At 33.6% G+C, this 60,948-nt stretch overlaps 2 protein-coding genes across 2 annotated transcripts; one reads left to right on the top strand and one right to left on the bottom strand.

The window, feature by feature from the left end:
* Positions 1-2,116: 2,116 nt before the first annotated feature.
* Positions 2,117-8,195, top strand: LOC148305192 (uncharacterized). The gene is made up of 2 exons (XM_088267075.1): positions 2,117-7,315; positions 8,007-8,195. Exons 1-2 carry the CDS (start codon positions 2,117-2,119, stop codon positions 8,193-8,195), a joined length of 5,388 nt encoding a protein of 1,795 aa, XP_088123201.1.
* A 14,211-nt stretch (positions 8,196-22,406) lies between these two features.
* Positions 22,407-53,687, bottom strand: LOC148305191 (zwei Ig domain protein zig-8-like). The gene is made up of 6 exons (XM_088267079.1): positions 53,415-53,687; positions 52,374-52,450; positions 34,322-34,458; positions 26,465-26,642; positions 25,300-25,436; positions 22,407-22,773 (listed from the first exon to the last, which is right to left on the bottom strand). The coding sequence occupies exons 1-6, from the start codon at positions 53,685-53,687 to the stop codon at positions 22,655-22,657; spliced, it is 921 nt and encodes a 306-aa protein (XP_088123205.1). The 3' UTR covers positions 22,407-22,654.
* Between the last annotated feature and the right edge of the window lie 7,261 nt (positions 53,688-60,948).

Raw genomic sequence — 60,948 nt, 5'->3', positions numbered from 1 at the left:
ATATATATATATATATATATATATATATATATATATATATATATATATATATATATATATATATATACATATAATATTTAATCAATGCATAAAATGTATTCAGGTGGATTAAACGTTTCTAAAGAGACTGACTCCATTTGCAACAAGATCTGTATAAAATACAAATTTATAATTTTTTTCACACTGAACGTTATTGGTCCCAAAGCAAATAGTATCGATCGCTTCCCTATAGAACATTATGTGGGAATGTGCCCATTTACCGGTTAATTGCTTAACGAGATGCCTACAAAATAGTAATTTAAAAAAAGCTAAAACTATATTAAAATATGAAATTTCTATGTATTCAATGTTCTCTTTGTGGGTAGCATTCACGTCCCTGTTATGTTTATACTCATTTTGAGACAAGTGAGTATAAACATGAGCTATCGAGGTGACTAAAGCTGAGAAATTACAATTAAACTTAACACATTGTTTGCGGGAAACGCTTAAAACGGCCTTTTACATACTGTTGGTAGAAGGCGGGTTTGCTAAGTATACCTTGTGATTAGTATACTGAGTATCTGGCGGCATGACTGTCTGAGTATAGTTAGGGTCAGGGTTGATGAAAAAACCATCCGCAAACCATGTGTTAATTACGCTTAGAATGTTTAGTATATTACCGGGATTTGCTAAGTAGTTTCATCTTTTGTATTAGTGGATAGATAATAGCCTATGTTTGATAAAAAGGAATAAAAAAAGATTACTAAATAGTGTAGTGTTACAATATATTTTTGGGACAGTTGCGTTGTTTTTGTATGCATTCAATATTTTTATTATTATTCCTTGTTGCAAATGTTGTCTTCTTCAATAGTTGAACGTGTGAAGCGCCTGAATATATATACCATATATATATATATATATATATATATATATATATATATATATATATATATATATATATATATATATATATATATAATATATATATATATATATATATATATATATATACACATATATATATGAAATAAAATGTATGTATCATTGTCCGAAGTGGTGACACAATCATCCTATAGGAATCTCACGGTAACATAAATATTATGACTGATCTTGTTTTATATTATTTATCTAATTGAGAAGGTAGGCCTAGTATAAGACATGAATATTTAATGTTTTCGGTGCTTGATTCTCGGAACGGAGGTTATTATAGAACTTACCAAATTATTATTATTGTAGCCGACGTAAAGAAAACGTAGATTTAGAAATAGAATTAATTAGCTTAGGGACCTCGGTATGTGTTAGCAATGTACTACCCCCTCAATAAAGACTGAAATGTGTCGCTTTCGGGGGTGGTCTTTGCCCATACCGAGGAGAGAAATAGCTCTAGGTTAGATTAAGCTATTTTTAAGATATCTATAAGACTGAATATATTGTAATGTGTATACTGCTCTGCGGTGCGCGCTCGACTGCGCCGAAGTAGCGGAGTGGGGATGTCCTTATACGTGCTAGAGGGAGACGGTACGCGAATGCCCTCGCTCCCTCTACGCCGTGATTGGCGGACATACCCCCCTCCGCGATTGGTCAGGCACGGCCGGGCGGCGCTACGGCGAGGCACCCAGAGCGGGTATATATAGGGGTGTATTCAAGTTAATAAATCAGATTTCGACCGACTACCGCTGCGTTTTCTTCTCTCCGCCCCGCTTCTTCCCGACTTCGCTGCCCGCCCGGACTCATCGCCCCTCAGGAACATTCGACCGCCGCTACCCCCTGGACTTGGACTCGGATTTACTTTGGAGCTGACTGCACCCGGACTGGACGACGACGGAGCCGCCGCGACGACCCGACGGAGCGATACCGGACTTACGACCCGGTTGCCTGCTGCGTGCAGGTTGCGACTGCCGGTGCTACGTACCGCCTTCGCCGGCGATCGCAAGGGATCTCTGGGCTTTCGGTGGATCTCTACGCGGGTAGATTCACCGTCGAGCGCGGCCGCGGACTGAGACTTGCCCGGCCGCTCTGCGCTGACGCCAGCACCTGCGGCATCTACAGTACTTTGTGCTGCGGCGCGATTGCCTAGTCGCCGCGTCGCGTACAAGTTGGTCCTTCGAGCCGGATCTTCACCGCAGAGCGCCTAGAGATGACTTCGAGAACCCCATCGCTTCGCTCAGGGAGAGGAGGCACACCACCCAGAGAAGAACCGCCAATGGAAGGAGACTCTGTCGAATCGGATTCGTCAGAGGACACCGTCCAAAGGCTAAGAACGCAAGTTCGAAATCTCCGCGCTACACTACGAGACGTCGAGAGCAGCCGCGGACGCGCGGACGCGAATCCCGAGCCCGCGGCGCGTACAACAGACATGGACAACATCATGACAGTATTATCGAGGATGGCGGTACTATTAGAGGCTTCGCAAGGAAGGAGCCCGGCTTCAGTCCCAGAAGACGTCAGCAGGGTCGGCGCTTTGATCGCGCGCCAGTCCACTGCCAAGGATTTACCCGTCTTCGCCGGAGAGCCGCAGGAATGGGCCACGTTCAAATCGCAGTACACTCAGTCGACGGAGATGTGCTGCCTTTCGGATCCGGAGAACCTCCTGCGTCTACAACGCGCATTGAAGGGACGAGCTAGAGAATCGGTATCATCATTACTCGTGGACCCGAGCCAAGTAGGCGTCATAATGAAGACGTTAGAACTTCACTACGGTCAGCCGGACATCGTTGTGTCATCTCTACTGGAAAAGGTGAGAAGACTCCGCTGCATACAGAACGACGGATCGACGCAGGCATTAGTGGACCTATCGAGTGCAGTTCGGAACGCGATAGCGACCTTGGAAAGCTTCGGCGGGGACTACATGTCGACGCCTCAGCTGCTAAGCGAGCTAGTGAGCAAGTTGCCGCTGTGTATGAAGTTTCTATGGTGGTATAGCAGAAGGGGAGACCCCACAAGGCCCACCGCGAAGGATTTCGCGCTGTTTTTGGAAGACATGACGGAATCGGCAATGATAGGCGGCGGTATAGAGCCGCACGTATATAGCGGAAAAGACAGACAGCGCGAGAGGCCTCACAAGCGGGAGCAGGTGAATACAGTGATTTCTGTGGAGAAAAATGTGAATAGTGTCGTGTCATGTGTTTTGTGCGGACAGAGCCACTGGTTGCAATCTTGCCAGGAGTATCTAGAGTGTAGTGTCACAGAGAGATGGAACATAGTGCGACGGAAAAATCTGTGCTACGCGTGTCTAGCGAATACTCACCGGTATGTGAGTTGCAAAAATACGAGGAAGTGCGGCGTCGATGGGTGCCGCCGAACGCACCACAAAACACTTCATACGAGGGATCGAGCCGAAGTGCGCGAAGCTCGATCCGACTCAGACATAAGAGCGCCAGATAGCAGCGCCCGCCGGGATTCGCCCGCTGCCGCCGGCACCGGGGGCGCTAGACCACTCGCGGACGAGAGACAAGCCGCGAGTACGAGCGAAAGGAACATCGACTCCGGACACAGTTCCCGAGTCTACAACTTGGTTACGAGCACGCACGCTCGTGAGGAGCCAGTGCTCCTGAAGGTGATCCCCGTCACCCTAAGCGGTCCGCGCGGAGAAGCGGACGTCTATGCATTGCTCGACGAGGGATCAACCATAACACTGCTGGACTCGAAGATTGCCAACGACATTGCGGAACCAGGGGGTGCCCGAGGATTGAGGATTCACGGTGCTGGCGGGATGTGCGTTACCGATGCAACTTCGAGGAAGGTGACACTGGAGGTGCGCGGGACTGCGAAGGGACAATTCTCGCTCCGTGCAAACACGATTCGGAAGCTGCATCTACCGCCACAACCGGTGGCTAGTATAGATGGTAGGGTGCAGCATGTGCGCCCGCAATTACTGATCGGCCAGGACAACGCCTCACTTATTGTGTCAAGAGAGGCGCGTAATTGCGGGAACTACATCGCCTCCGAGACGGCCCTGGGAACGGTCGTTCATGGGGGGCGATTCCGCCAGACTTGCGTCAATACACTGATGGCGTTAAGTGCGGACCAGAGGCTGGAAGAGCTAGTCCAGCGGAACTATGCTGTGGATGCGCTGGGAATATGCGCTGCAGCGAAAATACCGCGCCAGGAGGCGCAAGCCATAGAGGTCATGAAGGCTACGACCCGTTTTCTACCTGAAGGGCGGTACGAAACGGGGCTTCTATGGAAGGAAGGCGGGCCTTGTTTGGAAAACAATCGCCGTATCGCGCTGAACCGCTTCTCAAGCTTGGAGAAAAAGTTCAGAAAGGATAGTCAATTCGCCGGGGCCTACCGAAGGAAGATTGAAGAATATCTCGCCAAGGGGTACGCGCGGGAATTGGCAACGGCCGAAATAGAGGACACTTCGAGTGGGCGATGGTACCTCCCCCACTTCGCAGTAACAAACGTAAACAAGCCCGACAAATTACGTATTGTGTTCGACGCCGCCAGCTTTTGTAACGGGGCCTCATTGAACGGCATGTTGGCCAATGGACCGGATCTCCTCTCATCGCTTGTGGGGAATATCATGCGATTTCGCGAGGGGAAGGTCGCGCTGGCGGCGGACATAAGGGAGATGTTTCTCCAAATAAAGATAAGGAAGGAGGACCAGCGGGCGCAGCTGTTCCTCTGGCGAAATAATCCCGACGAGGAAATTCGGGAGATGGTTATGACGTCTATGACGTTTGGCGCTGCATGTTCCCCGAGCAGCGCCCAATATGTGCGGAACCGGGTCGCGGAAGACCACGGGCAGGACATGCCCGCCGCCAGAGATGCCGTGCTTCGAAAGTTCTACATGGACGACTACATGGATGCTGTGGATCGCACGACAGATGCGATTCGATTGCGCAGAGAGGTCTGCGAACTTCTACAGCGGGGCGGGTTTACCCTCGCGAACTGGGCGAGTAACGATCCCGCAGTCCTAGAAACAATCCCCGAGGAATTGAGGGGCAAGTGCGCGCGAGACATTATCAGCGGAACCTCGACGACTGAGAGAGTTCTGGGGATAAAATGGGACCCGGTGACTGACGAGTTCCGCTTCAAGTTTGCGGCGTCACGGGAGGTCCCGGCCGGGAGGCCAACGAAAAGGAAAATCCTGAGCGAGGTCATGAGCATATTCGACCCGCTCGGGTTCGTCGGGTGTTTGACGATACGCCCACGGATTCTACTGCAAGATATCTGGCGATCCCACATAGGGTGGGACGAGGAGATAAGCATAGAACAGGCAGATAAGTGGCGCACTTGGATAAACATACTGCGCGAGACCGAGTGCGCCATCCCGCGGCGCGTGGCGAGCAAGGGCCAGCAGGTAGAGCTGCACGTGTTTTCCGACGCATCGGAACAAGCTAGCTGCGCCGTTGCGTATATCGTAGAGGACACCGCCGCCGGGAAAAGGGCGACATTTGTGGCCAGCAAGTGTCGGGTGAGCCCGTTACGGGCGCTGTCAATTCCACGCCTGGAATTGCAGGCCGCGCTTATAGCTGCGCGGCTAGCAGCAACCATCAAGAAGGAATGCGGCGTACAACTGCGGGAAACATTCTATTGGACGGACTCCATGACGGTGCTGTGCTGGGTCCGGAGCGATTCCCGCATCTACACGCCGTTTGTGGCCCACCGCCTGGGGGAGATAGATGAGCTCACGAAGGCTCGTGAGTGGCGGTGGGTTCCAGGGAAACAGAACCCGGCTGATCTCGGGACACGAGACGGCGAGATACCGGACATATCGCCGACCGGTGTATGGTTCAGCGGGCCAGAATTTATTAGAAGAGGAAGGGATGAATGGCCGCCGCTCAAGGTGACGACGGCAGCATCTCAATCAGAAGTGGAGCTTAAGTGCGCGGACAGCGCTATCGTTATGACAATGCTCCCCGACGAATTACGGTTTTCGTCGTGGAGACGTCTAATCCGGACTACGGCGTGGGTACTGCGGTTTGTAAATCGGTGCCGAAAAAGGAGTCCGGGGAGCGCTACGCTCACGGTCCAGGAGCTCGAGGAATCAGAAAGGGCATGGATAAGGATATGCCAAGAAGACAGCTACCAAGCCGAGATAGCTGCAATCAGACGGGGGGAGTGCCTCCCGCGGGGGAGCCGCTTGATAGGGCTGACCCCGTTCCTAGATAACGAAAGCGTCCTGCGAATGGGGACGCGCATAACCAAAGCGCCCGCTGTGAGCGAGCCCATGAAGGCGCCAGTAATATTAGACGGCGCACACGCATACACCCGATTGATGATCCGGCACTACCATGAGTCGCGACTGCACGCAAGCACGGAGCGAACACTCGGCGAGATTAGACAACAGTTTTTCATCACCCGACTGCGGACAAATGTGAGGAAAGTAATCTACGAGTGTCGCTTCTGTAGGATGCAGAAAGCGCGACCGCAGCCGCCGCTCATGGGACAATTGCCAGTCGGCCGCCTGGATCATCACGTCAGGCCGTTCACCCATTGCGGGGTGGACATGTTCGGGCCCGTACACGTCACGATCGGAAGGCGACGTGAGAAACGGTACGGGGCCCTGTTTACGTGTATGGTGACGCGGGCGGTGCACATAGAAGTCACACCGTCACTGAGCACCGACTCGACGATACAGGCGCTGAGAAGGATGGCCGCTCGCAGGGGGCACCCTAGTACCATATACTCGGACAACGGCACTAACTTCAGGGGAGCTGACAAGGAGCTCGCGGACGCCATGAGAGGACTGGCTGATGATCCCGAGCTCCAAAACGAGGCCACGAAGAGGGGAATCGAGTGGGTGTTCAATCCGCCATCGGCACCTCATATGGGGGGAGCCTGGGAACGGCTCGTCCGGTCAGTAAAAAGGGCGCTGATGGCAATACTTAAAGAACAGTACCCTCGGGAGGAGACGCTAATGACGGCGATAGCGGAGGCCGAGTATACAGTTAATACTCGCCCCCTGACACATGTTTCGCTGGATAGCCGAGACGCCGCCCCTCTGACACCGATGCACTTCCTCATCGGGTCGAGCGGGGCCCAACCACATTTGGCGGACTACAGAGGCGTACCGCCGGGAATATGCCTGAAGAAGCAATGGCGCGTGGCACAGAAGCTAGCGGATGCTTTCTGGAAGAGATGGATGCGGGAGTATCTTCCGACGCTACAACAGAGGCGAAAGTGGCAACAGGCTGCCGCACCTATTAGGGTCGGCGACATCGTGGTGATCACGGACGCAGCCCTGCCGCGGAACGAATGGCCGCGGGGGCGCGTCATAGCAGTCACCCCGGGGAAGGACGGACAAGTGAGGAGCGCCAGGGTCCAGACAGCCGCCGGAACATACACGAGACCCGCCATCAAGCTCGCCGTATTGCTGCTGGGAGACGACGTCGGCGCAAGGATGCCTCCTCGGCAGGGGGGAGTGTAGCCGACGTAAAGAAAACGTAGATTTAGAAATAGAATTAATTAGCTTAGGGACCTCGGTATGTGTTAGCAATGTACTACCCCCTCAATAAAGACTGAAATGTGTCGCTTTCGGGGGTGGTCTTTGCCCATACCGAGGAGAGAAATAGCTCTAGGTTAGATTAAGCTATTTTTAAGATATCTATAAGACTGAATATATTGTAATGTGTATACTGCTCTGCGGTGCGCGCTCGACTGCGCCGAAGTAGCGGAGTGGGGATGTCCTTATACGTGCTAGAGGGAGACGGTACGCGAATGCCCTCGCTCCCTCTACGCCGTGATTGGCGGACATACCCCCCTCCGCGATTGGTCAGGCACGGCCGGGCGGCGCTACGGCGAGGCACCCAGAGCGGGTATATATAGGGGTGTATTCAAGTTAATAAATCAGATTTCGACCGACTACCGCTGCGTTTTCTTCTCTCCGCCCCGCTTCTTCCCGACTTCGCTGCCCGCCCGGACTCATCGCCCCTCAGGAACATTCGACCGCCGCTACCCCCTGGACTTGGACTCGGATTTACCTTGGAGCTGACTGCACCCGGACTGGACGACGACGGAGCCGCCGCGACGACCCGACGGAGCGATACCGGACTTACGACCCGGTTGCCTGCTGCGTGCAGGTTGCGACTGCCGGTGCTACGTACCGCCTTCGCCGGCTATCGCAAGGGATCTCTGGGCTTTCGGTGGATCTCTACGCGGGTAGATTCACCGTCGAGCGCGGCCGCGGGCTGAGACTTGCCCGGCCGCTCTGCGCTGACGCCAGCACCTGCGGCATCTACAGTACTTTGTGCTGCGGCGCGATTGCCTAGTCGCCGCGTCGCGTACAATTATTATCATTATTATTATCATATAGACTCCTTAAGTATTGGGTACATACACACCGACAGTCGTGCTATATCTGGGATTATGTACATTATAGTTATGCTAAAACTTGGTGAATGTACGTGTTACACTCAAGCTATAGGTGGGTGTATGCACATAGAAATATGTAATGTTGTGCTGGGGCTGGGTGTGCGTAAAAAGAAAGAAATACAATTATGCTGGGGCTGGGTGTGTGCACATAAAAAGATAGAGCTGGGTGTATGCACATTGAAAGATGTTAATTGTACTCGGGCTGGGTGTGCGGTAATAGAAAGATACAATTGTTCTAGAACTGGGTGTGTGCACATAGAAAGATATGAAATTATGCTGGGGTCGGGTGTGTGCAGAAACAACGAGATACAATTGTGCTAGAGCTGGGTGTGTGCACATTGAAAGAGATGCAATTATGCTAGGGCTGGGTGTGACACATAGAAAGAGATACGATTGCGCTGGGGCTGGGTGTGTGCACAAACAAAGAGATTCAACTGTGGTGGAGCTGGGTGTAACATGTACATAGAAAGAGATACAGTATACATGCACGCCATAGTCGGGTGTATGTACACAAAGAGACAGTCATGCTAGAAATGGGAGTATTATTTTATCGCTGTATTAATCTATAGATTGTATTTTAGTTATCGCCAGTTCGAAGTTCGCCGTGTTCATTTGTTATTTTATTTTTTCAAAGTACATTTTGTAATTAATAAAAACAGTTTTAATATGAAATTATGTGTGTTTTATTTTATAATTTACAAGATGATCCAGCAAACCCCATATGGGACAAAATAATTATTATTCTAGGTTAGTTTAACATAGCCATTCAGTTCCAACATAATAATAACAATTTTCATATTTACTGGGCTTACGACCATCATAGTGATCACTTTACACTCGTGTAACATTCACCAATTCTACCCATGATTGACAACCACACTACCCAAATTCTTGAAAGTTCTATAAATATGATCCAGTTTCGAAACATTGTTCTTGAATAACTAGAACTTCACTAGAGACATCTATTAGTGAGATGAAAAAAAGCTTTTTTATTGAGTAGAAACTCTTTTATTTGTGTGTGAGGTCCGAATCCCAGATTTTAATCACTTACATGAGAAACGCCAGAAAATATCCTTTTCATTTTATTATTTTAGCATATAATTTTATCAGTTAATTAATTTATTTATTAAAATAATAACAATAATAATAAAACACTTATCTGCACCCCAATGGTGCATAGGGCACTGCGTCATATAAACCCAGTGTTGTTTGATTGTTTACACATGAAGGAAAGGTGATCAATCAGCCCTCCGATTCAGGTACCAGTCCAGGGTAATATTGAATAAATATTACAGTGAAAAAATCACTTATATTTATTTGACCCCCCTAGGAATCGAACCCGGGACCTCCAGAACGGTAGCCGAGCGTGCTGACCATCACACTACAGAGGCGGACAAGATATTTATTATAATTGGAGATAATCCGGATTTGTGAACAAGTATTTGGACATTTTTTGTACAAAATTTTGTAACAATTTTGAGGCGGTATGAGATATGACTAAGAAAGTATATTGGCAAATGTGAACGGGAGAACAGAACAGGACGCACCAAAAAGACTTGGCACAACCAGATCAATCAGATATTTTGTACTATATTAAAAGCGTTGTCAACTTTGTGGTATAGTAATATAACACTCTCCTTATGAACGATGAATGATAAGGAGAGAGTGATCAATCAGAATCTAACATCTGGTAGTGTCAAAAGCCAACGTATTCATAGGGCATTGTGACTAGATGTGGATACATATCGCTCACTCCTTTCAACAATGTCATGTATCAAAAAGCTTGATATTTCAGGAGAAAGTTTTTAAAGTTTAAAAATATAACACAATGTATTAAAAATAAATATCAAGCCACTTATTGAATTTTTACTGTGCAACAGATCTTTTTAGGTAAAACCTGAATGTTTTTTCTGCATTTGAAAATATTAAGTATATTTAAAAAAATAATTAAACAACTTTTCTTCAAAATACAAAAACAACACTTTCTGCGCTGTGGCGGGTAAATATTAAGTTAAAAATATGCCGCTTTTGCTGGGATATAGAACATTTTCTGGGCATTCCAAAAACATACACAACTGAAAATTGGCGATTTATTGAATTATGACGTTCTTGAAAGGAGTGAGCGATGTGTGACTAGATGTGGATACATACATACAAAGGCATGTCAGGACAAAAGCATGTGGCGTTCCATCCTCTCTGCTTATCGGTGCGGGGAAACGTGAGTATATTTTTTATGCTAAAGAATTTTTTTTTAGTGAAGTCTTATATTCTATAATTTTCGAACAACAATTCCAATTTCATTAATTGATTCAGCAGTCACTTTGTGGTAAAATCTATCCATTTTTAATGAATGTTTTACTTAGTAAATATCACTATTTCTTAAAATCTACTGTGACTGTGACATTCCGCATCATTTTTGAACAACGGTGTTTGAAAATGATGCGGAATGTATCGAGACACGTGTCACACAAGATTTTAAGAAATAGTGGTATTTACTAAGTAAAACATTAATTATAAACAATTCCAATAATAACACTGGCCAACAATGATTTTGTAACTGAAATTTTGATGACTGATTTGGACTCAGTTAATTGTTCTTATTCAAAGTCTATATTGGGACAAGCTTGTATCACGTCAAGTTTTGATGTTAGTCATAATATTTTTTGTATGGACCCCATACGTTGAAACCGTAATAGTGGTTGGTATCTAGACATGTTTTAGGCTGGGGTCTAAGGGATTAAAAAAAAGTAGTGATAATTATGGAGTAACAGTGGAAATATATTAACTTATTGATATTGAATATGATAGTGTTATATGTTAATATATATATTTATATAAAAATAATAAGATAAACTTAAGTCAATATCCATAACTAAAAAATCTGACGTGCTACATTTTTTTGCTTTAGTTTTTGAATTCAGCTGTGCATAAAGTGCATAAAGATGTACAAATATACATATAAATACATATATATATATATATATATATATATATATATATATATATATATAATATATATATATATATATATATATATATATATATATATATATATATATATATATATATATATATATATATATATATATATAAACATATAATGCTTTCGTATTCAGTATTAATAAGTTAATATATTTCCACTTAAACCAGCCTATGACAGTCGTCAGCCCCGTAAATGCCCAGACTTCCGTATTCTTCTTCATCTTTGATGAGATGTCAAAAAAAATATATATTTCCACTGTTACTCCATAATTATCAATACTTTTTTGAACCCCTTAGACCTTAGACTAAAACATGTCTAGATACCAACCACTATTACGGTTTCAAGGTATGGGGTCCATACAAACAATTATATGACTGTAATATCAAAACTTTACGTGATACAAGCTTGTCACCAAAGTCCAAATTAGTTATCCGTATTTCAATTACAAAATAATAATAAATAATAAATAAATTACTGACCAGTGTTATTTCGCAAAAATATGTATAATTCTTCATATTCAGCATTATATCAATATATTCTATATTCAGGATAAAACCAATTGTCACGAAACAATAAAAAAATACTAATCAAATTTTTCTAGATTTCCACAATATACATTTAATAAATATATCGTAGCCGTACAGGAAAAAGTGACTAACTAACAAAATGTAAAATGTTCAGGAGGGCCATTTAAGTCACTTTTGCTTAGGAAGAAAATGAACATCAATGCAGTTAATAATTTTAACAAGTTAATATATTACACTTCTAAGTTTAGAGACATCTATTGGTGACATCATCTCACCAATAGATGTCTCTAAGAAACAAAATTACCCGATATTTTTCATTATTTTTTGTGAAAAAAAACGAACATTAAGTGGTCATTATCCCAAGTTTTTTTTGATATTATTTTACTATTTTTCAATTGATGATACCACGATAAGATTCTATGCAATGTCACTTTCTGCTAAGGAGACACTCATCACCATATTCGTTCTAAAATAGTTGTTGTTAAAGCGTTAATGTATAGCTGTCGTGGGCGCCTTGAACTTAGATAGTGTTCTATATGAAGCGTGTAGGGGAGGTTGTAGTATTATTGTAACACTTAGTGTGGCAAAATAGCGTACATTACACCGTAATGAGTGTTCACGGTAACGTAGAAAGACATTTTTGAGATAACGAACACAATCCTATGTTCAGATACGCATGTATAACTGCTATAGACCTACAATCTTTTCATTCCGATTTCTTTTTATTATTTCGTTAAATGTGTCTTAAGGACTGATGAAAAGGTTTCTACAGCAAAGAAAATGTACAAAAAACATTTTCTTATAAAAACTTTTTATGTAGGGTAATTTCTATAACTATTAAGGTTGAGTAAGCTGTAACACGCAACATTCGTTTCAAACAAATCTTGCTATGATGCCTTTATCGATTTTAAAAAAGAGACATATTTGTATTTAATTTATATTTGAAGCAAAAACATTATGATTTTCCATTTTATAATTAAAATGTAACTTTGTTTAAAAATCACTATAAATATTTTATTATAAATTAATTATAATGTCTACTGGTTTCGAAGCTAGCCGCTTCTTTATAAGGACTGATTAATACTTATTATTGATTAAAATGAATACTGATTAATAGTATTAATCAGTCTTTATAAAGAAGCGGTTAGCTTCAAAACCGGTAGATATTATAATTCAGTTATAATAAAATATTTATAGTGATTTTAAAACAAAGTTACAATTCAATTATAAGACATATTTGTGTTTTTATTATTAACAAAAATACTTCATTTTCATACTATTTATGTAAACCTAAGCGGCTCATTATTAGAAATAGGTATCACATTGTGGTAGAGTGGGTTCGAACCGAGAAACTCTGACTTAAGAGTCCGACACTAACCACGCGATCACAACCCGACAAATATTCAAGACCATAGTTATAATACAATATTATAACAAAATATAAATACAGGTTTTTTAAAATCAAAATGGACGTTTTACTAACCAAACTGGACGCCTAACAAATCAAACTCAGCGTTTAACAAATCAAATTGGACGTTTGTCAAAACAAAATTGACGTTAAACTGTTTTTGTTTTTAAAATTAAAGAATTTTAAAAAAAAGTTTCTTTTTAGAGAGGTACAGTCTGTTCACAGTTATTTTACTTCTAGTTTTTTTTATTGATTTATTTTGCAGTTTAAATAATATAAAAAAAAAATTAGAGGTAAAATAACTGTGAACAGACTACGCTACAGCGCGCTGTACAACATTTACAGTATAAATAACTGTGAATAGTCTGTACGCTGTACAACATTTATTGTAATAATTAAGTTGGCAGTATAAATAACTGTGAATAGACTGTACGTTGTGCAAAATTTTTTGAAATGATTTATTTGGCAGTATAAATAATTAAAAAAAAAACTAGAGGTAAAATAACTGTGAACAGACCGTTAAATTAAAATGTTAAATAATATTATTTTGTGTCAATATTAAACCAATATTTAGTTTATTTTTAAAGATATGGTCTAAATCAGTACCTATGTAGATCTCCGATAGTATAATCAGGCCTGGCCAATCCAAATTGCACCCCGGGCCGCATCGATGACCCAATTTTTTCCAAGGGGGCGCATACAGACAGTAATAATAATAAAAAATTGAAAAACAATTAGTAGTAGTAAAGTAAAGTTTAAGTATAATAAATAACTTGAATGCAGAGGTAATCAGAAAGTACAATCAGGGTACTTGTATACATACCAACGAAAAAAATTATCTTTACAGTAATATACTTTTTTATTAATTATAATAATCAAAATTATTAATTGTGACACATAAACCAAACAATATTAACAATTTTATTTTGAATAAAACCAATTTATTAATGGCTCAGTGTGAGATTTGAGTTTCTTTTCACGAGAATATGTGCATTTCATGTAATTACTGAACCTTGATTGGTTTTAATAACTTTAAAATGATTTAAAATATATTCAGAGGGATCCGATATTTAAATCAATCGTCATGCATGACCGCGGGCCGCGACTTGGCCACCCTTGGTCTAAAATATTTATTTTTTATAATTTTTCAAAGTAAAAATAAAAACAAATATTTTTAAAAAAATTTGAAAACGTTTTGAGAATTTGATGCATTCGTGTCTGGAAACTTGATTTTATGGTTTTTATTAGGTTTATTTCGGATAAATCTTCATATAAATAACTCTTAAGTAGAGCAAATCCAGCTTAGTAATAAAAAAAAAACAAAAATTGGGACATGTTCAAAATATTGTGGATAAAAATAGTTTATTTATTTAGGCATATTTATAATTTAAAAGGAATAGTGTGCTTGATTTAACGATTAGTAGTTAATATACCACGCGAATTGAAAACATAACCGTTTATTTCACCCTTACATCTGCTAGTACGTACTTAATTGAAAATAATTTACATTCTAAATATTACATAGGTGTGTTGGTTGTAGGGTGTTTCAAGAAGTATTTTTAAATTTAAAATTTAATAAAATGTTTCTAGTTTAAATAGAGAATTTTGGCATGTAAAACTAGCAACTTGTAATATAAATATTATTTGCTAGTATGTACTGAATTAAAAGTAATTAACATTCTGTATACAACATTTTGAGTGTGTCCAAATACTTGTTCACAAATCTCGACTGTCTCCAATTATAGGAGTTAATTGGAGATAATCTAAGTTTGTGAACAAGTATTTGGACACACTCAAAACGTTGTAAAATCATAAGATTGTATAAGAAGAAATGTAACGATATTAAATTATATATATATATATATATATATATATATATATATATATATATATATATATATATATATATATATATATATATATATATATATATATATATATATATATATATATATATATATATATATATATATATATATATATATATATATATATATATATATATATATATATATATATATATATATATATATATATATATATATATATATATATATATATATATATATATATATATATATATATATATATATATATATATATATATATATATATATATATATATATATATATATAAATGTTTATATTGTTGACGGCTACAGCTATCTTATCCATAAACGTGTCTTTTGAATTACTTAACGTCCAAGTGACTCTGAAATCAAGCTGCAGCTTATGCAACACTGCTTATCATTTACATATTTGGCGTTTAATTTGTAGAACTCTTTTTTAATTTATGTGTTATATTAAATGTTATTTCAAACACTGATTTTTTGAGTCTCCAAGTTCTATTATACTGTTAAAAAACACCGCCTAGTTTCGCTCATTTTTAGAAGAATGATTTATCATTTATTAAATCATTCAATATTTAATGAAACACCCTGTGTTACCACCCTTAAAGCAAAATATACACAGTCAGAGGGATGTTGAACAACAATCGCGGATTCCCGACGCAAATTAAAAAAAATAAATCCCGCCTCGCTGCCTTTTATTGGGTTGGAGGGCGTTATAATCATCCGTAACCAGATTAGCTCCGGGCCTGGACCTAATGGAATATGATTAGTCCAGGGCCGGAGGATTACACTGAGTGGAATATAACAACCAGGATTTCGTCGGCTATATTAAAACCATCACACGTGTGACGAATGAAAAAAAATATCCAATATACAAATATGTTACGGTATATATCGTAGTCGTACAGGAGAAAGTGACCAACTAACAAAACGTAAAATGTTCAAGAAGGACATTTAAGTCACTTTTGCTTGGCATGAAAATAAACATCAATGCAGTTAGTATTATTTTTTTTTTTAAAGAGAAATATTTGTATTTTTATTATTTACACAAATATTTCAATTTCATACTATAACTGTGAGCCTAAGTGGCCCATTATTAGAAATAGGTTGTGGTAGAGTGGATTCGAACCGAGAAACTCTGACTTAAGAGTCCGAGACACTCACCACGGGACCACAACCCGACACAAGTCAATATATTATACTTTCATGTTTAAAATCCTTTGGGATTTTTTCAGGGCAATATTAAGCTAGTAAGATATCAAATAGTCAATGATCGCGTTTTTGTAAAAAAATACACTTGGTCACTTTCTCCTGTATGACTTCGATATGTATAATATGTATATGAGTATAACAACGAAATGCAGGCTCTACATGATATCATAAATGTAGTCTAAATATTAAAGTACCTAATTAGACTAAATAATAAACTGCACTGGTCCCTGAAAGTGCAGGAGTGATCACCTTGCCTTATGTAAGTAACGACCAGGATAACAATGCGTCAATAAGATACAGTGCCTTATGCACCATTGGGTGCGGATAAGGGTTAGAAGAAGATATGTTTACACATATATATATATATGCATATAAAAAAATCTTTAATAGTTTTTCAAATGACGGCACAACGAGCAGCATACTTCAAAATCTATTGAAATTAATCCACATGTGATCTAAGATCAAAAAACGGATTCAATATTAATGTTTAAAAATGGGCAGAATGGTGAAGGTTACACAAGTGTATAGAGTGATCACTTCAGCCAGCCAAATCGTTAACCCTGGGATAACCCACACAGCCTCTACTTTGTTAGAAGTTTGTCTACATATTAAGAATAGGGAAAGTAAATGTCATCAATACATTACAAACACCCAGACCAATTTAAAATAAACATTTAAAAATATATATTTTGCACTTGGCGTGAATAGATCCTGCGACGCCTGTTTCCAAGTCGAACGTCTACCCTACTACGCTACGGCACTACACTATTTTCATAATTTGATAATAAAAGTCCATAGATTATATTTTTCAGTTATGTTTATTAAATATTTTTCCATATAAATTTGAGTACATTATAATTAGTTATTACATTAAAATAAGTTAGGTACATAAATAGATATTTACACTAAAACTTAAAAATGACTTATTTAAAATTAATAATAGTTTTACAATATTTAAAAAGTATCGTGAGAAAATTTAGGGCGGAAACAGACGAGCAGTATAAATCAGTCGGGGTAAACTGATTTAAACTGCTGCGTTCGTACATTCTGCAGTTTTTATACAAAATGCTGATTCTGTGAGTACTGGCGTTTCAAGCAGTCGTTATCGAACAGCTAAAGTTGAAGACACACTTAAGACGAGATTATGAATACAGTAAAAGTGTTTAATATATACATTTTTTGAATAAGTTATTTACAAAATAATAATAAATAAACCCTTACCGCACCCCAATGGTGCATAGGGCACTGCTTCATATAAACGTAGTGTTATCTCGATCGTTTACACATGAAGGAAAGGTGATCAGCCCTCCACTTCAGGTACCAGTCCAGTATAATATTGAATAAACTTATATTTATTATATAAGTTACACTCAATATTACATTCAATATTACACTTATATATATTATATCACTTATATTTATTAAACCCCCCTGGGAATCGAACCCGGGACCTCCAGAGCGGTAGCCGAGCATGCTGACCATTACACTACGGAGGCGGACATATTTTACTTATACGATGAAAAATGTGTGAAATAAAGTCAATAAAGAATTCTGTATGTTTTAAAAATAATATGTATTTTTTATATTTTTGAAAATAATGATATGTTTTGTTATTTAAAAAAAAGGAATAACCCGCAAAGCGTTTATTATATTTGCTTGTCTGCAGGTAGGATAGTAAGGATAGGGAAGGTAAATGTGAAAAATACATCACAAACACCTAGACCAATAGAAAATATTATATTATAAATCTTTCTTGAATTTATTTTGCAATTGGCGGGAATCGAACCCGTGACGCCAGCTTCGCAGTCGAGCGTCTACCCAACTACGTCACGGCGCATTTTTTCGGCATTTACTTTGTGGTAAGACACGATTGAATTATAAATACTGTGAACCCCCCTTTAACGTTGGGATAGGTACCGCGTTATCGGAGAAAACGTTATGGGGAGTTAATGTTTTTTGAATTGTATTTTAATTTTAAGTGACTCTTTTCAGTTATTTCCGATCATTAAAATATATTTAAAAAAAAAAACAATTTAAAACATTAACCCCATAAAATGTACCTCGCGATAACGCGGTACTTATTTCAACGTTGTAGGGGGGTTTAGTATGAAACGCTTATTTTTTTACCACTTGAGTATTATATTTTTTAACGACTAGTTTCGGAAGCTACAGATGCTTCCATTCAGATGGTTTGAATATAAACTAAAGCATTAACACCTCTATCAGTACATTTTACCCCTACCTACACTCCATACAAAGGAATATATATATATATATATATATATATATATATATATATATATATATATATATATATATATATATATATATATATATATATATACATACATTTGTATATAATATTTAGACTCATATCTACGAAGCATGTGTACCCAGGAGAGGGGGGGGGGTAAAAATAAGTATGTGCGATTATTTCCATCCTCATATTTATTTAATATCATCCTGGATAAGAAGCGCAGGATTGATCACCTTACTTTCACTCATTTAACAATCAAGATAGCACTGCAGCGATACAATGGAGTGCCTTTTGTACCACTGGGTGCGAAAAAGGGTTAGAAGAAGAAGAATAATGATTTTTAATATGAGTGAAGCATTAAGAAAATATCGTCTTTTAAAAAATTGTAGATAGAATTTTAAATTTATAGAATATTTTTAAAAATGTGACGTTTTTAATCGTTTGGTTAAAAATACTGCTGTCCAAACTCAAAAAACAGTAAGGGACAATTTTTTTGTAGAAGGTTTTTTTTTGCATTTTTGGAATAAGTAGATTCCACTCAATCCAAAAATGCAAAAAAAACGTTCTACAAAAAAATGTCCCTTACTGTGTTTTAAGTTTGGACAGCCGAATAAATATCACGTTTTTTTGTATTTTTTTATGTTAACAAAAATTTAATAAAATAGTTTTTAAAGTAAATGAAACAGGAAAAAGTTTCGATAAAAATGATTAATATTTCTTTTCTGAATAAAACTTTCGGGGCCCTATTCATGCCTAAGCTTCGGTATTTTAAATAATCTTTCAACATTTTCTCTTGAGAAATTGCACCATTCGTAAATCTTAACAGTAAAAAATATTATGTCTTCCTGGGGCCATTGTATGGTTTCCCGAACTCCTATTTCATCTTTCTCCTTTCAGTTCTCCGACCATCATTTCTTTCGACTTTTACTTTCAGCATATACCATATAAACAAACCCAGAAGCTGAATATACAATAATTTCATAAAATTACACAACTTTATTTTAACCACTTTTTTATTACAAGTACACTTTAACCTACCGGTTTCGACAAAAACCTTATCATCATCAGGGTTTATTAAATTCTAAAACATAAGAAACATTTAAATACTCATAATTTATTACGTTCCCTTACCAAAAACTAAATCTTAAGATTGTAATCCCAAGTTTTTGGTAAGGGAATGTAATTAATTATGAGTATTTTAATGTTTTTATTGTTTTAGAATTTAATAAACCCTAATGATGACAAGGTTCCTATCGAAACCGGTAGGTTAAAGTATACTTATAATAAAAAAGTGGTTAAAACAAAGTTATTTAATTTTATAAAGTTCATAAAATGTGCCACAAAGTATCTGCGAATAACATTCAAGAAAATATAATAATTTGTTTAAAAAATATTTGTATGATTTTTTATACACGTTGAATCAAACTTTATCTGCCTCCGTAGTATAATGGCACACTCGACTACCGTTCTGGAGGTCCCGGGTTCGATTTATATGGGGGTCAAATAAAGTTAAGTGATTTTTTCACTCTCATATATTTATATAATATAACTCTGGATTGTACCAATCCTGCAGTTACCTCCATTGCAGGTGCAACGGAGGGCTGATCACATTTCCTTCATGTGTTAACTTTCAAGATAACTGCGTTTATATGATGCAGTGCCCTATGCACCATTGGGGTGCGGATAAGGGTTTGATAATTATATGCATTGGATTATTCACCCTACGGATGAGATGTATTTTTTTTAAAGTGTCTCAACTTGATATGAAACATATACATATATATGGAAGTCTGAGCATCCCAGAGCATACGACCTAATGTACAGAATGGTAAACGTTACACAAATGTATAAAGTGATCGCTTAAGCCAGCCAAATACGACGTCGTAAGGCCTGGGATGTTGAGAATTCCATATTAATCTACAATACATGTTTCATATTATGTTGAGATATTTAAAAAAATATATATTATGCTATTTTATTTTTTTCTTTGTTAAATCCTTTGTAAAGAATTCATGTAAAGTAAAAAAATCAAAGCAACCTCCCTTTAATATGATAGACACAAACACTGTAAAAAAGAAATTTACCAAAGACTACGAACATATACAGACTATACAAACAATAGAAATCTAAATAAGGTAACTTCCTCGTACTGCATAAAAATAAATGTTCCCCAGTAATATAAAAAAAAACAGGATACTATCAATAAAGAAAGAAGAAAAAAGTCCCTCTCCAAGCACAAGAGCTCAGTCTCTTTTTTCGAGAGGTTCCGCCTAATTAAAATTATGTGATTGTATTGAGTGGGAATACATAGAAATTGTATAAAATTTTATAAGAAAATGTAACTATATTAAACCTTACACCTGTTTAAAATTTGTGGGCAGATAGTGCTTGTGCATGAATAATAACGAAAAAAAATAAAAAAATGTTTGCGTTATGAATTACAATATTGTATATTTAATAAACTAAATTGATGAAAAAAGTTAAAAATAGTAGAATCGCCGTGCTATATTAAAATGATTTGAATTTTCCTTTTCTTTTTGATATGAATATTTTATGACGCAGTTAAATAACTTTTTTAGGATACGAAAAAAATATGGTGTCAATTAAAATATTGTACATATATGCATTATTCGTAGGAGTAAATTTATATTTGAAAGATTAGAAGACCCCAAGAGAATTTTAATATTAACGATACAAGTATTTTACATTTTATTAATTACATCAACTTAACCATAAGTTATGTTTTAAATATATATATATATATATATATATATATATATATATATATATATATATATATATATATATATATATATATATATATATATATATATATATATATATATATATATATATATATATATATATATATATATATATATATATATATATATATATATATATATATATATATATATATATATATATATATATATATATATATATATATATATATATATATATATATATATATATATATTGTATATATATATATTTATATAAATATATATATATATATATATATATATATATATATATATATATATATATATATATATATATATATATATATATATATATATATATATATATATATATATATATATATATATATATATATATATATATATATATATATATATATATATATATATATATATATATATATATATAAATATATATATATATATTCATATATATATATATATATATATATATATATATATATATATATATATATATATATATATATATATATAATATATATATATATATATATATACATATGTAAACTATATAACTTTTCCACTTATATGACCAGAGACCAGTTTTCAACATTACCGATTCATCACAAAAGAAATAGAAGTGGAAAAAGCCATTTAGTTATTTTTTATACCACCACGAAATATCAGTACGAGTACAAAACTTTAAATAATGATAGGTTACTTGATTTATTATTTTTTTTACATATTTTTCAATTTTAAATAAAAATATTATTTATATTATTTATTGATTCGGCGTAAACTTTGTGGAAAATGACATGTCGCTTTAAAAAAAAATACTTGTTTAAAACCAATGAGTTTTATTACACACGACTAGTTTCGAAAACTACAGATGTTCCCATTCAGTAGTATTATACAAGTGTTTATTTTTTTTCGATTTAATTTGTTTATAAAATTTAAATACACATTTACTGTAATTAATAAAATTTTAAAATTAACTTGGTATCATTATTTTTGTGTTTAAAGTGACATTTTGATTTCATTACAAAATGCTATTATAAATCTAATTTTTTTAAATATCATCTCACACTAAATTTATGCATTATTTTCATTTCGTCCTTTAATCGTAGTAACTTATAAAGTTTATATCCACAGAACCTTTTATTCAATTAACGTTTTGAACATTATAAACATTCAGTTAACGATTGGCATAATTTTTATCCTATTAATATCCCAGTTTTTAAATTTTAATCAATTATTACAATAATTAAATTACAAACTCACTTTACTTGGAATTATTGTTGCAAATTTCACATTTTTTGGAGAGAGTTATGACGTTCCGACAGGGGAGCAGCATATGAGAAGAGAGTAGTGAGGTAACGAAGAGATACGCGGGTCACCTCCCTCCGTCTTTCAAGAGTCGCAGTAACTGCAGCAAGACTATCGGCAATAGTAACTTGCGACACGGAGAAATGAGCCCTCCTGTTCCATATTGCATGGCATCGGCATGTTCTCCTGGGAAAAAATATTCAATTAATCATCAAATATGTATATTTTAATATATTTTTTAATACATCTACCCACGTTATTCCTAATATGAGTACATCGCTTTATTCTTTTATTAATAATTGATTTGGTATTAGTTTTTTGGAATAACACGTTAATCAAAATTTTAAAATAAAACGCTTGTTTAAAATAAAACACTATTTTTTGAGATTGTTAATGTAAAAAGTTTTGAGAATTACAGATTTTCTCGACAGCAAGTGAAGTTTTGTATTTCATCTGTTTGTTAGACCATCAATATTCCTAAATCACATTTTTGAGTTTGAAACCAATACAAACAGTTGTATTTTCACCTGTTGATATGGAAATCTGTATTTCTATTAAGAAGCTTTGAAAAATATATGTGACGACCCATCATATACAGGTTTAAGTGATCGATTTATACACGTAACATGCACCATTCCACCCTCATTTTTTTGGAACTCATATATAAAATAAAATTCACATGTCGTTTCATATTTGGGTTCGCGGCAGTATCTATGGTTGATTTGAGTAATCTTTTTATTTAGAAGAGACCCTCATTTTTTCATGTATGCAAGATACTAACCGAATAATTTATCATCAAGTCGCTTGATTTAAATTTTATTTGTCCGCCTACATAGTGTTATGGTCAGCGCGCTCGGCTACCTGTCTGGGGGTCGCCGGTTCGGTTCACAGAGGGGGGTCTAATAAATTGTAAAGTGATTTTTTCACTCTCATATTTATTTAATATTACCCTGGACTGGTACCTGAAGCGGAGGGTTGATCACCTTTCCATCATGTGTTAACTAACGATCAAGATAACACTGCGTTTATATGATGCAGTGCCCTATGCACCATTGGGGTGCGGATAAGGGTTTGAATGAATGAAATTTTATTCACAACATTTTGGATGAGTCCAATTACTTAAATGTTTCACGTGTATAAAGTGATTGATCACTTAAACCAGCCTATCACGGCTCAAAAGCCCTGTAAATACTTAGACCTCTATATTCTTCTTCATCTATGTTAAAATCTCAAATGTAATTTTGTGTATTTGCGCAGACCATTGTGTTTAATAAGTTTCTAATGTATTCTCTAACCAGTTTCAACGTGGCTGTGTTACCAGGGAGTTATAATTAAAACTTAAAGTTATGACAGTGAATAATTATTAAATTCATGTATGTGGATTAATTGATATAACTATTAATGGTGTACCAACACTTTGGTTAGAAATTTCCCTAATCAAACACTTAATATTTTTTAAATTTTTCATTTACGAGGCACTTTTTAACAGAAAATTAATTAGTTGTTTTTTAATGAAGTGTCAATCAGATTTGTCTGACCCTACTCAAAAGCTTTGGAGCTAGAGATATATAATTATATAAAAAGTTTTATATAACTAACTAACTAATCATCATGCTGCTTCCCCGAAAGGGTGGGCAGAGAGAATACAACGCCACACCAATCTGTCTTTGCAAACAATATTCGCCTGTTCCACATTCATGCATCTCTTCATATACTCGCCGATTATTCCGACTCCTGACCTGACCGCTTTGAAGTATTGTACTTAAAATACCATGAAATCATCGATAAAATTAAGAAAGATGTGTTGAGATGGTTTGGGTATGTGAAAAGTAAAAGAAATTTATAAGGCAAATGTAGTTGGTAAGCACAGATAAATCCAGGAAAACTTTTCATGAGACAGTATTTCAAGTATATTTCATCTCCTTTAATCTTTCTTTAACCAATACCATGCTTTACTTTCAAATATTTCATTGCGCCTTTCACTCTGATCCCAGCATTGACTATCCTTTTATAATCCTTCACAAAAATCACAGAAATGATCTACCTGTTCCAAAATTTCCCCATTTACCAGTATTTTACATTCAGATCTACATTCATCTCTTTTAAATACTTCGACTTGATCTTGATTTATTAACATTCCATCACTTAATCACTATCCTCACTCCTTTCAACAACGTCATATATAAAAAAAAAAAACAGATTTTCAGGAGATCGTTTTTAAAGTTTAAAAATAATATAAAATTTATTAAAAATAAATATCAAGCCACTTATTGAACTTTTTACCGTGCAACAGATCTTTTTATATACAACCTGAATGTTTTTTCTCCATTTGAAAAATAATTAGGATATTAAAAAAAAATTAAACAATACCTCTTCTTCAAATTGCAAAACAACACATTCTGCCCTGTAGCGGGTAAATATTAAGTTTAAAATATGCCGCTTTTGCTGGGATAAAGTGCATTTTCGGGACATTCCGAAAACATACGTTTTCGGAATGTCCCGAAAAGTCTTAGATTATTATGTTTTCGTGTATACGAAAATTGAAAAATTTTGATATATGACGTTGTTGAAAGGAGTGAGCGACATATTATACTTTTTTTGTCAACAACACCTGTTGTGGATAGTTTTCATGTACTTTTTCAATGTTTCCATCCCTATAATGTTGAATTAAAATAAAAATTGAAATGCAAGTAATAATGAATGATTAAATACCATTAAGTACGTGGACGGAGACTGTTGTGACGGCCGCTTCATCCAGACTACAGGAGTAATTTCCGGAGTCCATCTTGTTGGCATTGGCGATGTAAAGTTTACTAGTTGCTCCTGTAGGCATCATGTCAGTCTTCACACTGAAACCAGAAGACATTATTCTTATCACCGATAATAATCACCCTTTGCACTCGAGACTTTTTTTGTATGACATACCAGTAACTAGAGTGGACTTTTTTGAAAAATTGCACAAAAATAGTTGACTTTAGAAAAAAATACAAAAAAACAAAAATGGGTATCATGCAAATTGACAATAAAACTAATGGATGTTTATTAAGAATTAGTGCTTAAAATGGTTTATTTAAGAAAAATAAAGACAATTGGTTACTATTTTAATTTTTTGTAGTCTTTCAATGTATTGTATCTAACAAAACAGTCGTCCAAATGCATCCTAGGCTGTCCAGGATAAGGTCACAAAACTTATGAGTCTCATGCCTTTGCCAATTTTCGTCCTTCCGTGAGCAAACCACAGTCTCTTTTTGAGCCTATACGCAAAGCATGTAGTTTGCTATCCAGCCGGACCTCAGTTTAACGAGTAGATGGCCTATTTGGAATCTGCCGAAAGTCCCCTACCAACTGATCTTCTGAAGTTTTCACAAACTTTAAGTGACTCAATGCTAGCAAGAACCTTGAGCAACTGGCAGGACAGAATTGTACCTGCGTTAGTACGTATCTAGGCCTTTTATTATTTAAACAACATAACAGTACATAGTGGCGACCTATTGTCGCCAACCGATTGACTGGGGAATATGCCATGTCGACATACTGTCGCCATTCGAGTGCAAAGGATTAACACTCTATTTACCAACGAATTTTTGAAAGACTTACCAAAAAAAACCAAACAAAATTGTACTAATAGCGAAAAGTACAAGAATTAACAAATGCATTCTTAATTTCTGTACCAATCTTAGATTATTATGATTTTTCTGTGAATTTACATTTAAAAGCTTTCAATGTCATTCGCATTCTGATACAGAAGCATCTAGGCTTCCTGGCAGACCCTCTCTATCAAAGATTTTTTTGTTAGTCAGCAAGATCGGACTAACTGAACTAACCAACTACTAATCCCTTAAAGCAAGGATACAGAAGAAGAATAAAGGGATATTACCTGATGCCTCCTCTAGTAGTGTCGTAGTTGAGAATCCTCATACCATGGCGCCATTGCACATAGCCGCTGGGCTGTGGGACTCTACTGATCTTGCAGACCAGCTCGATCGTGGAACCTTTCTTGTAATACTTGTCTTGGATCAGCACCCCGCGGTTGTCAACTATCTCCACGCGAGGAACTGCAGACAGAAGGAAAGTGTGATACAAGTTGCTGCAGACTTTTTGTTTAGACGGGAGTTGCATTTATTATTTACAGTATCGAACAGAGTTATTGAAACAAAACTTTTTTGTTTTATTTTCGGAAAAAAGTTTTGTAAAATATTTTGTTTATTAGTTATAACACAAATTGATATTAATATGATCTCATTTGGGCTCAATCAATGATTTCACTCTTCTTGGCATCTATATATAAAGTTTTGGCACGTGGAAGCCATTTTTTCGTCTCGAAACTATACCTGAATTATGGACAAAATGAGCTTTTCCGCTGTAGTGCAATCAATTTTGGAGAGCCGATTTTTACAGATTATTGATAGATTTTCAATGAGGTTTTGTCTGGCAAAATTATCACAGTTCATTGTATTTGAGTGAAAAATTTCATCATTTTTTTGGGGTTAAATCCTGCTGAATATTCCATTACCATTCGAGCTTCGTTTTTGTATCTCTGGTAGTATCTTTTCCAGTAGAATTGGGCGATACTTCTCGCTATTCATCATCTCAGTCACTAAAAAAAGCAGCCTTGGTCCATAATACGAGGAACACCCAAAAAAAACTTTTAGAGGGTGTTGTAAATACGAAAAAAAAGTTTTCTTTCAATTAATCTGTTCGATACTGTACCTTGCTTATTATGTACATGTAGATCATAAAGTGGATTTTTGTTTCTTTTAACAAAAACAGATGTTTTGTTTTAATCCGTATTGGGAATAGGGGGATAATCTAATGTGGGTCATTTGCTTATTGTTGGGAGGAAACCATGTAAAAGTCCTCAGGAGAAACTGTTCTATTAACTCGTCAACAGATCGTCCGTTCCATAGGAAGAGGGTTCGGTATTTTGTGTCCTAGCTTGGTTTATGGTACCATTTTGCTTTTGCGATGCGATTTGCGATATGATACATTTGTTATTGCGGTATAGGCAAATATAATATTTATTTTCATAATGTGTTACAAACTTAATATCTGCCTTTTCTCGCACTAATATGAAAGAATGAGAAGACAATAGTCGAGATCGAATACGTAATAAAAGTACTACGATTTATCTCAAAGATCTCTATTGAAGAAATCATATATCGCTCATTTGGTGCAACAATGACTTAATTGTTGTCAATTCGCCAGATGGCGCGAGTGTCATTGTTGAATTGAGTAAAATGGCGCCATTTTTGTTGCTACAATGTCGAAATAGAATCTCCCTAATATTTTTAAAAGTGTAATTACGCCATTTTTGCACCAAATATAGCAATTTTTCTAAAATTCAGTTTTGCTTCACTTTCTGCTAGTTTTCTTATTGTTTTGTTATTTCATATTATATCTTAAAAAAGAGGAGGAAATTGTGAAAAATTCGTGACAAGTCATGGAATATATCTGTATTCTCCCTTGTAGACACAGAACCTTGGGGACCCCATAAACATTTTTTTGGACTGTTTCCATATATAGAGAGAGATTACTCGCGTGTCTCACAAATCATCCAACCACTCTCGAGTGTACTTCGTCCAAGGACTTGGGAGGAATTCTGATGTATGTATTAAAAGGCTATACTTTGATCTTAAATTACATTTTGGCTTTAGCACCGGTAAATGGATCCATTTTTCTTCATCTACCTCGGAGGAGTGAATCTCCTCTTTCGGAATTTATGTTTATTTTAAGATTAAAGAAAAAATCTTGGGGCCATTCTACGAAAATAAAATTGAAAATGGTTAAAAATCTGCAATTTACCATGGTATTTTTTTTACCCAGTTACATATCGTGGGTATACTGGCAAAAAACGTTAAATCTAAAATCCCTGTTATTTTCAGCTTTTAGCTTGAATTCGTCCTCCTCCGTAGTGTAATGGTCAGCACTCTCGGCTACCGTTCTGGAGGTCCCGGGTTCGATTCCCAAGGGGGGTAAAATAAATATAAGTGATTTTTTTCACTGTCATATTTATTCAATATTACCCTGGACTGGTACCTGAATCGGAGGGCTGATCACCTTTCCTTCATGTGTCACGATCAAGATAACACTGCGTTTATATGACGCAGTGCCCTATGCACCATTGGGGTGCGGATAAGGGTTTTATTATTATTATGATTAGCTTGAATAAAATACCCGCTTTTAAATTTAACGTTGAATTTACTTGTAAAATCACAATAAATGACATTTAAAACTACTTACTGTATTTTGCCAGTTTAAAGATCGTTAAATACTTTATAATACTGCATTATTAAGTAAACATTGTATATTTTCGAGTTAACTTTTCAATTTAATATATAAAAAAATATAAAGTTAGTTACGGTACGTGAAATATTGTGGATGAGTATCATCGTTCAACAACAAACTATCACAAAATATAAAAATCTTCAAGTGCAGAACCATGATAACATTTTATCCACAACAAAGGGTTGATGGTCTCAAGAGTTGACAATAAAAATTGTAGTAGAACAATAAATACGGGAGTTTTTTTTGTGTTAAAATATATAAAAATTATAAAAACGTATGTAAATAGACCTCCACCGACAATACACTGGTGGGTCTCTGCAAAAAAAGTTAGTTATGTTTCTGAATTTTTAAATGAATATGTACATGTATTTATATGTATTTAAGTATTGTACTGACATTTCTTGGTGGAAATGCGTTCGGGCATCTTTTTTCACGGATATAATGTCTATACAGTATATACAAATATATATATATATATATATATATATATATATATATATACATATATATATATATATATATATATATATATATATATATATATATGTATATATATATATATATATATAAATATATATATATATATATATATATATATATATATATATATATATATATATATATATATATATATATATATATATATATATATATATATATATATATATATATATATATATATATATACTTTACATATATTATTTTAATTTTCAAAATCAATTATGATAATCCATAATGTTAAAATATATATATATATATATATATATATATATATATATATATATATATATATATATATATATATATATATATATATATATATATATATATATATATATATATATATATATATATATATATATATATATATATATATATATATATATATATATATATATAAATATATATATATATATATATATATATATATATATATATATATATATATATATATATATATATATATATATATATATATATATATATATATATATATATATATACTTTTACATATATTATTTTAATTTTCAAAATCAATTATGATAATCCATAATGTTAAAATATGATATTGTAATGTAATGTAATGTTCGGACAAAAAAGCCCTATTTATAGTTAACGAATAAAAGTTTCAATAAAAAGTAAAAAATGAAAACGAATGTTTTTCTCGTCCTCGAAAGATATGTATAATTTCGTAGACACTCTTAGGTATTCTTATCTGGCCGTCTCATAATATAGAGTATCCATCACGTCATGTCTTTACTAAAGTACACCATTATCTGTCTTCATGACGCATGAACATTTGTTTTAATACTAAATTATTACTCCGTCCGTTCAGTACGACAAAAGGCCGTGGAATAAAAGCGTGGGGCACAATTCAGACGAGAACATTTAATGCGTATTTATACAGGACCTACGTAAATAACCATCGTAACCCGGTATTCAACTTAATCGCTTATTCAGTATTTTTATTATTTCGGAATGGCAGATGTTGTTCTCTCTCAAAAATAAAGTTAAAAACGAGACCATTATTGAGTGTAACTCTATTTTTCTACCTTACATATCGCTCACTCTTTTCAACAACGTCATATATCGCTCACTCCTTTCAAGAACGTCATCAATCAAAAAACTTGATTTTTCAGGAGAACGTAACACTTAAAAATATAACACAATGTATTAAAAATAAATATCAAGGCACTTATTGAACTTTTTACTGTGCAACAGATCTTTTTAGGTAAAACCTGAATGTTTTTTCTTCATTTGAAAAATATTTAGTACATTTAAAAAAAAATAATAAAACAATATCTTTTCTTCGAAATGCAAAAATAATACTTTCTGCCCTGTAGCGGGTAAATATTAAGTTAAAAATATGCCGCTTTTGCTGGGATATAGTGCATTTTCTAGGCATTCCGAAAACATGCAAACTGAAAATTGACGATTTTTGATTTGTGACGTTCTTGAAAGGAGTGAGCGATATCAAAAATCGTCAATTTTAATTTGTGCATGTTTTCGGCATGCTCAGAAAATGTACTATATCCCAGCAAAAGCGGCATATTTTTAACAGAAAGTGTTGTTTTTGCATTTTGAAGAAGAGGTATTGTTTAATTATATTTTAAATATACTTATTATTTCTTGCACATTTTATAAACTTTATAAAATTCATTATTTTAATTAATTTACGTATGCGTGCGCAGCTTCATACTATTTTTTGGGTGATTCCATTAGTTGTTATTTGGGGTTGCCTTGCAATGAATAATAATAAAAAAAGTATTTTAATGTTTTAATGTTTTTGAATTACAATAAACCCTGATGATGACAAGGTTCTTGTCGAAACCGGTAGGTTAAATTATATCAATAAACATGTTGTGAAAACAAAGTTAATTAATTTTATAAAGTTTATACTTATTATTTTTCAAATGAAGAAAAAACATTAAGATTTTTCCAAAAAAGTTGCACTGTAAAAAGTTCATTAAGTGGCTTGATATTTATTTTTAATGCATTTAATTATATTTTTAAGCTTTAAAAACGATCTCCTGAAAAATCATTTTTTTTAATTATATGACGTTGAAAGGAGTGAGCGATATGTTTCTCTATTATCGTCTAGTCTCTGGGGCCTTAACAAATATCAAGCAGTCGTACCTTCTTTAATCAAACGCTAAGTGAACGATTTATCAATCTTTTTGTAGTGTCAGGTGTGTAGAATGAAAAAATCAAGGCTGATATTTCAAATAAATAACACCGTGAACAAAGCCTTAGACACATTCAAAATATTGTGAACAATTAACAGGTCAAAAATATAAGTTTAATTAAAATTCAAAATGATGTCTCCAAGCGTCTTCTAGTTCATAAAATAATTGATGAAGAGTCTTCTACATATTATATTTCATAAACGGACTCAGTTAACTAAAAAGCTTACATAACTCAGCCATAGATGGTTTCGAGAACAAACATTCGAAAAAAGGTGTCAAATGGAGCATAAATATAACTTCCAAAATTTGAGTAGTGAGGTTGTCAATCATAATGGTAGAATGATAAATCGTACACGTGTATATATACGTGTATAAACACGTGTATAAACCAGGTTATGACAGATCGTAAGCCCCGTAAATCTCCAGGCTTCCAGATTGTTCTTCATCTATGTTGAGATATCAAAAATCTTTAGAACAATACTGTCAAAAACGGTAACCATATGTTGAAACTTATCTCTTTGTTTGAAAATCATATTTCTTTTACTGCAGTTTTTTGTTTCTGTTTCCTAAGTAAGTTCTTAATGATGAAAGAAAACACTTCGTTTTTTACCACTTGAGTTTTATTATAGACTACATGTTTCAGAAGTTAAACTTCCATCATTCAGGTCTGTATATATACTTATAAGTTATTAATAAGTTATTATACAGACCTGAATGATGGAAGTTTAACTTCTGAAACATGTAGTCTATAATAAAACTCAAGTGGTAAAAAACGAAGTGTTTTTTTTAATCATTGTAACATGTCTTACCACAAAGTTAATGCCGAAACAATAAATAAAGTAAGTTCTTTTTATAATTTATATTTGAAGCACTAATTTTGTGATTTTCCATTTTATAATTAAAATATAACTTTGTTTTAAAATCACCATAAACATTTTATTGTAAATTAATTATAATGTCTACCAGTTAACTTCGAAACCGGTTAACCGGTGGACATTATTAAGTTATTCGAAGTTCGAGAGTTATAATAAAATATTTATAGTGATTTTAAAATAAAGTTAAATTTTAATTATAAGTTCTATTTACTGAACTACGTAACATGTATTTCTCTGGGTTAATCAGCACACGGAATTGTTTCAGTTGAATTTCGTGGCAAAAAACGATGCAATGAATTCGTTCGACTTTCGAACAAAGAAAGAAGTTCTGATTACACCACAGTTCCTGATTCACTAAGTGGTTGAAACAACATCGCTGCACTTCCCTTCAAAAATTAACTCCGCCGTGAAGTTTTTTCGGTAAAATATTTCAGTGGCAAAAATACTGCACAAAACTTTATAAAATGTTTTAATTCCTTATAAATTTAAAACACTAACACTGTGGCTTTCCTCCTTAATTAAGTTTGTAAATGATTTAAAACTTACTAAATTTCATAGTGTAATATATTAAAATAATATCTTGCATAACCTCAAAAGTATATTCCTCTTTGAATTAAAATCTTAAAACATTAATAATTTCTACAATATTTAAAAATTGTTAGAATTCATTTCCAGGATAAATACTGAAGTTTCATTGTTTTATTCCAATTACTAATATAAGCAACGATACTTTAAACAAATCCTCATTGAATGAGCCTCATTCTTTTCCAATAGCGTAAAGGGTATTGAAATATCCGATATTGCGTATATATTGCATTTATATAATATTCGTATTCGAATATTCTATAAATGGGAAAATCAAGCTTAAGGCTTGTTAATTAAAGCATAATTCAGCATTCAATTAATGCCATGAATAAAATTTGAAAAAATTTACATAAAATTTTAATTATTATAGGAGAAAAAAACTGTCATATTATCTATTCCAGATATTATCTCATATTATCTATTCCAGATATTATCTCTATTAAGTCTGAACATGATGAAAAAAAAAATAAAACAAAGACTCACAACATTTTTAGTGTGCCTTAATACTTTTTCACAGATCTGGGTCACCACTAAGGAGTTATTTTTACATATTTAACATCTCAACATGCATGAAAAAAGATGTGTGGTACAGGTTTTAAGCCTTGTAAATACCCAGACAGGACAGGTCACAAGCCCAATATATACCCAGGCTTTTATATTATTCTTCAAGTTTGTTCAGATGTCAAAAAATGTAAAAATAAACATAATTTAAAGAGCTTTCATGCAGAGATTAAGTAATAAAAAATAAATTGTAAATGAAAATACTTTTTTTTTACTTTTTCTTGGTATTATGTTTATTTGTGACAACTAGTTTTGGAAGCTGCCATCTACGGGTTTGAATATAAACTTTAATAAAACAAACCCGTAGATAGAAGCATATGTCTTACAAAACTAGTCGTTAAAAATAAATATACTAATCCGAAAAAAAATAATGGTAAAAAGTGGTAAAAAATAAGTGTCATTATTTACGAATATATTTAACTGAAAATTTTGTTTAAAAATTTAGCTTAGCATTTATTTTTCAAGACTGATTAATGCTTTTTTATTAGTATTATCAGTCTTGAAAAAAAGCGGTTAGATTCGAAACCGGTAGACATTATAATTAAGTTATAATAACATATTTATTCTTATTTTAAAATAAAGTTATAATTTAATTATAAAATAGAAAATCACAATTATTGCTACAAATATAAATGATATCTTCATTCAAAATTTAATTATGTCTTACAACAAAGTGAAGGCCGAAACAGTAAAAAAAGGGAAAATATATAAATAAAGCGTTGAAAGCGATATATGGCTTACCGATTACGGTGAGGTATACTAAATATACTAGAGGGGGATGACTGGACACCTGACACTCGTACATCCCCTCATCCCTCTCGTTGGCGTAGCGGATCTGCAGGCGCCAGTCATTAGGGGGTAGGTAGTCCAGAGAGTACCTGAAAATTATTTAACCCATAGTTAATTTCCATACTGATATCAAGGTATTTTTATTTATTTTCAAAACATATTACTTACATAAATCATATATATATATATATATATATATATATATATATATATATATATATATATATATATATATATATATATATATATATATATATATATATAAATAAATATATATATGTATATATATATATATATATATATATATATATATATATATATATATATATATATATATATATATATATATATATACATATACATACATATATATTGTATATTTATAAATATTTATATAAATAATCACTCATCTCTGCCGGAATAAACAATTTATATTGTTTGATCAAAATTATTGAACTCAACACTAAATAAAAAATTATATTTTAATACATTATATAGAATTAATGTGTGTGTGTGTATTTGGTGTATGGTAAATAACAATAAAAAATGATAAGGAAAATTAGAATTTCATTTTAAGCTGGAGTTCTGTAAAGTTCATTGCAAAAAATTGTAATTTACCAAAATGCTCAAATATAAAAAAAAATATCCCAATGAATACGCACAATTTCCTCATAAGTACTTACAATGGCAGGAGAAATGATTACTAAAACGTGTCAATAGAATATAAACCACAACGCTAGAATACTTCCTCAGAATTAAACATACATAAATGAAAGCTTATAAAATAATTTAAATACGTTATTTTTTGTTTCATCACATTAATATTTTAAAATTATTTACTGAGAAACCAAAAACATCTTTGAAAACCTTTTTTTCATTATTTATATAAAGAAACAGTCTTTACTAACAGTAAATTAAAGATTAATTCGGAATATCAAACCTTCAAAACGGAAATATGTTACAAAGAGAGGATATAAAAAATTTTCACTGTTTTTTTTAATGGCAAACCATTACCAACGTTGTAAAAGTGATAAATTATCCACACAACACAATATGTAGTGAACAGGAGAGCAATGAACGACAGGAGAGATGAACACATAAATGTAGCCGTGGCATAAAATCACAATCAGTAGTGTGATTACTTTTTATTTGATGCGAAACCGCAAATACTATAATAAATCACAGTGAATTTTATATCTCAGAAGCATGTTCACAAGGGATGGAAAATTGCACAAGGATATTGAGCGAAGAGTGAATGCAGGAAACATGATAAATGGTGCTTTGAACATAGTGATTGCAAATGAAAATATATCCACTAAATCAATCTGGCGGTTCATAGTGAAGTGCTGGCACCGACACTGTTGTGTGGATGCCAAATATGGAACTGGCAAAGGAAGGATGAAAGCAAAGTAAACGCCGATAAAGTGCGCTCCCTCTGACGAATGTGTGGAAAATTATTGTACGGCAGAATTAAAAACGAAGAAAGGAATACAAGGCTAGGGATAGGGATAGCTACGGATAATTGAAAAGATTCAGAAGAGTTCTTTAAGTTGGTATGAACATGTGGAGCTAATGGTGAGAGAATGACCAAGAAAGTACATGTAGCGAATGCGAGCGGAAGAACAGAACGAGGACGGTCGAAATAGACACGATCAGATCAATCAGAACCTAAAATATGGTGGTGTCAAAAGACAACGTAATTGGAGGGCATGTATGGCTAGATTTATGGATGTGAAGGAAGCGAGGAGTGTATGTCAGGACAGAATAGTGTGGCGTTCCATCCACTCTGCCTACCCCTGCGGAGAAACTGTGTGATGATATTAGTAGTTGTAATCATAGTGATTTTTCGTAGATTTGTCTAGAATTTTCACTAATGAATTACATGAAATTATAGTAACTTTTAACATAAAGAGTTGATCCACTAACGAGTAGGCATAGGCTACAAAACATAAAATGTTGAAGCCTTACTAGGGTCACGAAGTCGTAGCTAGATTTCAGAGTCACTTGGACGTAAGGTAATAAAAAAAATCCCCTTAAGTAAGCAAACATTTTTTTAAAGTAATATTTATAGTAGTGTAGTCATATTTTCTTATTTTGTTTTTACTTTATTTTTATTTTTTATATTCACTCATTTGTTGATTTTAAATATGCTTCTTACCTTATGTTTTTCTCATTATTTCTTTTAAATATGCTTCCTATGCCTATTTATTATACCTGTTTATTGTTTATATATTTTGCCATGTATTAGTATTAGTTTTGGTTATTTAAAAAAATCTTTTTTGTTACTTTATTACTTGTGTTCCAGTCTTGTTAATCTTAATCCCATGTCCCAAAATGAGAAATAGAAATTACTCATCGAGAATATTATATGTACAATATATATGACTTATGTATGTAATATGTTTTGAAAAAAATTAATAAATAAAATAAAAATAAATAAATAAATTTCCTAAATACGAGATGCTCAGTTTGGTTGTTTGATTGTTCAGTTTTCAGTGTGTTAGTGTCCCATATACGAATACCTTCACACTTGTACATACAACATTTAGGAAAACAAGCGCAGCACTCCGTTGATCCATTGTATTTCTAATCGCAGAGACAATTCGACATTTTACTGTCAATAAACGCGAGCGCTCGTTCGCGAGAGCAAATATTCCGAATTCATCGACAAATCTCTCCTCTCTCCGAGTCAAATAAAAATCGCTATAATTCCAGATACGTACATCCATGTCACAGTTTATTAGCTTTCGGAATACTAGTTACTGCGTACTCCCCACTTACGAGCCGGCAGTACATACGTCCTAGTGGGTCATAAGATAATATCACGAACGTGACACACTTCGCGATTATTGCCGAGTATAACGAAGAATATTAAACATTATTATTTTAATTTAGAATTCAATTTCGTAGCAAAGTTTGCAGAGAACCGAGTCTAGTTCAGGGATGGCGAATCTATGGCACGCGAAACGATTTTGCATGGTACACGAATGAAGTGAAAAAATAATACAAAAAATTAAAAAAAGTGGGCATTTTAACATTTTTTTCGTCGACTTATTCCTGTGAATCTTTATTTTCTTCAATGAACTCAAAATATTTTGAATATTGTTTAGTAGATAGTGTTTTAGTATTAATCAGTCTTGATAAAGAAGCGGTTAGCTTCGAAACCAGTAGACATTATAATTAAGTTATAATATAATATTTTTAGTGATTTTAAAACAAAGTTATATTTTAATTATAAAATGGAAAATCACAAAGTTTGTGCTTCAAATATAAATTATATATTTGAAGCACAAACTTTGTTTTAAATATAAATAAAAAGTAGACTTACAGACAAAAGTACGACTGCTTGTATTCTATTAAAAGCTACCAGCTATGAACCCGATTTGAAAAAATGGTATCTGGCATTCAACAACAAAAATTTCACTAATAATGAAGATTTAAGGGTTCTACGTTTTTTGGTAAGTCTATTTTGCCATTAATAAGTACTTAATTATTTTTTTCGATATATTAATGCTATGTTCATATTCAAAATCTGAAGTACGTTTGATTCATTTTTATTTCCATCTTCAACGTTTTGAGTGTGTCTGAATACATGTTCACAAATCTGGATTATAGAAGTTATTTATCACATTATTTTTTGACATCTCATCAAAGATGAAGACGAATATGAATTATCATCCAGGATTCGGACTTCACATACTAATAAAAGAGTTGCTGCTCAATAAAAAGCTCTTTTCATCTCACCAAAAGATATCTCTAGTGAAGTTCTAGTGATTCAAGAACAATGTTTCGGAATTGGTTCACATATAGAATCTCCAAGAATTTGAGTAGTGTGGTTGTCAATAATGGGTAGAATTGGTGAATGTTACACGTGTGTAAAGTGATCACTTAAACCAGCCTATGACCGTCGTCAGCCCCATTAATGCCCAGACTTCCATATTCTTCTTCATCTTTGATGACATGTCAAAAAATAATAAATTTGGTTGTAAAACAATGAGATAAGTAATTTTTTTTAAATAAATTTTTACAGCTTAATAGACACTGATTTTAATACTGAAAAAATGGAGTTCTTTAAAAAAAAATTAAACGGAATAACACGCAATGCGTCTATTTTAGATGATTATCTGCAGATAGGATTTTATTTTTAGTTTATTTTGCACTTGGTGGGAATCGAACCCGTGACGCGAGTTTCGCAGTCGAGCGTCTACGAATTGGTGAATGTGACACGTGTGTAAAGTGATCCCTTAAACCAGCCTATGACGGTCATCATCTCATCTTTGATGAGATGTCAAAAAATAATACGTTTTATTAAATTGAGATTTTTTTGGCACTCAAGCTCAAAAAGGTTTGCCATTTCTGGTTTAGCTGAAGAACGAATTCTCGAAAATTTTTTGCCTTTGACCTTGATTATTCTTTGTGGTACAGTAAAATAGTTTAGATCGTAATAAGTACCTAGAATGGTCGCTTCTACAATTTTTATTAAGACTTCACAAAATGTAAAATGTCTATTAAATGTAAAAGGATGTTTTTTACAAAGTTCTCACTTTTGACAGGTTATTTAAAATACAACGTTACGAAAGCTTAAAATGAAAGTACGCCAAACTTACTAATATAGCTAGTATTTTGCCTAGTATTTGAAATTCGAGAATTACACCAAGCAGAACTTAACTGAGAGTACACAATGGAGTCCTGGTTCCAAGCCTAATGTATGGAGTAAAGCATGGAGTTAGCAAAAGAAGGATGAGACTGAATGCAGTCGAAATGCGATATCTTAGGGTATTGACTGACCGAAACCATTTAGTTGTAACGTAACACGTTACGATGCGAGCATTCGTTTAGTCAGTACAGCGAGCCGAGCCGAGAGTGATGTTACGACATTACGTTACAACGAAATGCTCCAGTCAGTCACCACCCTTACCCGAATGTGCGGCAAAACGATGTATGATAGACGTTCGAAAGGTGGTATGTTGAAGAAGTAGTGTAAATCTGATGACGTGTCATAGGCTGGCTAAGCGATTACTATACACGTGTGTAACGTTCACCATTCTATCCATGACTAACAACCACATTACTCATTTTTTTGTTTTTCAACTCATACATATATCAGTAATCTCATGACGCCTTATGTTTGAGTCTGCTGCCATGTGGTTGGTTTGAAAAACAAAATACTTGGAAGAGACCCTTTTATTTAGATGTATGCAAGATACTAACCGGATTATTCTACATACTGGGAGACGCCTGAAAACTTGATTTTCAATTTTTATGCAGCTTAAAATTTGACCGGTTATTTTGTTCACACCATTTTTGGGCATGCCTAATCCTTGTTTGAAACCCAGATTTGTGAGCAATGATTTGGACACATTAAAAAATATCGTGAAAAACGATATTTTGTAATATATTATAATATAGTAAAAAAATTATCCGCCTTCGTAGTGAATTGGTCAGCATTCTCGGCTACCGTTCTGGAGGTTCCGGGTTCGATTCCCGGGGAGGGAAGGGTCAAAATAATATAAGTGATTTTTTCACTCTAATATTTATTCAATATTACCCTGGACTGGATTTGAAGCGGTAGGCTGATCACCTTTTCTTCATGTGTCAACGATCAAGATAACACTGCAGTTATATGATGCAGTAACCTACGCACCATTGGGGTGCGGATAAGGGTTTGAAGAATAATTTAGCAAAATATGAGAGATACATTTTTTGTTAAACTTTTAAGATATTCACAGAATACGTTCACTGCGAACAAATGAGTTGGAATAAGAAGTATATTAAAGACTTATCTGAATAAAAATTAAATTATAATATATGTGGGAAGTAAATTTATCTTTTGTCTCTGAAATAACTTTAGACTTAAACGTTCGGCCATTAAAGATATGCGTAAAAGGATGATCCCAACTCAAATATGATTAAATCATCAGACATTTTGTATCTCGCATCGCTCTCTTTATTCCCGTTCCTTGTTTTCTTGCACCGTTTTCGACGTAACGTCCTCAAATTTCATGAATGATTTAACATAATTGGGAAACTTCTGCGCCTCGGGTTAGAACAATACGAGAAAAGTCATACAATTTTACACAAAAGAAAGAAAATAAGAAGAAATACGGAGACTCTTCATCTTCTGACTCCGGCAGAAACAAATTCTCAAACATAAACGTTTTTACGCTCAGAAACTTGCGACAAATGTTTTCTCTAATGAAAAACTGTAATTATCATTCGTAAATTCAAACAAATTGTAGTTTAAAATGAAAATTAACATCACTATTTTTTATTCATTTATTTAAACTTTATGTACAGAAAAGAAATATATGAGCAAATCGGCAGGCTTATTGCTTAAACTAAATATTTTCAAACCAACCAAAAACAGCCACACTTGGCTTGAACATTTAAAAAACATAAATTACAAATTGACATTTAAAAAAACATAAATTACAAAAGATGATAAAAAGGGAGTTTAGAGAAAAAGGAGAGGGAAAAACTAAGGGAGGAGGTTTGATGGACAGTTAGGATTCTAACGATATATAGTAATGTCTAGGACGTTTAAGAAAGTAATTTTTTTTATTTATTAAAATATATTTTTTGATAAGAGTAGCATTTATTATTTATCTTGTCTTTATCTCCAACGATTATAGATAATCAAGTGGATTTTTTTTTCTCTAACAAAAAAAATGTGAGACGAGCGAATTATCTCTCTCTCTATATATGGATACAGTCCGAAAAATGTTTATGGGGTCCCCAAGGTTTTATATATACAACAAAATAAGCAGATATATTCCTATATTTGTCACGAATTTTTAAAAATATCCATCTAAGTGGTTTTGGAATAATAATTCCGTCATCAGGTCAAATGTAGATTAAAATGAAATTTTTACGCTCTCACATTTATACAAAAATAAAATTCGGAAGGAGAGAGAAAATATTATTTTAATCTATAAAAAAAGTACTTATATCATACCGTAACAATTTAATTTTAATGTACGTTTGACCCGATGATGGAATGATTATTCCAAAACCAGATGTGACGAAGTAGTATTTTTTAAAGTGGTATTACACAAAGTAAACGACGAATGATAAGGAGAGTGTTAAATTACCGTACCACAAAGTTAACAAATGCTTTTAACATACATAATATTTTCTGGAATACATGAATTAATGCTGAAATCGATATTACTTTTGGGTGATTATATTATACCTACTCGATAGGGGATTCTATTTTTTCACGCTTTAGAGACAAAAATGAGACGCGATGTGAGAACATAAAAAGTACCATTAATTTTTTTCAAGAGACCATTTACGAAAGTAGAATATAAACTGCTGTATTCCACTTTCAGGGCGTATAGGATTTTTCATGACTCGCTGTTTGGGATTCTAGTTCATGTAAAGCTGATAATCTGTAAATAATCCCAATGGGAGAAAAACGCCGATCTTTAGTGTAACGTAAAGATAATGGCGAAACGTGACGGAGTTGGCGATGAATAATAAATGTAGGAATTAAACGGAACGACTGTCTTTGGTTTATCTGCCCGACTACGCCACTGGAGAGAGTGCTTATCTTCATCTAGTCCGACATTCTACATTAGTGGTTCAATGTAGAATGTTGGACTAGATGAGGTTACCTTTCCGGGAGTACAAAAATTGATGTCCGCCTTTCTCTGGGGAGTGGGTTCTTTTAACATGAAAAAAAATCTTCATTAAATTTGTGTATTATGAAGATAAAAATTATGTTAAAATATTTATATAAAAAAACACCTATTCGAAATATTTTTCAATTATGACAAAATTACACACAAATATCCACAAATGTCATTGCTAAACAAGTTACATCATCCTAACTGACAGGCGGACTCCGACGTTCATTAACGTCGATACTCCTTTAAGGAAAATTCGCACTGACGTTCATTTACGTCCGTACTCCCGGACAGGTTAACCGGTGTTCCGCGAAGACTGGAGCTCTTCGAGCTTGTTGCAAGTGTTCCGCGAAATTACGAAAGCCAAAATGTGTCAATGTGCCGGGATGTGGTCCCGTGGTTAGTGTCGCGGACTCTTGAGTCAGAGTTTCACGGTTCGAACCCACTCTGCCACAATCTGATACCTATTTCTAAGAATGAGCCGCAAAGGCTCATTGTTAGAAATGAATATGTTTAATTCTAGTGCATATTTTTCCTCGGCTCGTTACGCATGTTTGTGCTGAAACCTTTAGTGCATGTTGGTCTTCGGGTCTTCGGGTCGGGGATAAAGGTTAGAAGAAGATGAAGAGAAGGAAAAAGAAGTACTAGTTATTCACAAATCTGACATTTTTTTCATATTTCATCATAAATAAAGAAGAATGTGGAATTCTCAGTGTTTACAGGGCTTATAACTTGTCGTACGCTGGTTAAGTGATCACTTTACACACATGTAACATTCTCCATTCTTTTCATGATTGACAACCCACTACTCAAATTTTGGAAGTCATACATATATAGAAAGCCATTATTTCATTATAAAATTAAACCAGCCTATGACGGTCGTCAGCCCCGTAAATGCCCAGACTTCCATATTCTTCTTCGTGTTTGATGAAATGTCAAAAAATAATATCGTTCAATTACAATATAAAGTGCAAGTTCTACTTAAAAATGTGTTTATTTTTTTAGTAGTGAAATGTGTATCAAGCTTCGAAACATTTTCTGTCTTTTCCTTAGTCTTGTAGACAACCTAATGGGACTTCTCGCTACTTTCCGCGGTCTCTTTATAACACCCGTGGGATATGCTGATCTAATAGCTTTACATAAAAAATTCAAGGCTTTAAAAAAGTTTAGTTTTCTTTCATTTCAGGGATTAATTTCAACCGACCCAATTGAAGCCAACGAAGAAGTCACTTTACATTTCAGTTCTGCACATAAATGCCAAAGCTATCGGATAGAGAAAGAAAACTCTTTTGGGCAGCTTTGCTTGTTGATTGTCAACGAGCCATAACGTTAGTAAAAGATCCCCGAGGGTAGGTAACTTACTCCTTTTAGGTTTAAAAAAAGCCCTTTTTTGGTAATATTGACTTTCAAACGAAACGGAACGACAACCGGAATTAAAATTCCAAAGTGGTTTTAAATAACCGTCTGGAATATATGAAATTTATGAAAAATGTAAACTAGTTTTTATTTTGATTTTTTTATCTTTTTTTGTGTGTTTATGTGATTAAAATAAATGAAAAAATAAATATCATTAAGTGGATTTTTGTTTTTGTAGTAACGATGTATCATAAATATGTTGTTATTTAAATCTGTGTTAGGAACAGGAGGGATAATTTATTGTGGGCCAGTCAGGAACTTCTCATCCTTTGCTCATTGCTGGGAGGAAACCACGTAAAACTCCTCAGGAGAAGGCGGACTGTTGACTGTCATCAGCAGACCTTCTGTTCCACTAGAAGAGGGTTCGGCATTTTTAGTCCTAGTTTGGTTTATGTAACCAATGTCCTTCACTATTTTTATCAATGTAAAGTTAATATTATCTTAACTGCGTAGTTCCATTTGAGATTGACGCCCACCTCTTACCTAACATATATCGATCACTCCTTTCAACAACGTCATATATCAAAAATCGTAAATTTTCAGTTGTGCATGTTTTCGGAATGCCCAGAAAATGTACTGCATATATCCCAGCAAATGCGCTTATTTTTAACTTTATATATACTTGCTACAGGGGAGAAAGTGTTGTTTTTGCATATTGAAGAAAAGGTATTATTTAATTATTTTTTTGAATATTTTTTTATTTAATTTATTTATTTATTTTAAACTTCATGTACAAAAAATAAATAAATACATTGGCGGGCTTATTTCTAGAAAGCAATATCTTCCAACCAACCAAAAACAGACCAGTGATATTATAAATATACTTGTTCCTTCCAAATTTTTGTATTTTTTTATAAGAATTTGTGCATTAAAATTGTTTTCATAAATGTATGCGAGAAGAACAAAGAGACGCAGTTCATTGACATTCATTTTGTTTATAATATTGTCCTCAACACATGTACCTCCTTTAAAATCGTATAAAGGGGTGGAAGACAAATTTTGTGGGCTCAGATAAGATTAAAATTCAAACGTATACCTATACGTCGCGCTCTCTCTGTGTCTATTGCCATCGTTTTGTTCTTCTCGCCCTTATAACTTTTATAATTTTCGATAAATAAATAATGATCTTCATTTGCACGATTCCGTCTTCCTCATCATTAGTGTTCCAGTACCGTTAGTAGTAACAATACTAAATATTTTTCAAATGGAGAAAAAACAATCAGATTTTCCCTAAAAAGATCTGTTGCACAGTACGAAATTCAATAAGTGGCTTGATATTTATTTTTAATACATTTTATTATATTTTTAAACTTTGAAAACGATTTCCTGAAAAATCATGTTTTTTGATAAATGACGTTGTTGAAAGGAGTGAATTATATCTCCCTGGACTCAATTACGCAAAGGTTATCATGATATTAGATTATAAACAGAATTACCTAATTTGTTTAATCACGTCAATACATCTGGGAACGGTTTAATCAAGCATTTGATATTGAGTTCAAGAGATACTTAATGATATGTTAGGTTGACTTCGCAGTTTAATTTGAAACCATAATTATGTTCGAGCCACTACAGGATGGCGCAAAATTACCCTATCGGAGGATGTTATATTTTTTTTGCAAATGGCGATGTACGTCAATCATATTTGATTTTTGTAAACAAGAATGCTGCAGAATACAAACAAACCAAGAGTGGTGCAAAATCAATCATCATATTTTGTTTTTGAATATTTAAAAAAAAAAAAAATTAAAAAAAATTGAATTGTGAGGATCTTTATTTGGACCTTTGCTATATTATTGTTATAAGGGATAACCGGCAAAGCCTCTATTTTTAGAGGCTTGTCTGCAGGTAGGATAGTAAGGATAGGGAAGGTAAATGTAAAAAAAATCATCACAAACACTCAGACCAATTGAAAATAAATCTTTCTTGAATTTATTTTGAAAATGGCGAGAATCGAACCCGCGACACCAGTTTCGCAGACGAGCGTCTACCCAACTACGTCACTGCACCTGTCGCCAGTGTAAATACAAATTTTTGCCCGTTTTATCAATCTGTTTGCATACTGCAGCTGTCTTGTTTACAAATATCAAATATGATTGACATACGACGCCGTTTGCAAAAAAATAAAACATCTTCCGAGAGGGTGATTCATTTTGCGCCAGTCTGTAGTTTATTCTGGCATCTCTCCTAAAAAGTCTTCATATTTTCACCTTCCCTCACATTTCTACTTTGATCATTATTATTACACAACTTTTATATTCCTTTTGCGATAATCCGCTGAAAGTAATAAGAAGTAATTAACAGAAACGTTGTAAATAAATGTAATAAGATAATGTCAAATTAAATACCACCCCGATAGGAACAAATCGTTGATATTTTTTTCATAGTTAATACAAAAACGGTGTTTTAGGAAAAAAAATCAATTATGTTAAATGTTACCTGGGTCAAAGAAAATAATGTTACTCTATTGTTTAATGTATTGCTTTATTATATGTTTTCTATGTTTTATATAAAATTTCTTTTAATTTTAATGTATTTTTTTGGAAAATTGACCCTTTTACTCCCTTCCTCACGCACACACTCCCAATCTTATTTTGATTTACCTCTTAATGTTTTTAATAGTTATTATAACATATATGTGGAATTGTTTAATTTGGATTTATTTTTGTTAATGTAATGTAAGGTTTATTGATTGTTAATGTAACTTTTTTTATTATATACTTTTTTAAATGTAAAGCTGTACATTTCTCGAACAAATAAAATATACAAATAAAAATATGATTGGTTTTGGCCGTATAAAGATAAATATTTCATATTAAGTACGGTTTTAATTTTCAAAACCTAAATTAAAAGCGTCATCCTCGATCCATGAAAAGGCCTCTAAAATTATTTCCTTGTGGAATCTTCAAATATAATTCTTACTTTTATGAGCAAAAACGAACTGAAAATTATAATTTAAGGGTTATTTAAAATATAATAACCTGACAAGAGAGGAATTAAGGGAAGGATATCGCAATTATTACATTCTTTGACGGTAAGTATTCCAATTAGTTCTCCAATTAGTACGATTGTGAGAAATGGAATCCAATTGACGATAAGCAGGTATGTGATTAAGGATTTATCGGATATTGAATGACTAAAATTAACTATCAAATTACGAACAGAAATGTGTACCGTCTAAATGAGCGTTTCATATATTTTTTTCACTTCACGACACATAAGGAAATATAATTTGTTCTGCAGCACACTTAATAAAAATGCCTTTAAAAAGGAAATGTACATACTTTACTTATTTGAATAACCGAAATTGTAAAAAAAAAACACTTTTTTTTCCGACATGAGTAATATTTATTTTATTTTAACAACTAGTTTCAGAAGCTGTAGATGCTTTCATCTTCGGGTCTAAATATACGCTAAAGCATAAATAAAAATAAGTGTTTCTTGAATGTTTTTCGCAGAGGCTTTGTAGCACATTTTATAAACTTTATAAAATAAAATTACTTCGTTTTAACCACTTTTTATTGGTACGCTTTTTACAACCGGTTTCAACAAGGACCTTGTCATCATCAGGGTTTTTGTACTAAATTCTAAAACATTGAAATACTCATAGTTAGGTTGTAGATAATTAGCCTTCCCTTACGATACCAAAAACTTCCACGCACTCCATAACACCATATGAAAATGTGATTTAAAAAACCTGAAAAACTCCTAAATGTTACTTTTATTGAGCATTGCGCAGCAAATGCGTCCACTCCGGACGACAACATTGAGAGCTACAAATGGAATTGTCAAAAATAAAATAAATAAAACTCAAGTGGAAAAATACTTGTTTTTTACCACTTGAGTTGTATTTATTTTATTTTAATGACTAGTTTCAGAAGCTGCAGATACTTTCATATTCGCGTCTAAATATACGCTAAAGCATAAATAAAAATATTGTTTTTCTTTTACAATTTCATCATGTCTTACTATAAAGTGAATGCTGCACAATAAATTAAATAAATATCATCATAGTGTTAGTTTTTTTAATAAATATATTTATTTTAATTTATTTATTTTGCATAAAACACCAATTGAAATAAAGTGCGCTCACCAAGTTTCCCGTACCGAAAGCACATTTTTCAATACGTATTAATAAAACTATATAAAAGACTGGAAATAATCCAGAAATGGTGATATAAAATATATTAAATATACATAGATGTCGAATTTATTTAAAATATAATAAATTTATTAAAATGAACTGTTTTATGTTTCTTTCTTCTCAGCACATTTTAGACTTCTTCGTTATCGAGGTGGTGCGGCACACGCTTTGAAAGTCACTAGTCTAGACAATAAATAAATACATAGTGTCCGAAAAAGTTTCATTATTTGTATAACGCCTTAGTCAATTTCATTATTATACTTGTCCTTTCTTACTACAATGGAGTAACTCAGACATTCTTAAAATAAATAGAAATATCTCTCTGAAGTGTGCTACAATGGTCGTAATTTATGTTCGAAACAATTTATCGATTACCGCAACAGAGCAAGCAATTTCGAGAGCAGTACGCTCTACGCCGAATTCGATTACTCGAGACTTTTTTTGTTCATTGGGATTATGTAAAGCCAAAAGCGTACACAAACAAGTCTGGATAGCTTAAGTTAAACATTTGAGATTAAATGTATCGCCTACTTTCGAAATCCGCCAGATCCATGTAAGTCGATTTTCCAAAAAATGCAAAATTCACCGGATAACATTTATATTTATAAGATTTGTCTATCTTTAGATAATACATTGTGAAATAAAGAATTTAAACATTTTATAAGATTTTTTTATCAGTATTTAAAAAAATACACGAAACACAAACTGATCATGACGTCATCTTAAATTTTGACCTATCTCCGCTCTCTGATTGGCCGATATGGGTCAGAAGGCAAGTTCCATGAATATAGCGGAATTTGAAATACAACACTGTTAAGTATTTTTAGCAGGGTTTTTAAGTATGTAAATATTTTAAACAATAAAACCCACAATTGGCATTCCGATAAAGTATTTATTTTAAAATCTTATAAAATTGGATCTGGCAGATTTTGAAGGTAGGCGACAGAAATATATTCCATACATATAGCAAGACAACATTTAAAGGGTCAAATAATAAATTGTGGAAGGGGGTCGAAGTTGTTGACGCACTTTGAGGGGTTTCATAAACATCATAATGAAAAACCTTTCAAATTAAATTGATGTTTGGGGTTACCATTAACTTTTTCTTAGTCAACATTGATTTGGTATTAACTTTGTGGAAAACCATTATGATTTTAATATAAAAACTTCAATCAGATTACCTTTGAGTTTATTTGAAGTATATAATATATTTACATTTTAAATATTAAAATCAGATAGTTATTTTAAGGGTCTATTAAGTTGTTTAGTTTATTTTGAAAAAAATCTTGACAGTTTGAGACCAATAATGTTAGTATTTACAACATTTTGAGTGTGTCCAAATACTTGTTCACAAAATCTGGATTATCTCCAATTACAGGAGTTATTTTCATATTATTTTTTGACATCTCATCAAAGATGAAGAAGAATATGGAAGTCTGGGCATTTACGGGGCTTACGACCGTCATAGGCTGGTTTAAGTGATCACTTTACACAAATGTAACATTCACCAATTCTACCCATTATTGACAACCACACCACTCAAATTCTTGGAAACTCTACATATGTATATAAACCAATTTAGAAACCTTGTTCATGAATCACTAGAACTTCACTAGAGACATCTATTGGTGAGATGTAAAGAAGCTTTTTACTAAGCAGAAACTCTTATATTAGTATGTGAGATCCGAATCCTGGATTAATCACACACATGAGAAACGCCAGAAAATACCATTTTCATTTTTATTATTAAGCTTATAATTTGACCAGATAATTTATTTACAACATTTTGAGTGTGTCCAAATACTCGTTCACAAAATCTGGATTATGTCCAATTACAGGAGTTATTTTCATATTATTTTTTGACATCTCATCAAAGATGAAGAAGAATAATGTTCGTGATAATCATTTTTTTTTAGTTTTTTGATACTGCCAAAACAAGGCGAAATAATTGTCACGAACTTAATTTTTCCTTTTGATGTTTAATAAAAAATATTTAACTTAGTAGACCTTAAAAATCAGTGTTTGATTGTAATATTTAATGTATACATAAATTATGCAGTTCTAAAAAACAATAAATTTTTTGGATGTTTCCAAATCCTTGTTTATAAATCTGGATTACTTAGGAGTTTTTCTTACATTTTGATATGTTAGCATAGATGAAGAAGAATATGGAAATCTGGATATTTATCGGGCGTATGACCTGTCATTGGTTACAAAGAAAAAGACAAAAAAGGAGTATAGTTGTCAATCATCGGTAGAATGGTGAATGTTACATGTCACTCACTCCTTTCAACAACGTCAAATATAAAAAAATCGTCAATTTTCAGTTGTGCATGTTTTCAAAATGCCCATATATCTAAAAACTTGATTTTTCAGGAGATCGTTTTTAATGTTTTAAATATAAAAAAATGTATTTAAAATAAATATCTAGCCACTTTTTGAACTTTTAACTACGCAACAGATCTTTTTAGGTAAAACCTGAATGTTTTTTCTCAATTTTAGAATATTTAGTTTATTAAAAAATAAACAAACAATACATTTTCTTAAAAATGCAAAAACAATACTTTTTGCCCTATGGCGGGTAAATATTAAGTTAAAAATATGCCACTTTTGCTGGGATAAAGTACATTTTCTTGGCATTCCGAAAATATGCACAATTGAAAATTAACGATTTTTGAGATATGACGTTGTTGAAAGGAGTGAGTGATATGTTTTATTTTAATTTTTAAATTATATTACTTTACTTCTGACTCATCTGAATATGTTTTCGGGAAGATAAAAAAAAAAAATTTAATTTCATGAAAAAAAGGTAAACCTTACGTTACGAAAACTCTAGTTACGGACAAAAATTCCAACTCAAAAAATCTTGATTTGCGAACAGAATTTCGGGTAATAAAGAGCCACCGTTATCTTAAGACAGATTCATAATGAGCAGCTAACGACAGTGAACATAGGCGCTTCAGAGATAAGGAAGGAGAGATCATGTCTGTAATACATCCGTCAATTGGACGTAAAACAACTTGATTCAGATATTGAAGTAGTCAAACTTTATTAACCTATTAAATGCGAGTGTATAACTCCCTCTATATCAGGGATGACGAACCTTTTTGAGCCTGAGTGCCAATTTGAATTATATTGTATTAATTCTAAATCTACAAAAGTTTCCGGAAATATGAAGTTCCTGAAAAAATAGGTAAACCTCACGTTACGAACATTCTAGTTCCAAACATTTTTTTTGTTCAATATGATATGTCACGTGCCTCATACTATCGAAATAAGAATGCATAAAATGTTAATGCAACTTTTTTTAAAATATGAACAAATCATTAATACATCGAAAAAAAGATGTACTTATTAATGGCAAAATAAAATAGGTAAATAAAAACTAGACTTAATAAAAAATGCAAAACACTTGAAACTAGTATTAAGATTTTTGTTGTTGGGTGCTAGATGCAATTTTTCTAAAATCGGGTTCAAAGCTGTCAGATTTTAATATATTGAAATCAGTAGTACTTTCATCTCTAAGTCTAAACTTTTAATTGATTTTTTTGCGAAATAACTTTTATTTTATTCTCTTCATTCGCGTGCCATGCAAAATCGTCTCGCGTGCCAGAAGTTTGCATTTCCTGCTCTATATTATTATTATGTATTTGCGAGATTTCGTATTGCGAAGTAGTGGTTTGAAGCTTGCTTTATCTTGAGGATGTCGTAAATAATTTTATTATCTTTTGAAGCGAGTGCCTCGCGTATATGCATATGTAAAATATATTAATACTTATGTTTATATTATTATATAAATATGTACATATATAATTTCTATGTTTATCCTTGTAAAATGCATGATAATATTTCAACACTTGGAAAAATATTTCTCAAATAGTGTGTTTGTTATGTTTCAGAGAATACAGAACTTCCCCATACTAGTGTGCAGTGTAAGAGGTCGTCAACCAAATGTGTCCAGATCCAAATACATATTCTTATATATTATTTGAATTCATATACAAAATCCATTTCTAACATAAAATTATATCAAATCATGCCTTCAACCTTTACCACAACATACATGTACTTATTATTATAATACAATACTTAAACACAGAGAGAATAAGAGAGAGTAACTAAAAAACTCAAAATAACTTGTGGATGAATTGAATGTGATGACTAAAAAGCTGCTTTCAACGTTTAAAAGCTATAGGAATGATGGAAAATGGGTTTTTTATGAACAAAATAAAAAAAAAATATCACTAAGCATTGAGGGTAAAAGAACACTCTTTACCGATTTATTTTATTTGTTTAAAACAAGGTTTATTTAGAAGCAAAACACAAAAAAACGTAATTTCGATTCATAAAAAAAGTGCAAAGTGCATACACGAACTCGAGTAATAATAGAATGTCGTCAAGGACGCGGTTTCAGCCAACTTATAAAAATATCCGCTATAACTGTGTACTTCAATTAAGTTATGAATTAGGGCCATAGGCTCATTGCATTAAAACACTCTCCTTAGTATCCATTATTTGTTTGTGTAATACCACTGTGTAATTCAATAGAGTATTTTTTTATAAAAGTGGTATTAAACAAAGAAAAAAATGGATGATAAGGACAATTTTTTATTACCATACCACAAAGTTATCAGTGCTTTTAATATACAAAATATCATATATTTTTTTTTTAATTTTAATAAATTTTCACTAAAACGGGTCGCTTAGTCATATTTAAAACTATAAAAAAGCTGTTATCCATATTATCTACTTTTTACAATCAATTTTCTTATGTCATAAAAAAGAATTGATGAAGAATAATTATATGATTCCTTACCTCGCCTCATTACTGTAAGTGAGATGGCCAAATGTTATAAGTCGTAGTGATTCTCCTTTTCTTCGTACCCAGGATACCTAGGGAAAGAAAACAAGTTTAAAAAAATGCATGCTGTTGTAGTGATTGTCCTGATGAAGAGACAGGTACGTCTCAAAACCGGTAGACAAAAATCTCGGTGAGTGTTTATATACTAATATTACTAATATTTTTGTAAGAAAAAAATATAAAAACCACTAACTACTAATTAAATGCTTTTTACCGCAGAAGCTCTAAAGCTTATCAAGAAACAAATAAGGATCATAACCAGAATCGTATACCTAAAGGTGGAGACTGACCGGAGCATTTCGTCGCAACATAACGTCGTAACATCACTATGGATGGAGCGCTCGGCTCGCTGTACCGACTGCCTGAATGCTCGCATCGTTACGTGTTACGTTACGACGAAATGCTCCGGTCAGTCTCCACCTTAACACTGCATATTAAGGAAGCACATATCGAAACTTGGACTGTGTGATTCCCCAGTCTGCAGATTTTGTATGGAAGGTGGAGAAGAACCCATCCACATTTTTATACATGTGACGCACTCGTTCGCAATCGTAGTCATATCCTTGGAGGGCCACTTCTGGTCTTCGATAAGTTAAAACTTTTAACACGTCAGGTTGTGATCCTGTGGTTAGTGTTGCGGACTCTTGAGTCAGAGTTTCTCGGTTCGAGCCCACTCTGCCACAATTTGATAAGTACCTATTTTCAATAATGAGCCGTTTAGGCTCACAGAAAAGTATAAAATTGAAGTATTTTTGTAAATGATAAAATCACAAAAACTTCTCTTTAAATAAAATACTACGACAGGTTGTGAGTTATGACACAGAGGGAGGTCACAATAGACTTTATATGGTCGCAGTAACACAAGGAATCCAAGATCCCTTGACCTCTTCTATATATATAGGTATATATATAAAAAAATACTTTAAATATTTTTTTTAAAAAAAGATAATTTTTTTAAACGAAATTTTCTTTTAAGAATGATCAAGCAAAATTTACCGTCTTGTCTTTAAGATCGTTAACCCTGCAATGCAGAAGCACATCCTGCCCCAACTGGGCCGTAACCGTGGTGGCGTTGCTTGGGTCCTGGAAGAACGGCAGCATCTCCTCCGTGCTGGTTGGGTAGTCCTCGTCCGGGGTGGCGCCTGGGGTCGGCTGGGTCCCCTTGGGCGGGTCCTGCGGCAGGTACCCCCTTGGTACGTGCAGCTGCACCTTGGAGGACAGCCACGGGGTCTGACTGACCCCAAACTCTCCCGGGGGGGTTTGTTTCATCACTGAAACAATTTTAAAAAATCATCACGCTGATTTTCCATACGGGTAGGCAGAGATGAAGCGCTTGTGCACTACATGGAATTTTACCGTCCGGCACTTCAGTTGGCGTGATAAAACGATGATTGGCTTGGATTGACTTGTGTTTTTTGTCCATCTTTCCTCGGATCAGTGCTTTTGATCGGTGCGTAAATACGGTGCGCGTAAATTCGATCACGCTAAACTGTCGCTTTTATTTTTCAAAACCGGACTGCCGGACGGTGAAATTCCGTGTAGTGCACGTGCGGCATTTTAAGCGCTTGTCCAACATTCAAAATTTTACATCAAAATATCATTTTTATAATTTTAATAAAAAAATTATATTAAATCATGGGTTTCAACCCTTGCTTTGTTGTATACGTAAAAACATAATTTGTTAAGCCTTCCACCATTCTGATGATATCAATAATGACGAGACTCGTCATTTGTCAAATACATAAAATAAAAGTAAAAAACTTAAAGTTTATAGTGGTGTTTTTTTTCTTCCAAAAATAAACAGTGTATCATGGCAAGTAGCATAATAAACAATGAATGATAGCAATAATAAACACTGAATCATGGCAAGAATAAACAATTAATCATAGCAAGCGGCCTTGTGGCAGTATTGATAAATGAGGCCATGTAAAATCCAAAATTATTTATTATTATTATGATGAGAAAATTAGTTTCCACTTATTCTATACTTTTCTATTTTAAGTTGAGTTGGTCAAATTTGATAAATATGTTTTGTATTTAACTTAGGATGGTAAAGATAAGGAAAACAAATGTGAAAAATATATCATAATCGCTCACTCCTTTCAAGAACGTCACAAATCATAAATCAAAAATCGACATTTTTCAGTTGTGCATGTTTTCGGAATGCCCAGAAAATATACTATATTCCAGCAAAAGTGGCATATTTTTATCTCAATATTTACCCGCTACAGGGCAAAAAGTGTTGTTTTTGCATTTTGAAGGAAAGGTATTGTTTAATTATTTTTTTAAATATACTATATATTTTTCAAAAGAAGAAAAAAACATCCAGGTTTTACCTAAAAAGATCTGTTGCACGGTAAAAAGTTTAATAAGTGGCTTGATATTTATTTTAATACATTGTATTATATTTTTAAACTTTAAAAACGATCTCCTGAAAAATCAAGTTTTTTGATTTATAACGTTCTTGAAAGGAGTGAGCGAAATATCCAGACATTAAAAATAAATCTTACTTGTGAGGAAATTGAACCCGCGACGCCAATTTCGCGATTGAACCTCTACAAGACTCTACGGCACCAGTCTCTTAATTAAAAATAAACACAAAAAAGTTCACTCACCGACTAAGGAGCAGGATGGCACGTGCAGCAACAGCAGCAACAATAGCAATACCCCCACCCCCCGCCAAGCCACGCCTCCCCACCACATGATACCCCGCATCACTCCTCCACTTCCTGGACCATCATCCCGCGTGGTGATCTCACTGAAACAATTAAAATGTCACATTGAAGAGCTTTTTATTTCAGCAATATTAAAAAATTAGGTCACAAAAATATTTTTCTAATGTCTAATTCTAATGTCTTTGCACTGTTCCGTGTCTGTCTGCTGTGCTGGTCAGGGTTTTGGAGGCGTTTGTGTATCGGCCAATGTCGGTTCGGATTCGGATCTAGCTGACTAACTAAACGAACTAACAGTTAATCCTTTTCACTGCCTACACTGGGGAACTTCTAGAAAATTTGGTGGTGGAATTTGGTTTTACACGTGTAACATTCACCAATTCTACCCATTTTTGACAACCACACTACTCAAATTCTTGGAAGTTATATATATATGAACCAATTTTGAAACATTGTTCTTGGATCACTAAAACTTCACTAGAGACATCTATTGGTGAGACGGAAAGAAGCTTTTTATTGAGCAGAAACTCTTTTAATTATAAGCTTAAATGATAAAAATGAAAATGATATTTTCTGGCGTTTCTCATGTGTGTGATTGTAATCCAAGATTCGGACCTCACATACTAATAAAAGAGCTCTGCTCAATAAAAAGCTTCTTTCCATCTCACCAATAGACGTCTCTAGTGAAGTTCTAGTGATTCAAGAATAATGTTTCAAAATTGGTTCATATATATAGAACTTCCAAGAATTTCAGTAGTGTGGCTGTCAATAATGGGTAGAATCGGTGAATGTTACACGTGTGTAAAGTGTTCACATAAACCAGCCTATGACGGTCGTCAGCTCCGTAAATGACCTGACTTCCATATTCTTCTTCATCTTTGATGAGATGTAAAAAAAAATGGTATCACATTTAGAAAAAATATAATCACATCGCTGATTGTGATTTTATGCCATGGACACGTTTTTGTATTCATCTCTCCTGCCATTGGCTCCCTTGTATACTACATATGGCGTTATTTGGATAATTTATTACTTTTGTAACGTGGATAATGGTTTCCCATTAAAAAAGTCCTTCAATATTTTTTACTTCCTCTTTTTCCACATTTTTTAAAAGGTTTGATATACCGGATTTATCTATGATCTCGTTTTATTAACTGTGAGTAAAGCCTGTTTTTGTATTCATAAAAGTTTTTATAGAAATCACGTTAAAAATAATATTAGAATATTAATTAGGAAAAATGAGAGATAAGATGTTTTAATGATATTCATAAGGTTTTAATAAAAATAATAAAACCCTTATCTGCACCCCAATGGTGCATAGGGCACTGCTACAAACGCAGTTTTATCTCAATCGTTTACACATGAAGGAAAGGTGATCAGCTCTCCGTTTCAGGTACCAGTCCAGGGTAATATTGAATAAATATTACAGTGAAAAAATCACTTGTATTTATTTGACCCCCCTTGGGAATCTGGGACCTCCAGAACGGTAGCCGAGCGTGCTGACCATTACACTACGGAGGCGGACCATTACACTAAGGTTTTAAGCAAATGAATTTAATTTAATTCTAATAAAATATTCAAAATTTCAAAAATTGTAATAGAAATTCTTGAAATTCTATTATAATCTTCCATTCAATCAGCATTATGTTTTCTATTGATTTTAAAATACATGGAAAATTATCTTCACTTTTTATTTGAATTTCAATATGTCTTTATAAACAGTAACTTTGTATTAAATTCTCGTTGCTGAACACATAAATTTAAAGTATCTTTTAAGAGGTAAATTATACTGCTACTGTGCAAGTTCGACATCTCCATATGATGTTAAAAATATATATTCTTAAAGCATAAAATTTAATAACGTAACTAGATGTGTTGCATATTTTTATACGAAGAAAATTCTTACAATATTATAATAAGACATAGGTAAATAAAAACCCGAATAATAAGTTCTAACTAAATTCTGTCATATGTATAAGTTTGTATGCAGATTATGTATGAAGATGATGTGCAAAAACAGATTGGTGTGGCGTTCTATCATCTCTGCCTCACCCTGCGGAAGGGTTTGAAAGTTAGTTTGTTAGTTAATTAGTTTTAGATATTGAATAATGTTTCAGGGAATGCTTTCGATAATTTGTTAGCATGTTGAATTATAAAATAAAAAGAATGTAAAAAAAAAAAACAAGTTTCTTACGGCGAAAAATGATTTTTTGCGAGGTATTTCTACGTCAGTCAGTCACTCTTTCAGCAAATGTAAAAGCGTGTTTCAAAGAGAAAAATCGATATCCCAATTAGTTTTTATGTCGCTTGGATCTTCATTCATTTTCCTCTCCAATATTCCGCTTCAATATACGGGTAAGAGAGAAATAAAGAAACGAAAACAGCTTCACAGTTTGTGTCAAAGAGAACGCTTAAAATAGAATGTATGTACACAAATGTATACTATGACATTTTATTCAGATTTCCTATAAGTGTTCCTTAGCGCTTTTAATAATGATAGTGACGAATTTAAGGCATATTATTTTTTGACATCTCATCAAAGACGACCGTCATAGGCTAGTTTAAGTGATCACTTTACACACGTGTAACGTTCACTAATTCTACCCATTATTGACAACCACACTAATCAAATTCTTGAAAGTTCTATATATATGAACCAATTTCAAAACATCTTGATCTTTGATGAGATGTCAAAAAATAATATGAAAATAACTCCTGTAATAGGAGATAATACAGACTTTGTGAACAAGTATTTGGACACACTCAAAATGTAATTTTGCAAATATAAGGCATGTTTAAATATTATTATATTAGTATAATAGTGGACAGAGACAAGTGGCTGACACTACAAGGCGCTGCCTTTAGAAGATGATGATGATGATAATAGTATTTTTCAATATTTTTATCAAGATTTATATGTAATGGGCATTAATTTTTTTTATTACTTTTTAAATTTCTTTAGGGAGTTTACTATGTCCTGTCATTCTCCGGTCCACGTGGGAGGTGGAAGACCAGCTATCTCTCAGTCGTTTAGGTGGTCTTCCTGAGTGTCTGATCCCGCTTATGCTGCTGTCCGCTGCTATCCTCACCACTCGATCCGAACTCGCTCTTCTCACATGATTTCTCCAGAAACGTCTTCATTCTCTTCCCCATCACACAACATCTTCGAGATCGCTTTTTTTTTCCTTTTTTTTAAAGAAAGAAATTCGTGTTTATACTAATAAATAAAAAAATGGTATTTAAGTGTTTTATTTCATATCTAATTAATATTATGTAATTTCATTTATTGATTCGGCAGTCACTTTGTGGTAAAATCTATCCATTTTTAATTAATGTTTTACTTAGTAAATACCACTATTTCTTTAAATCTACTGTGACACGTGTTTCGATGCATACCGCATCATTTTCAAACACCGTGTTTGAAAATGATGGGGAATGCATCGAAACACGTGTCACAGTGGATTTTAAGAAATAGTGGTATTTACTAAGTAAAACATTAATTAAAAATAATATTATGTATGTGAGTTATTTGATACGTATGTATATTATGATATAATTTCATTTGCTTGTATGGTTATTGGTTGAGTGCCGATTTGGCAAATGGATATCTCTATTCCAAATAATAATGAAATCGAATTGTTTCTTTGTCAATAAGTTCCCTTATGTTTATACAGAATAATAAGGTTCGAAGTGCGTGACTTTTCTCGGATACTATCCTCTCCAATTTGCTGGAAAGATGAAGGGGATGATGCTGGACATGGGGGAGGGGGGGAGCTTTCACTGCTATGCGTAATAAAACGTTTATTTAGTAAAGAGATCTGTTTATTTCAGATTCAAATGTGTATGTTGACACAGTGGGAATAAGCCTCCGACTAATGATATTTTGTGTTTATTTTGTAGTTTTAAGACTAATTTTATGATTATCCCTTACTAATTCTCGGTGTAATTTTTAGTTGCTATTTAATTGATCCTTGGGTGCTATGTACAAGTATTTATCAGGAGGTTACATATCAGTTAATCGTTTACTATCTAATTATGGTTTTACTATTTCCTTCTTAGTGTAGGCCTTGTGGTCTACTTTCATTAGGGATTAGCCTCCTGCGATTTCGATTTCTAGCTGCAAATTTTACTATTTTACTTATACTCGTATATATATATATATATATATATATATATATATATATATATATATATATATATATATATATATATATATATATATATACATATATAAAACACGTATGTTTAATAATTGTATGTTTACTAACAAAGGACTGTTGGCGTAATATCTTACAAAATCGTTTATTTTTGTTCTTAATATTTGACGTTTGAGTTGTGAAGATCTCATTTCCATTTTTCCTGATCCAATCTTTCCTACCTGCATAATTCATTAATTTGTTTTCTGTTTCTAACTCATTGCTTCAACATGTCCAAACCATCAGAACACGTCTTTCTATGTACATACAATGTTATAAATAAGCCTGTATAGTGATACGTACGTACGTTTATAGGCAATTTCATAAAAATTTTGTTATGTTAAGTACATTTAAATTATATGCTGACAAGCATATCACTTCTGCACTCCTTGTGCCAGTCTAAGCTAAAACTAAGTTATTAGAGTGAAAATCACTTACATTTATTTTGATAACCCTTGGAATCAAGCCGAAGGTTTCTAACACGATAGCCAAATGCATACACTACTTTACTTATTTAAAAAGGAATTACCCGCGAAGCCTCTGCATTTAGAGGCTTGTCAGTAGGTAGGATAGTAAGGATAGGGAAGGATAATGTGAAAAATATGTCACAAATACCCAGACCAATTGAAAATAAATCTTTATTGAATCTATTTTGCACTTGGCGGAAATCGAACCCGCGACCCTAGTTTTGCAGTCGAGCGTCTATCCAATTACACCACGATGCATGTCCTCGGAAGCGAACACAGAGAATTAATATTAAAAAAGGCTTTTATTGTGGTCTTTACTTTGTGATAATAATAAATGAAATATCTCAAAATATTGTACTCATTTATTTTTTATGCATAAAGGTACCTTGTTAAGATAGCATAGATATTTATGCCTTACCCTGTATGTATAATTTTAGGTACAAATAGGTATAAGTGACAAATAAACAGGCACTATTTGGATCTCATGTGATATTGCTAAAACCCACTTGTGTTATGTATTTCCTGAACTAAGCACTAGAGCTTTTAATGATGGATAATTCTCCTTTGGCTGAAACTGTCACGAAACCTTTTTAGTGAAAGGACTTCTGATAAGATGGATAGTATTTACATCAAATATGTCCTGATCATTCTATACAGCAAATATAAACAATAAACGTTAACCTTCCCTTTCCGGTGTTGTTCATCTAGTACACATTGCTTCTAATAACCATAATATCTCTATTAATATAATTAATACAAGGCTAAGATTTTAGGTATTCCTCCATAACATATTTACGCATTGATTTAAAAAATAACATCAATAATAATCAGAATTTATCGGGTACATCAGAAGTATTATCTATATAAACAGCGCGTGAAGAGTGTGTGGGAACCGCGACACTATGTTCGCATCTCAATCTTGCATATATGCACTGTGTAAGCGTGAGGGCTCAAAGCTCAATGTTCTCTAGGTAGCGGTCAGTTGCTCTTCAGCTCCCGACAAAAGCGAACCTACGCTTGTTTCGTGAGAGTTGTCAGATTGTATTTTAATGTTTTCAACAATTAAATCAAAATTTTATATTTTTTACATCATTTATAATTAATTAAGGGGATTAGCTATGAATGTCCGTATTTTTCCCATTTAAAATCGATAATTTTTTATTGTGTAGTGACTACCCAACACCGGGACGCGCGT

Source organism: Brachycentrus maculatus, unplaced genomic scaffold (genome assembly GCF_059751285.1).
Source record: "Brachycentrus maculatus isolate JH-2025_06_01 unplaced genomic scaffold, ASM5975128v1 h1tg000281l, whole genome shotgun sequence".
Classification (NCBI taxonomy): Eukaryota; Metazoa; Arthropoda; class Insecta; order Trichoptera; family Brachycentridae; genus Brachycentrus; species Brachycentrus maculatus.
Note: the sequence above shows the minus strand (reverse complement) of the source record. Positions and strands in the feature narration are given on the sequence as shown.

Excerpts from the sequence above, each read along its gene's own strand:
- LOC148305192 (XM_088267075.1), top strand. The coding sequence starts at position 2,117 with ATGACTTCGAGAACCCCATCGCTTCGCTCAGGGAGAGGAGGCACACCA. Across the intron at positions 7,316-8,006 it reads TATTGCTGCTGGGAGACGAC|GTTGCGACTGCCGGTGCTAC; the intron begins GTCGGCGCAAGG and ends TGCTGCGTGCAG.
- LOC148305191 (XM_088267079.1), bottom strand. The coding sequence starts at position 53,687 with ATGAAACAAACCCCCCCGGGAGAGTTTGGGGTCAGTCAGACCCCGTGG. Across the intron at positions 52,451-53,414 it reads ACGATCTTAAAGACAAGACG|GTATCCTGGGTACGAAGAAA; the intron begins GTAAATTTTGCT and ends TTCTTTCCCTAG. Across the intron at positions 26,643-34,321 it reads AGTATACCTCACCGTAATCG|TTCCTCGCGTGGAGATAGTT; the intron begins GTAAGCCATATA and ends TTCTGTCTGCAG.